Source organism: Mercenaria mercenaria, chromosome 2 (assembly GCF_021730395.1).
Source record: "Mercenaria mercenaria strain notata chromosome 2, MADL_Memer_1, whole genome shotgun sequence".
In the NCBI taxonomy this organism is placed as follows: Eukaryota; Metazoa; Mollusca; class Bivalvia; order Venerida; family Veneridae; genus Mercenaria; species Mercenaria mercenaria.
The window spans coordinates 12,982,501-13,040,866 of NC_069362.1; the positions used below are offsets into that span (position 1 = coordinate 12,982,501).

A 58,366-nucleotide genomic window follows, 5' to 3' on the forward strand; every position below is an offset into this window, starting at 1 on the left:
GCTGCCTTCATTGATTTTAAACAGGCCTATGATTTTATTGATCGAGGTAAACTTTGAGAGATATTGTTCGCAACTGGTCTTCGTGGTAAATTAATGCATGCAATTTTTTTATTATACAAAGATGTAAAATGTTGTGTGAGATTAAAATGCTTTGATACGTCTTGGTTTGATGTTAAATGTGGATTGAAACAAGGTTGCCCTTTGTCCCCCATACGTTTTAATTTGTATATAAACGATCTGGTAAATGCACTAAAAGTTTCAAAATTAATGTTGGCATTAAAATAAATGATGATATTGTATGTATACTGTTATATGTGGATGACGTGGTTCTTTTAGCCGAATCTGCAGGCGATATACAAGTATTGCTTGATACATTAAATATTTGGTGTAACACAAATAGAATGTCGGTTAACTCCGAAAAGTCAAATATAATACACTTCAGAACGAAGAGTACACACTAAATTTTGATTTTAAGTTTGGTAACATTAGCTTAACCCTTGTGCATAGTAATAAATATCTTGGAGTTGCATTGAATGAATTTTTAGACTATAGTGAAATGGCAAAATCCGTTGCATTATCTGCTGGACGAGCACTTGGTCTTCTTATAGCAAAGAGGAAACCAGTAGGTGGTTTTCAATACTCAACATTTACAAAATTATATGATGCCACGGTTTGGTCTGTTTTCAGTTATGGGATGGCCACTCTTTTTCATGTATAAATGCCATTCAAAATCGTGCCATGCGTTATTTCTTAGGTGTTGGAAAATATACACCTAATGTTGCAGTAAGTGGGGAGATGGATTGGAAACCAATGACAGTTAGACTGTGGGGTTCAGTTACAAGACAGTTTTGTAGAATGGTAAATATGGCTGACAGCAGGCTTAATAAAACGATATTTGCATGGGTTAGACAAAGTGCTTCAGCCAGATGCAAAAACAACTTTTTTAGAGTAAACAAAATGCTGAATGATATAGATTGTCCAAGAATTGAAACTTTTGATTTATTGTCAACCAAATATTTATTAGCTTTTGTTGACGCAAAATTGTTATCATTAGAACAAGACAAGTGGAAAATGCTACTAGATAGGGATATTCTTCCAGAGGTCATGGCCGAAACAAACTCCGTACATACAGATTGTTCAAAGATAACCATTCTGTTGAAAATTATGTTAAATGTAATTTACCTTTTTCGTCATATTTGAAAGTGAGTTTTATATGTAACTGAAACGTTTTATTTTAAAGTATATCATAAAATAACATATGCGTTATGTTTTATACATAATCTTATATATTTAAATTTGTCAATTTGTTATTGTTGTATAGTGGCTGTAGTAGGATGGCATGGGTTTTAGGAATTAAGACTGATTGATTCCATTTATAAATCTATTCTAATTTGATACTACAACTGTAACATTATACAAGATAAAGTGAGGCGGATCTTATCAGCTACTGGCTAATCCAAGCTGACCAATAGTGAGTGAATACATTACCTCCGCCTTTTTCTTGGAAGGAAAATATGCACTAAATTTCAACCTGAAAAGAAAACATTCAAATCATTGGCATAAAATGATAGTATGTCATTCAAACTATCAGTGGCAAACAATCTTAACAGGTAGCAACAACTAAGTTTGTAAAATTAAGATTTTCTTAAACATTCTCAGGAAATGTGCAAAGTTAATGAGTCTTAGTTTCTCTGCCGGAGTTTGAATGAATGAGTTTATATCCATTTAATTTAAACTAATCACTTTCTGAAACCTCATTAATCTTCTCAACAACGACTGTCGGATTAATAGTCAGTTTGTTTGTATTGTAAACCTCTCTGACAGTTTATGTTTGATAAAATGGTCGGATCTGGGTAACGTGTTTTATCAAAATGTCATTGTGTCTTCTCAAAATGTCATTGTATCTCGACCTCAACTTGGTTTCCCTTTTTTCCTATAACTAAATATATTTCATTATTCCATCTTGAGACTAATTTTCCACAATTTTTATTCAGAATAAGCATTTTCTGTCCGAGTCTATATGTTACAATACGAGTGTTTGCTCGTCTGTCTGCGTAATGTTTCATTTTCTGTTTTGGGGAAAAGTCTATTCACCTGATCTTAGAGTCAATTTTCTTTTTTTCGAAATGCGGGAGTTTGTTCCTTACTGTTCTGTTGAACAGCAACATCGTGGGTGTGGATCCTGTTGATACATGATGAGTAGTCCTGTATGTCATTAGGAATTTGTATATTTCCGTTCGCCAGTTTTTCTTTCCAGAAACGGCATTTTTACGCATTTAGCAATAATTATTGAGTTGTTGAAATTTTCGACTAATCCTGCTGCTTGTGGATGATATGGCATGATGCGATGATGTTTAATTCCGTTTGCTATGAAGAAAGTTCTTGAGATACCATATTTGGTGCATTGTCCGTTTTAATTGTTGATGGAAGTCCGTGTGTGGCAAATATTTTCATAAGCCTTTGAATGATAGCCCTGGAGTTAATCGATTTCATGATTTCAATTTCTGGGAAGCGAGAGTAGTAGTTTATCACAATAAGAATATACTCTCCGTCAGGAAATGGTCCTGTGAGATCTATTCCTACATTTTACCAGGGTGCGTCCGGTAGGTCAGTTGGCGTTATAGAAGTTTGCTAAGGCGGGTTTGAAACTAACTGGCACTGGTTACAAATTCTAATCAAAGTTCCAATTTCATTGTCAATACACTGAATGAGTTCTTGAATGAATTTTTCCTGAGACGACTCCTTATCAATTTGATCTAGGGTCATGGCTGCAGGCACTGCATTTCCACATACATAATCCATTTATTTCTCTGTGATGCTTGAAATTTCACATTTCTCTTGACGAGACATAAACTCTATTGTGAATTTGTAACTTTGTAATCTTAGTAGCATTCTTTCTAATATTTCTGGAGGTTTGTATGTTGGCTTTAAAATTTTTATAAGCGGCTTATGATCTGTAACCACTTTAAATGTTAATCCATATTCCCCATGTAACTGCTAAGCATTCACGTTTGACTGTAGCGTCTTTCAACTTGATTTAATGTTCTGCTTGCATAAGCAACTGATTTAAAGTGTCCATCACTTTGTTTCTGAGACAGTATTGCTCTCAGACCATATGGTGCATCTACTATTATGGTTGTTTCAGCTTTGAGTTGTAGAATGCCATGACACGTGCACTGGTTAATAATGAAATAAGGTGTTGAAATGCTGATTGTTGTCCTTTTCCCCATTTAAAAGTTATGTTGTTTTTTTTTTCTTGTCAGTTTCCTGATAGGTTCTGACTCTGTTGCAAAGCTGGGAAGAAATTTTGAGCAATAGTTCAGGTGCCCTAAGAAACATTTAACTTCTTTCACATTTAGTGTCGGTGCAGTGTTCAGTACTGCCTTGATTTTGTCGTCTTGTGGAATAAGTCCTTTAGCTGAGAGTGTGTGACCCATGAACGTAATACTTGTTTTGAAAAATTCACATTTGTCTTTGTCAAGTGTTAAGTGTTTTGTCACGAAGGCCTTGTAACACTTTTCGAAATGTTTTTACAGTTCTGGATGATATCCTGAAGTGTGTGCTGTATTACACGCTGGTAGACATCTGACGCACAAGAAATTCCAAACATCAGTCGACGATAGCGGTATATTCCATCATTTGTGACGAACGTTGTTATTTCTCGTGACTGTGGTTCGAGTTCTACTTGATGGTACCCCATTTTTAAGTCCAACTTAATGATGTATTGAGCTCCACTTAATTCTTCCAAAGTTTCATCAATGTTTTACATAGGAAAGCGTTCGTCGGCATCTGGACGTTGTCTGATTTTCTCCTTAACCAGCTGTCGCATTTAGAAGGGTTTTCGCCGGTTTGGCTGTGCAGTTGGCTTGATGTTTAGCTGTACCTGCAAGTTTTTGAGTTTCCCTAGCCCTTGAAATCTGTCGCTATATTCCGATAGAACATTTTCTTCACTACTCTGATTTGAGATCACATTATTTACACAGAACTTTACTAATCCAAGATCAACGGCACTCTGTTGACCTTATAACGGTGCGCACTCATTATCAATTATGTGAAATTTGATTTGGGTAACATTTTCTTTTTTACATTTTTTTGATTTTTACATTTCACATTCCGCAATTCAAAGAATTTTTAGTGGTGTGGATTAAGCATAAGGATAGATCCTAGAATGAGATTTTGTGCCTGCGTTAGATTTTGATTTCACTTTTTCGAACGTAGAGCGATCGAGGCAATTAACACTAGATCGAAAATCTATGAGTGATATACATTTGATTCCTTCAATTTCAACTTCCACGTATGGTGACTCATTTTTAGCATTTAAATTTAACACATATTCCTCATTTCCAGTATCTGAACTTTTTTAATCCTCATTATTATTGACAAAACGCACTTGATTTTGCTTTGACTTACACATATGTGCATAGTGACCTTGCTTTTTGCACTTATTGCACACAGTACCGCGCGTTTTCATGCATTCATGACCAGAAGGACCCTTTCCTCCACATCAATAGCATGTTTTTAACTTTACTGGCTTCGTTGGTGGTCTTGCTCTAGGCTGATATTGTTTCCATTGTTTTGTTTTCAATTGGCTAATATTGAGATTTTCGTAGTTTGCAGAACTGTCTAATCTGCGCTGATATGTGTTGTTTTCTGATTAACTCTGCATTTTGTTGGCATGCAAGTCTGCAAGTTCAGTTGTGCGTGATATTCGTTGTACTTTCTCTAGGGTAAGTTCTTGCTCACACAGATATTTAATTTTCTGCTCTTTAGAGATGCATTTCTCGACAACTTGGTGGCGAACCATGTCTTCTACAGTAGCTTCAGGAAAGTCACATGACAAAGAAACTTTTTTTAGTCTAACGATGTAATAATCCATGGTTTCATCTGAAATTTGTTTCTTTTGTCTGAAACGATGTCTTTCATATGCGATGTTTTTCTTTGAACTGAAGTATCGCGTTAGTGCTTGGAACAGTTTGTTGATAGTTATTATCAGGATTTGTCATTTTTTCGTAAATGTCCTGTAATTCTTGCCCAGCAAGATGTAACAAAAGAGCCTTTTTTCTTTCACCCTTTTTATTTAGATGCTTGTATGTAATAATCGAAGCGTTTTACGTAATTGCCCCATGCACTTGACAAGTTGGTGTTTTGTCCTACTGCCTTAAAAGGCTGTGGCGTTGGCAGTTCAAAAGAAGATGCCATCTTGAAACGCATAATGAACACTTTATATTTCTTTTAAAAATAGCCACTGAACTTTTCATTAATATGTTCTCTTGAAAAACATAATCCTTTCAATTAGATCCCACCATTCTTGCCGCCAATGTAAAATATTTGATGTAGTAGGGCGGTATGGGTTCTATGAATAGGCTCAATCAAACCAAGCCTGCAACATTTTCGTTTTTGTTGTGTTGAGCGATCTGTGGAGTTCTCATTTTTTCTATTTTAAGAATTAAGACTGCTTGGTTCCGTTTATAAATCTATTCTAATTTCATACTACAACTGTAACATAATACAAGGTGAAGTGAGGCGGAGCTTTTCAGCTACTGGCTAGTCCAAGCTGACCAATAGTGAGTGAATACATTACAGTTATGATATAAATGGGGGAAAAAACAAAAAACATCGGCATATTTACAATAAAAATAATCATGAAAAGTTGCGATTTTCGATGAATAATACACTATTAACGCGCGCTTGTCTAACCTTCATACACTAAACCTATATGTTGACTCGGGTTTTTTGGAGGTTTTTATACTCTGGTACATTGTAAGAACATAATGTGATCATTTCTTTATTATCTTGTGTTTTGCATCGAAGTACTTACTGAAAAAGAAATATGTTCTACTCTTCAATTTGCCGAGGTCAAAGTTGAATCCATTGTTCTTCTAAAAGCTGTACGTCAACTTTGTCAATACTATACACATATTACCGTACGGTACAGTGGAACTCAAACTTTGGTTAATGAAAAAATAGACTGCAGGGTTTTTGTCTATAAATATGCGCCCCATATCATACATTATAAACTTTCTTTTACGACATTTTGAAAATAATGGAGTGGTTTGCAGTGCAGTGAATATAGATGTAATATAAAATACGAAAAAAAAGTTAATATATTTTTGAGTTTGGTAACAGAAAACATGCCTATCGTGCAAGAATGCATCGACATATAACATTTGATAAAACATCATATCAAGACAGTTGACCGAACTTCCAACTTGAGATAAGTTCATGTTTATATTGAGTTCACCTATAGGTGGCATAGGCGATGAATTCAACTTGGGTCTAAGTACGGGGCTGTTGAGACGGCAGGCTTTACTTCCAGCCTTAGTATTCGAGCCAGCAATCCAGGGTTACATGCTTTACAAGTGCAAAATTATGTTTCATAAATTTATTTAAAGCAACACGGTGTTGTGCTTAATTTTCAGGATTTACAAAAACATCAGCTGTTATGGAGGTGGAATGTTTTGCAATATGCCGGAGTTTTATTCACTCGACGGACCATGCTGAGTTTAAAGTATAAATGTCTTGGAGTAAGGCAGGGAGAGGTACGTGCTAAAATATTTGACGTTAAAATAAGTGCCAAGACCTTTGCAGTTCTTATTCTGGCGCGCACGTTCAAAATGTACTTGTTTAACCTAAATTTGAAGTTTTCATATAGCGAGGACCTTACATATAATTTTACTTATACATTTGAATGGCAAAACAATGTCTGGGTTTTTATTTACTTTAAAAATTCTATAATCAACAACTAAAGCGCTGTTGACACGCGCAGGATTTGCACCAACGGATGCAAAAATGCGCTTCCGCGCAAATGTAAATTTTTTGTCATGTGAACAAATATACTCAGAATTATGTGGACGTACATTTTGTGCCCATTGGTGCCTGGTGCCTTTTGAAGCACGGAGTGTATTTTTGTGCCAAGTGGTGCCCGGTGCACTTTGCAGCATGACTTGTATTTTTGTGCCCAGTGGTGCCTGGTGCACTTGGCAGCACGGAGTGTATTTTTTTGCCCAGTGGTGCCTGGTGTACCTTGAAGCATGAATTGTATTTTTGTGCCCAGTGGTGCCAGGTGCACTTGGTAGCACTGAGTGTATTTTTGTGCCCAGTGGTGCCTGGTTCACATTGCAGCACGGAGTGTATTTTTCTGCCCAGCGGTGCCCGGTGTACTTCGAAGCATGAATTGTATTTTTGTGCCCAGTGGTGTCTGGTGCACTTGGCAGCACTGAGTGCATTTTTGTGCCAAATGATGCCTGGTGCACTTTGCAGCACGGAGTGTATTTTTGTGCCCAGTGGTGCACGGTTAACTTTGCAGCACGGAGTGTATTTTTGTGCCCAACGGTGCCCGGTGTACTTTGAAGCAAGAATTGTATTTTTGTGCCCAGCGGTGCCTGGTGCACTTTGCAGCACGGAGTGTATTTTTGTGCCCAGTGGTGCCTGGTTCACTTTGCAGCACGGAGTGTATTTGTGTGCCCAGTGGTGTCTGGTTCACTTTGCAGCACGGAGTGTATTTTTGTGCCCAGCGGTGCCCGGTGTACTTTGAAGCATGAATTGTATTTTTGTGCCCAGTGGTGCCTGGTGCACTTGGCAGCACGGAGTGTATTTTTGTGCCCAGTGGTGCCTGGTTCACTTTGCAGCACGGAGTGTATTTTTGTGCCCAGTGGTGCCTGGTGCACTTTGCAGCACGGAGTGTATTTTTGTGCCCAGTGGTGCCCGGTGTACTTTGAAGCATGAATTGTATTTTTGTGCCCAGTGGTGCCTGGTGCACTTGGCAGCACTGAGTGTATTTTCGTGCCCAGTGATGCCTGGTGCACTTTGCAGCACGGAGTGTATGTTTGTGGCCAGTGATGCCTGGTGCACATTGCAGCACGGAGTGTATTTTTGTGCCCAGCGGTGCCCGGTGTACTTTGAAGCATGCATTGTGTTTTTGTGCCAAGTGGTGCCTGGTTCGCTTTGCAGCACGGAGTGTATTTTTGTGCGCGGCGGAGCCTGGTTCACTTTGCAGCACGGAGTGTATTTTTGTGCCCAGCGGTGCCCGGTGTACTTTGAAGCATGAATTGTACTTTTGTGCCCTGTGGTGCCTGGTGCACTTGGCAGCACTGAGTGTACTTTTGTGCCCAGTGATGCCTGGTGCACTTTGCAGCACGAAGTGTTTTTTTTTGTGCCCAGTGGTGCCTGGTGCTCTTGGCAGCACTGAGTGTATTTTTGTGCCCAGTGGTGCCTGGTTTACCTTGCAGCACGGAGTGTATGTTTGTGCCCAGTGATGCCTGGTGCACTTTGCAGCACGGAGTGTATTTTTGTACCAAGCGGTGCCCGGTGTACTTTGTAGCATGAATTGTATTTTTTTGCCCAGTGGTGCCTGGTTCACATTGCAGCACGGAGTGTATATTTGTGCCCAGTGGTGCCTGGTTTACCTTGCAGCACGGAGTGTATGTTTGTGCCCAGCGGTGCCCGGTGTACTTTGAAGCATGAATTGTATTTTTGTGCCCAGTGGTGCCTGGTTCACTTTGCAGCACGGAGTGTATTTTTGTGCCCAGTGGTGCCTGGTTCACTTTGCAGCACGGAGTGTATTTTTTGTGCCCAGTGGTGCCTGGTGCACTTGGCAGCACTGAGTGTATTTTTCTGGCCAGTGATGTCTGGTGCACTTTGCAGCACGGAGTGTATTTTTGTGCCCAGCGGTGCCCGGTGTACTTTGAAGCATGAATTGTAATTTTGTGCCAAGTGGTGCCCGGTGCACTTTGCAGCACGGAGTGTATTTTTGTGCCCGGCGGTGCCTGGTTCACTTTGCAGCACGGAGTTTATTTTTGTGCCCAACGGTGCCCGGTGTACTTTGTAGCAGGAATTGTACTTTTGTGCCCAGTGGTGCCTGGTGCACTTGGCAGCACTGAGTGTACTTTTGTGCCCAGTGATGTCGGGTGCACTTTGCAGCACGAAGTGTTTTTTTTTGTGCCCAGTGGTGCCTGGTGCTCTTGGCAACACTGAGTGTATTTTTGTGCCCAGTGGTGCCTGGTTCACTTTGCAGCACGGAGTGTATTTTTGTACCCAGTGGTGCACGGTTCACTTTGCAGCACGGAGTGTATTTTTGTGCCAGTGGTGCCTGTACTTTGAGCATGAATTGTATTTTTGTGCCCGTGTGCCTGGTGCACTTTGGCAGCACGAGTGTACTTTTTTGCCAGGGATGCCTGGTGCACTTTGCAGCATGAATGTTTTTTTTGTGCCCAGTGGTGTCTGGTGCTCTTGCAGCACGAGTGTATTTTGTGCCCAGTGGTGCCTGGTTACCTTGCAGCACGGAGTGTATTTTGTGCCCATGTGATGCCTGGTGCACTTTGAGCACGGAGTGTATTTTGTACCAGCGGTGCCCGGTGTACTTTGAGACATGAATTGTATTTTTATGCCCAGGGTGCCTGGTTCACATTGCAGCACGGAGTGTATATTTGTGCCCAGTGGTGCCTGGTCCACTTTGTAGCACGGAGTGTATTTTGTGCCCAGTGATGCCTGGTGCACTTTGAAGCACGGAGTGTATTTTTGCCCAGTGGTGCCTGGTTTACTTGCAGCATGTAATGTTTTAGTGCCCAGTGATGCCTGGTGCACTTGCAGCACGAAGTGTATTTTTGTACCAAGCGGATGCCCGGTGACTTTGAAGCATGAATTGTATTTTTGTGCCCAGTGGTGCCTGGTTCACTTTGCAGCACGAGTTGTATTTTTGTGCCCAGTGGTGCCTGGTTCACCCCGTTTTTTGCCAGTGCCACGGAGCACTGAGTGTATTTTTGTGCCAGTGAGTGCCTGGTTGCACTTTGCAGCACGGAGTGTATTTTTGTGCCCAGCTGCCCGTGTTGAGCATGTGATTTGTGCCATGGTGCCCGGGCACTGCAGCACGGAGTGTATTTTTGTGCCGCGGTGCTGGTTCACTTTGCAGCACGGAGTTTATTTTGTGCCCACGGTGCCCGGTGTACTTTGTAGCAGGAATTGTATTTTGTGCCCAGTGGTGCCTGGTGCACTTGCAGCACGAATGTATTTTGTGCCCAGATGTGGTGCACTTTCGCACATTTTGGCCCAGCGTCTGGACATGAGTGTATTTTTGTGCCAGTGGTGCCTGGTTGCACTTTGCAGCACGGAGTGTATTTTTGTACCCAGTGGTGCCCGGTTCACTTTGCAGCAGGGATGTATTTTGTGCCAGTGGTGCCTGGTCCACTTTGCAGCACGGAGTGTATTTTTGTGCCAAGTGATGCCTGGTGCACTTTGCAGCACGGAGTGTAAATTTATGCCTAGGGATGCCCGGTGTACTTTGAAGCATGAATCGTATTTTTGTGCCCGGTGGTGTCTGGTGCACTTTGCAGCACGGAGTGTATATTTGTGCCCAGTGGTGCCTGGTTCACTTTGCAGCACGGAGTGTATTTTTGTGCCATGTGATGCCTGGTGCACTTTGTAGCACGGAGTGTAGTTTTGTGCCCAGTGGTGCCTGACTTGAGCATGAATTGTTTTGCCAGCGTGCCGCATTTTGCAGTCGGTGTATATTGTGCCCATGTGCCTGTCCATTGTAGCAGGGAGTGTTTTGTCCTGGCCTGTGCACTTTGCAGCACGGAGTATATTTTTGTGCCAAGTGGTGCCCGATGACTTTGAGCTATGAATTGTATTTTTGCCAACTGGTGCCTGGTGCACTTTGCAGCATGGAGTGTATTTTTGTGCCCAACGATGCCTGGTGCACTTTGCAGCACGGAGTGTATTTTTTGTGCCAGTGCTGCCTGGTGCATTTGGCAGCACGTGTGTATTTTTGTGCCCAGGTGCCTGGTGCACTTTGCAGCACGAGTGTATTTTTGGCCAACAGGTGCCCTGGTGTACTTTGACAGCATGATTGAAATTTTGTGCCAAGATGCCTGGTGCACTTTGCAGCACGGAGTGTATTTTTTTGTCCAGTGGTGCCTGGTGCATTTTGCAGCACGGTGTGTATTTTTGTGCCTAGCGTTGCCTGGTGCACTTTGCAGCACGGAGTGTATTTTTGTGCCCAGCGGTGCCCGGTGCACTTTGAAGCACGAATGTTTTTTGTGCCACAGTGGCCGGTGCACTTCGCAGCACGAGTGTATTTTTGTGCCCAGTGATGCCTGGTGCACTCCGGTAGCACGGATTTGGTGAGTTATTTTGTGCCCAGTGGTGCCGTGTGCACTTGGCGCACGAGTGTATTTTTGTGCCCAGTGGTGCCTGGTTCACTTTGAGCACGTAGTGTATTTTTGTGCCCAGTGATGCTGGTGCACTTTGCAGCACGAGTGTATTTTTGTGCCCGGGTGGTGCCTGGTGCATTTTGCAGCACGGAGTGTATTTTTGTGCCTGCGGTGTCTGGTGCACTTTGAGCACGGGGTTATTTTTGTGCCCAAGTGTGCCGATGCACTTTGCAGAGAGTAGTTTTGTATTTTTGTGCCCGGCGGTGCCTGGTGCACTTTGCAGCACGGAGTGTATTTTTGTGCCCGGCGGTGCCTGGTGCACTTTGAGGCACAGAGTGTATTTTTGTGCCCGGCGGTGCCTGGTGCACTTTGAGGCACAGAGTGTATTTTTGTGCCCGGCGGTGCCTGGTGCACTTTGAGGCACGGAGTGTATTTTTGTGCCCGGTGGTGCCTGGTGCTTTTTGAAGCACGTAGTGTATTTTTGTACCCAGCAGTTTCTGTTGCACTTTGAGGCACGGAGTGTATTTTTGTGCCCGGCGGTGCCTGGTGCACTTTGAGGCACGGAGTGTATTTTTGTGCCCGGTGGGGCCCAGTAGTTTCTGTTGCACTTTGAAGCACGGAGTGTATTTTTGTGCCCAGTGGTGGTGCCTGGTGCACTTTGAGGCACGGAGTGTATGTTTTATCATATCAACCTTCAATGAAAATATTCCCTGTTTCGTCCGCTGGAAAGAGATTCATAATTATTTCCATTTCTGTTCTTATTTTTGTCTGGATTATATATACATTAGATTGCTGAAATGAATTGAAATTTAATGCATTGATATGTGCAAAGCACATAAACGATAATCTGTCCAAAATGATTTTGAATATATGCCTTATTCATTCGGGGTTAACTTTCTTTATTACTTTTAACTCCTGTTGCAGGCTGGGGAAGAACAAATGATGTTGTCTCTAAGACAGCTCTTGTTGAGTTAATGTCAGCTGTTAAATTAAGATTTTAACTCATTTCATAAATTTACTATCATAATTCAAATGTTTGATATATTCCAGATCGTATTTTCTCGACGACATTGAGTTTCTGCAAGACATACTTTTTGAATTTGGAATACCAGAGAAAAATGTTCTCAAACTTAAAGAGAAGTATAAATGTTATAATTGTTATAATTTATATTTATCGCATAGTGCGGCAATTTTCCTTTGATCTTTGCAGCATGTTATACATAGTAACACACATTATTACTACAAAACTGTGCTGATATCTTACAAAACTGTTGCGATATATATCAACACGGAAATCTCTATGGAGTTTCATAAGAAAAAAGTGTTCCGATATATATCAGCACAGTAAAACTGTTCCGATATATATCGGAACACTTTTTCTCTATTGAGGTCCTATCAAGGGAGTATAATTTTTTCCTTTCAAAGAAAAGATGATTTTAGCTCCAACTTACAGTTCACAGAGAAAGAATTGTCACAAACACCTACATTTATAAAGTAAAAGAATAAATAAACCAGAATATTGCAAAAATTGAAATTTATGCAAGATTGAAACACATAAAGATATGAAAATTGAATTTTCAATATAGCTTTTTTCGTTTAACTTTTTTTACATTTAAACCTGTTGACATAGTTGGGAAGAACAAAGATTTTAAGAACCATTGCAGAACATGTTGAGTATTTTAATCTACATAATTTACTCATAAACAAAGTTTTAGTATTTCCAATCGATTGTGCCGACGAAGGATCTGCAAACATAATTTATAAATTTAAAAGAAAAAATAGTATAAATTAAGATAAATACTAATGCGAATTAAACAGTTTTTAATATAGTAGTGCTCGTGTGTTACCATGGATATATCAGAGCTAGGGGTACATCTCGTTATTTTCTCTTCACATATCTGTTCGCGCATACGGCCTCGGCGATATGTGTAGAAAAAATACCCTCGATGTACCCTAGCTGAATATCCTGGTAACACTTCACACATACTATAACTATTACATAGTTTCCTTTCATTATATTTGATGAACAAGCTTCATATACTAATGCATAGTTCATTTTGTAATTGGAATTTATCACAGAGAAGCATAAATCTGAGAAATGACTAAATGAAACAATTAGACACACTACAGAAAGATGCGTAAATTTGAATGACATTGTATAATGGGATATTTTATTCCGTTCCTTGTAAGCATCTCATGATAGACCAGGTCAAAATAAGCGCTAACTGTAGGGAAAAATCTACTCGTGAAACTATTAACATTTATCTAAGAAAAAGCATAAGAAAAACTGGATAAATTTTCCATTATGACCTCTGATTGTTCTCTTTTAGAGCCGAGACTGATAAAAACCAACCAACATACCAGGAAATAATGTACATTTTTGTCCTTGTTGAAGTATGTTTTTAATGATTTACGATTATTCATCATCCACATTGTATAATTTGCAGCAATACACGTAAGCCATATCGCATAACTTTATTAGATTTTATCTTTTTTTTTGGGGGGGGGGGGGGGGGGGGGGAGGGGGAAGGGGGGAGATATTGGATTGCTCTTTCAACTTTTGAAGTCAAAAGTTCAAAGCAGACGAATATGACCAGCATTGAGATATCTTAATTTACTGCTAAGTACAGATTACTGCTTTATGTTTCTTTTGGGTTTTTTGGGGGGAGGGGGGGGGGGAGATATTTTTTTTTGTATGGTTACGTTTGTTTGTGTTAACGTGTGATACTTTGTTACAATAGAGTCGAGTGTTGAAGAATGGGACAACCACATCTTGTTACTTTGCAACCATCTACATTGACGCTACCCTCTTGCTTTGCGATGTTATAAGTAAGTAGTCAGTATACCGGTAATGTTACAATGTGCATGCCTTTCAAATATTTCTAAAATCGTTAGCTCGTGATGGTTACTTACAAACCGATGAAACCTACTGATTATGAGTATCTGTCTAACAACCTACTATACTTTTGGGCCATTTTACCACAGCAGGAGATGTTTTTCCTGAAAAAAAATCCTGGTGCAGCCTTACACTAAATAGATTGTCACTCCCAACACTTGAGCAATTCAAAACAACTGTGAGACCGTCTCTCGCAAACTTTCATCTCCCTTTTATTTGCAAATAAATTACACATTTATTTTAATATCAAAGGTGACCTTTCGTGCCGACTGTCCACGTCCCGTAATACGATATGAACGTTGTAACGCCTTTTGGAAATTAACACTTCCGGTTACGATTTGCTTAAATGTCCTCCAACCTTAGTAATGAATTGAATGTAGTTCTAACTATGTTTAGTAACTTAGATATTATCTATATTATTTGTATAATGCAAGTTTTATTCAAATGAGGAAACAATATTTCAAGATCAACGCAGTCTTTGTCTTTATTCATTCAGCTTTGTACTTATCCAGAAAATAGTTTCACGGATAAGAAAATGTGAATATTACAATGTACAGTTTTTCACCAGTATATACAATTTTCTATTCTAGATGACTTGGACAGATGGCGCTGGTAGGAAAGGTTAACATGAACCAAAATTCACCTGAGTATTACATGGAAAATTCAGCAGAAGAATCTATTTTAGAGACAAGAAGGTTCGATTCTCTTTTTTTTTTTTTTTTTTTTTTTATCAAATTATTGATAAAAATGTAGTTTTATTAATTAGTACGGGTAGTCGACAAAAGTCCGAAACTAAAATCGCTGCATTTTATTTACAGTCAAGCTTACAGCACAGGTAATATTTTCCTCCCTTACTTCCGTTTAAGGCTGATACTGCTGGAAACAGTGTAATTTAGGTTCATTACCCAACACACTGAACACTAAGTTGGATATCAGCAGCAAGTCAAACCCTTGGCGTTAGCAATGTAGTACTTCTTAACCATTACGCCACTGGCTTTGTTTTGATGATAACTTAACAGTGGCAAATACAGTGAATAAAGAACTATACGTATTCATCATATCACCTTTGAACTTAGTTCGAGCAGAATGATTTAGGGACAGGGACTCGTAAGTATGCCAGATGCGTAAGTCATGTAGTGGTAGCGAGGTCTGGCCACGCCCTCCCAGTGTCTAAATACGGTGATTATTCCATCTGACCACGGCCTTCAAATGCCTATATATGGTGACTACTGTAATCAGATGTACAGGCCGTGCATTTCATGACAAAAAGGTTAGAAATTTTAGACACTTTATGTAAACTATCGTAACAATCATTTTAACACAACATGTATTCGCTAATCGTATTGCAGGTACATCGAGACTATTAACAAGAGAGATGTAAGTATTAAGTCACTACACTACTAAAAAAGTAATGTTGAACTTTCAATGTTCGTTGGTTAACGTTATACCGAGAAAAACCCTTGTCTAGACGTTAGTAAAATCTCTTTTGCATTAACCATCAATGTTGTCAATAAGCTATGTTTGTAATTAAGAAATAATTTATAGCAAAAGAGTGCTTTAACACTATTTATGCACGATGGGTGGTTATGCGTCGGGCGAAATAATTTCACGAAGGCGAGCCGTGAAATTTTGTCGACTATAACCGCCAATGCTAGTAGTGTTAATTACGTTACATTGACTCATCGCACGTTACGTGCGTCTTTTCTACGTAAGAGTATTTTCACAAAAAACATATTAGAATATTTATTTCGCTTCGTCTTTGAACAACCTGGTCATTATTTATCATTGTGCAGAGTTAACTTAAAGCCAGATACATGCATTTGAATTGCTGTGCAATTTTTTATGCATACTGACTGCCAAAATTTTACTGTTTATAGTTTCCTGGACAACGTTTATAAACATTAGCTTAGTTTAGAGCGAGAATGCATGTTAATTCAATAACGGTGAACAAAGGATAATGATATTTTAAAGTCCTAATTAAGGACAGTGTTAACTAAAACCTGCATTATCCGTTCAGTCTTCTTGTCGATTCATTTCTGACGTAAAACTTCATTAACAACATGAGGCGTAGATTAAAATTTTTAATTTCAGTGTAATTCGACTTTGCTGGAAACTTCTAACAGTTTTTCAATTAGAGATCATATTGCACAATTATGAAATATGTCGAGGAAAACAAGTATCATGTGTCAAGTTATTGTCTCGGACATTTCTTGTGGTGTCATTAACTATATCAAATAAATTTCGGTTACACGTAGATGTTCATCAGCGTTTAGAAACGAAACTTACAGAGGTAAATATTCACTTTGATTCTACGAAATTTGTAATACTGAACTTTTACTGAGGTGTCTATAGCTGCAAATTGAAAATTTTGCAATGTTCTATTGCAGTCGGTCCTAAAACAATGATGGAGCAAAAACGAAAATGAATATATTGAATTGGATTGAATACGTATGCATCTGGAATATCTAATACAAAAGCTGCATTTCTAAACTAGAAACTAGAGTTTATTGATTAAAGGGATGCAAGTGTTAATTTTTAGAAGTCTATAAAATGGTGAATATTTTAATATCAAACTTCCTGATATATTATTTATCCTTTTTTCCATTGAAATTGATTGCCCGCACACAATGTGAAAAATGCAATACAGCAATGAAAAGCATGTCGTCTGCTACACAGTTCAATCGACAGGCAACATTTTGTAATTGTACAATATTAACGAATCGCTATACCCGCGTTTCGCATTGCATGTAGGATTTATGAAAAGGTTGGTCAACTGCGCAGAGTTTAATATTCCATACAGGTAACTAATGTTTCATTAAATTGTTTATAGAATAACTGTAATTACACCTGACTGCACGTTCACGTAGATTTTCATAGCTTTTTCAATTTAAGCTGGTCTACAATACATGAACTTGCCTGCATTCAGTACACATCATATAATTACGCATGTCGCGACAATTGTAAAAATGTTATCTGCAATGTATTATGCAAGTGCACGGTAATAATGTAGCCCGCGATAACAAATATATGACTTGCATATATTATGTCAAGGTAAAAAAAATAGTCATACATTATAGTAACGAAGTTGGATATTCCAAGTTTCAACACCATACCCTATTTAACGTTCATAATAGAAAGAGTTAGGGTTAGGCAGACGTCGTATAAATATGATTAACATCCTTGGGTGGCTTAAAATCCCCAAAACCATGAAAAAATTACATTATCATCAGGTAATCTGGCAGATTTCATATTACTACGAACTGTCCATTCCTATCTGAAGTGTTTTAAAGATCGGCATTATTGCGAATATCCCATGCACATATCAGATAGAAATGCTCGTAGTGTTATACCTACCTAGTATCTATAGACATGGTGTGAACGGGAAATTTCATATAACTCGTTCAATCGTACATTTCAACTTAAACGCGCAGTTCGGTGAATGGTATGTAGCATATTGGACAGCGATAATTTTCTTCCATACGTGCAACATCAACTTTAGTCTCTATTATCCTTGTCTGCAGATATAACATATTTATGCTTTCGTCAAGTTTAAGAAAAACTTGCTTGACTCCTAATGAACTCGTAGAGGTACGACAGTGGACATGTTTGGCGAACTAAACAACAAAAACAGAATTTATAAAAAAACAATTTTACTCTAAAACTCCAAATTATATGAAATCATTTGTTAGATATTATTTGAATCGTACATTGTCTGCATCTGTCGTTATTTTATTCATTTGCACATTAATGCTGCATTTTCACATTAGCGAACACGTGTAGTAAAGTGACGATTGCACATTTTCACAACAGCAATCGAATGTTTTTTAATCTAGAACGAATTCACAGGGAAGTTCAAGCAAGTTTTTGTGTTACGTTGAAATTACTATAAACTACGCGTTGTTTTTTAAGAAAAGATATTAAAGACATGCGACCGGTACTCAATGGAGAAATTACCACTTGTTGATATCCAAGTACATTTACGCACTGGTTTTTAGTATAAATGCGCGATTGAAACGGTAGTATTTTCCCGTTCATGACATGGTCTTAGAATACTAGGTAGGTAAACACGTAGGGAGGCATTTCTTTGATCTGTGCGGAATATCCTAGTATATTTACGACTGGATATAAAGTTAACATTTTAAGTTAAATATAATTCAACAAATTTTGTAATTTAACTCGATGTAATTCTTTTTTTATTTACACAGCCGTAAGGAAATGCCTCGGTATCGAGTCAAACTAGGTTTACATTTCAACGTATATTACCATCAAGAACAATTTGTTTGGTCTATTACCATATATAAAGTGATCTGTATTTACATTTCAGACATATATATGCGAGTCTCGTGCAGAAGTTGAGTTCGTGTCCAGCCTTTTCCCTGACTGCACGAGTTATGCGGATGTTTATGACAAAGCTGGTTTGCTGACAGACAAGGTACACAGAAACTTGTAGAGAGAAGTTAATAGATAAAAAGGAGACTGCGCATTCTTTACCTTTTTCCACTTTTATGTCTTCGTCAGAAGTGAGAAATTAGAAATTTCTAAAAGCAAAACAAATATATCACAAATATATGGAATAGAATTCGGGCAAAAACTGCATTGTGCTTTCGTTTATCCAATCTTGCGATTTACATATATGCATTCGTTATTCTCATGTTCACATGCTTCCTTCGGACATCCCATTTTGCATTGTTACATGACCATTTGTGCATCTTATGTTTACCTGTTCCTTTCTGACATTCATACATGCTTAATTATTTAATTTTGATATCATGGTTACTTCTTCTTTAGTCTATGACATTATCTTGCTTTCGGTCATGTTGCAATGTGACATGCATCATTCGGAGTATAATTAGCTTGTGATTAACCTAGACACACCTTCCCCATGTTTTTATATTGTCTATGTTCTGAAAATATAGACAGAAGTGGCTCCTTGACATGTTGAATGTGCTTACTCGTACGCATGAATAGCTAACAAAGTTTTAAACAAACACAATCTCACTAGTCACATAGCACTAAAAACATAATGAGGTTACCATGATGTACATTTCTCATTATGATACCAGAAGGCGATGTTATATTCGTGCTCGGAAGCTTCCGCTAAGTCACGGAAAAAAATACGACACTGCACATTTTGGCTATGTGTCCGGTGACCGGACCTAACCTGTTTGATCTGTCTAGGCGTCCGGTAATCAAGTTTGAAAAGGCCTGTTTATCATTAAACATGTACGCATCTTATTTATTACATTAAGTCTATTGAAACCATTCGTTTTAGCTCGACTATTCAAAGAATAGTTTAGCTATTCTATTCACCCTGGCGTCGGCGTAGGCGTCGGCGTCACACATTGGTTAAAGTACATAAGGCTATCATTTTAAGGCATATATCTTTGAAACTTACTTTTCCTTTTTCTAGGTCAATTACAAAACTCACTGGGTTAAGTCCTGTAACTCTGACTTGTATTTTGGCTAAATTATGCCCCCTTGTAGACTTAGAAAATCCTGGTTAAATGCAAGTAACTATTTCCAAAACTAATGCAGATATTGGGATGAAACTTCGCATACATGTGTCTTTTCGGTTAAGAAATTAGGTGTCGACATCAAGTGCCATAACTCTGACATACATTTTAGCCAAATTGTGCCCCTTTTGTACTTAGAAAATCCTGGTTAAAGTCTGGCGGGCAAGTTACTATCTCCAATTACTTATTTTTCCTTTTTGTAGGTCAATTACCAACCTCACCTGTAAGTTCCATAACTCTGACATGTGTTTAGCTAAATTAAGCCCCCTTTTAGACTTAGAAAAGCAAGTTACTATCTCCAAAACTTATGCAGATATTAAATTGTAACTTCACATGTGTCTTCGGGGTTATAAAACTAGGTGGTAGCATCAAGTCCCATATCTCTGACATGTATTTTGGCCAAATTATGCCCCTTTTTAGACTTAGAAAACCTTGGATAAAGTTTTGCATACAATTTATTACCTTTAAATCTTAAATGCAGATACTGGATTGACACTCTTATAGATATTTTAACATTTAGTTAATATTCCTGCTTCTGTGACAACAACTTTTTTACGAACAGCTCTTATTGAAAGCAACTTTTTGGTAGGCAGCTTCTTTAATTGTTAATTATGTAATATAAGAATGTTGAATTTAAAAAGTTTCGGTGCTGCGGGTGATACCACGTTGGCCGAGTAAAATTTTAGTCGTATAAAGTAAAAAAAATACATTACATCTCAGTTTAAGGCTACCAAATATACGCTCGTCTACGTATGTGGAGAAAATTAATTCAGTTGACATAATTTTGTTGTGTAGGCTATTTAAAGCGCGCTAAAAATATCTGCTAACTACACAACAGTAAAGGTAGCGTTTCGAAAACAATGCTTATTTCACTTGGATTCAGATAACAATATAATTTTGTTGTTTGTCCGCTTACCGGATGTGTAGTCTTAACACTCTCGGTACAGTTTGTGTGTTTCCGTATTTTAGTACAAGGGGGTTATCTCCACTTGAACAAGAATTTGAGAATGTAAAAATGTATGTTGTCACAACACATCATAGCACACAGCTAAATTTATATGTAAGCATCAAAACTCCTTGCATTTAAACATTTAAGGAACCACTAACGTTCTTTTAATCAATTAGAATACGCCATTGACGCTCCAAAGAAGACACAATGCAAGTAACCACTAGTAAATAAGACGAATGATGGATGTAGTTTTTCAGATTATAGCATGTCCGAAAGCAACACGAAAATTTTAGAAAAATGAAGCAAGCACAGATCATTACTCAGAATTAAGCATGCATGAATATCAGAGAGAAACAGCCAAACAAAGGATGCACAAATGGTCATGTAACAAAGCAAAATGGGATGTCAGAAGGAAGCATGTGAACATAAGAATCACAAATGCATACATGTAAATCGCAAGATTGGATATACGAAAGCACAATGCAGTTTTTGCCCTAATTCTGTTCCATACAAATATGTTATTACAAATCAAGAAATTTAAACACGTGAAACACGTGCGATGTTTCTAGACTCTATAGCGTATGAGTGTCCGTTTTTATCTGAAAATGTTTAACAATGACCACGTCAAGAATTGGACCCAACATGTAAAGGTGATGTTTGTAATGCTATGGAATATGAATATCGTGGTACTTTACAAGTAAGAGAGGAGCAGTATTGTTGTTAAAAAGCTCACTGAATTCAAAGTATATTTGCTCACCAATAATTTGGCTTTCTGCAAGAGGACAATGAGCAGTAACGTAAACTTATTAAAAATTTCCATACTATAATGACCTTTCAAAATTTGATCAACGCCAAACGCCATTTTGCTGAGAAACGTCGGTTAACGGTTATGCATGTACGTAGTACTTCTTTTTTTATTTTTGTTAAGTTTTTTCAACAATTGTTTCCCTTCTTTCGTTTTATAAAGCTAAATTCTAAAATTCTTCTATCCATAATATGTACTTAAAGTGTGTTTTTTACATCTATTTTACAGACTGAACTTGCTCATTGTATTTACCTATCGAAAGACGAGATAAAACTGATCAAGGAGAGAGGTAGTGCGGTGTCGCATTGTCCAAACTCTAACTTGTCGTAAGTACTGAAAAATACCACAGTTTTATACATGTAGGGCCTATGTCTGTGTGAAATTAAGTTCTACAGACATCTGCTTTGCGTGAAAGTCAAACAAAAAAGGAAAATAGCGGTAATTCTGAAAAGCCTGACAAATATGTGAAAGACACGTCTATTGCCTACATTAATAATATATTGTTTCAAAATTGTTAGTCTGTGTTCATGTTAAAAGTCAGATATTTGAAGTTGTGCTGGTGTTTCGTTTTCAATGAAGTAGAATAATTTACATTGCTAAGGCAGACCTTTTTAGCGTAGAAACCTGATACAATGTGTTTCTTTATGACAGTTGTTATGGTTTTACTATTAATTAACAATGCAGTCCAATTATTATTTTCCAGAATAAGGAGTGGGCTTTTAGATGTACAGAAATTGCTAGAGCAAGGTGTACGAGTCGGGCTTTGAACAGGTCGGAAAAACATTTGTACCAATTAAAACTTATTCTTTAAACAATTGGCAGTATTACAAAATAATGACTTTAAACTAGAATTCCTAATTTTTCTATGTACTGAGGAAACTGTTGACATTCTTTTCAAAACGAGCTGATAATGGCATTATATTTCTGAAGTAGAGTTTATATAATACTCATTTAGAATTTATGAATGACTACTGTGAATTCAAACTAGAGTTTTATTGAAATGTTAGTAAATACTAATTTTGTTGAAATAATAGTTGAGAACAGTCTGCACGAATCTAAAGATTGTGATAAATGGTTTTAATTAAAAAAAACCTGTCATACAATACATATGCTGCCTTTCAATATAGCCATTACCAAACCCTCTAATATTTCTTACAGATGTTTCCGGAGGGTACCATCCGTCAATATTGGACGCCATTCGGGTGGCGGTGCATGTGTCAAATTCACACGCCGTTACAGCAGCTAACGGGTACAGATCACTGCCAGTGAAAGACCCTTTCTGGTTGACAAGTGTTTTTTCTTGATGGTCAATTACTTACGTAAACAATATGCATAAAATGGAATTCAGTAAGTACCGTTTGAAACATGGGTAAAATTATGTAGAAAAAGGATCAACTTTCTTTGAAAATGGTATCTATTCGATTTAAAATAAACATTTTTATTGTTAATTGGGTAACAAGATCTGAATCGTGATTTTTCCCTGGAATTCGATAATTGTGCCTTTTGCTTGTTTATTGATATGGGTGGGTCTAAATTCCAGAGGAAGATATATATATATAATTCCTCCAGTGTAAGACCATTAATGTGTTTATTATTAATTAATATGAAATTAGACGGGAAAAACAGGCATGTACGGTAATGTTGGCTTCTTCCGCATGAATTCTTCTTTTTTTAATTACCTTTTCAGAACTCTCTCTAGATACAGTCGTGGGTAACTTTGAAGTTGGAAAAAGAGTTTGGTGCATTTTTGATTGATCTTGAATCTCCGAACTCACATGTAGACGTGTTTGAGGAAGACACATTGGAAGATTGTCTCGATGTTTCTGTATGTGTGATACCGTTCCTGCGTTGGTTTTAACGTCAGTTATGTCAGTATCTGATTACATAGACATGTTTCGGTGCTTAGGTAAGTTTGATTTTTTCCCATTAAACATTACTTTGCAATCACTCGGAACAAAATACCTTCTACACTGAGCTATGGATAATAAGAACAAGACATCAGTTACATGTGGTCGTTGCATTAATGAACATTTTGTTATATAAATGGAATATCTTAATTAAGCTGACACCTATGTTTGGGAGACTACACTAAATTTTTATCATGAATGTTTGATATGAATTGCGTGATTATAGCTTAAACTTTTTTTTTCAATATATATCAGGTGATGACCGCAGTATACAAGCAGTTTATTTAGATAGAAGAAAAGTACTCGACGCTGAAAACACAGACACACAGCAAAATTCTTTAAACAACGGACTTAATGGACTTTAAATGACATTGGTAGTGTTTGTATATACATTTTACAAAGATTGCATTTGAGGAAACAACAGAAAACTGTGATGGTGGAATCTCCGTGCACAAACTACTATATACATGCATAATACCACAAGGCAAAATGAAATGTCATTATATCATTTCATTTTCATGTTATGTTATGGTATCATTCGGACTTGATATACAATTATGTTGGCAAGTAACGTAACCCTCTTAAGACAGACTACGAGAAACATACCAACTGTACACCTCTTCGTCGTCCAGAGGAATTCGATAGCATTCTAGAATTTAACATTTAAAGCATATTGTTCTAGGTCGTTATATCATAGGCTGTGGTAAGGAATAATTAAAGTAAGCCAGACAAAATTTTCTCTTCTTTCTAATGATGCTGGAAAAACTGGTATAATGTCCCTCAATGTATATTATTGCTTCTTTATAAACATATATAAACGGTTATGGCACACCAATTACCCAATAATAACGTGAACCCAGGTTCATGATCGAAAAACTAGAATTAACAACCGATATAGGAGGTTTCTCGAACGTAAAACCAAGTTTTTCGAATACTTACCCATAAATCATTTTCGAGCGAAACATAAGATAACGGGCGTTGACCATAGTTTACGTCGGTGAACCCAGCTTTGAATTAGCTTTTTTATGAATCATGAGTTTCGGTCGTTAATCTAAGTTCACAAGGGTGAACCTATGTTTACTGGCGTAATCCAGGGTTCACGAGTGTAAACCATAGTTTACGAAAGTGAACATATGTTAACGACCGAGAACTTAAGTTTACGACCGTGAAAATGCGTTTACGGCCGTAAACATAGGTTCACGCTCGTGAACATAGGATTACGACTAAAAATCATAGTTTTGTTCGAGAAACCAATTTTACTGAACGTAAACCTGGGTTCATCTCGTAAACCCAAGTTCATGGTCGTAAACATAGGTTCACGCCCGTAAACAATGGTTCGCGGCAATCCAATAATCCAATAATTACATTCTTGGTCGAAAAAACTAGAATTATCGAATACTAACATAAATGTTCGAGCGAAAACATAGAACAACAGGCGTAAACCATAGTTTACACTCTTGAACTCATGTTTACGTTCGATAAACTAGGTTTCTCGATTGAACTTTAACTTGGGTTTACAAACGTGGACCTATGTTTACGAGTGTTAACTATGGTTTGCGACGTTATTCTTTGTTTTCGCTCGAAAGAATAGGTTTACATGCTTGTTTGAAAAACCTAGTTTATCCATCGTTAATCCTAGATTTTCGACTGTGAACTTGGTTCATGTAATTATTGGACGATTTCCATACATGTCACGTCTGTAAACTATGGTTCAAGATCATAGACCTAGGCTCACGTTCGTATACAGGGGTTCAAGATTCGTTAACGCAGGTTCACACCCAAACTTCGTGGTTGATTCTTTAACCCTAATATATCGACAGTAAACCATGGTTTACATTTGATAAACTACGTTTCTCGAATAAATTAAGAATTTCGTTCATTATCCTATGTGGTTTGATTGGATTACGTTCTCGGAACCTAACTTTTTTGTTAGATATTAATTTTTGTGGTTTCAGATTCCATAGTGAGCATTATGTGCCGTTTGTCTCACTAATTATGTTATCCCCAATGAAGCAGAAACAATGTATTTATTCACCATCTGTAGTCTGTAATATCCTTACACTACCTTCACAAATTAATCAAGATGGTTCATCACATCAATACCCTATGCTCGCCTTAGTTTGATATGGAAAACCCATAATATCTAAGATTTTGCAAACATCATTCCCGCACAGATTATATCCAGTGTTTTGTGGTAGCCAGCCTTTCTGTACTTTCAGTACTTTGATTTCGAGTAGTTTTCGATTTAAACGTTATGATACAAATAATAATAAAACGAAAATGGAACTTCATGTCATTTGTAATGTCAAAAATTTTCGTTCTCACCCGTCTGCTTCCCACGCTGAGACTTAATATTGCTGCAAAATAGGTACATGTATTTTAACGTGAATAAGCACACAAAACAGATTGTTTTACGAATCCAAATGTACATGTATATGGAATATGTCCCGAAATAAAATGAGACAAATTTCACGTTTGCATCCGCGCTACTCGTTCCGCGGCGAAATTAATATAAAAACTGCATCACTGCTTGGTGAGATATATACCATATTCACTCAAAACAAACTGATATGGTCTGTTATTGTTTATGCCGCATAACCAGTATAACCGTTTTGCTCTGTACTTTATTATGATCAATGCCTCATATTGTTTTCACTTGGTTTGTTGTTCAGTTTGTGAAAGTTAACATTGATAAAAGGCGTAAAAGGCCAATTACTGGCTACCTTGACTAGTTTAGAAATAAGGTAGGGGTCACTGAAACAGGTCCCACAAAAAATCTGTAAGGCACATCAGGGTAGGTTGTGATAAATGGTACCAAATATTTGCTGAAAGATTTTCCACTCTATTTTATATCATCTGAATCGGGGAAAGACTACACTATAGTAATCCATAAATGAGACTAATTCTTCTCCAAGAATTCTTCTAATTCTCCCAGTAGTATTCCTAGGGTTACTGAAACTGGTACCTCGAGGAAATCTCCTAAAGTAAGATGCATCCTTGGCCTGTTCAGTTTTAATCTGTAGTGTCATAACTACAATCTCCTGTATTATTTTCATAACTGCTGTATCGCTTAAAAAGTCAGTGGAAAAAAAGGCTAGTAGTTGATTATTTTCAGAAGTTCCAAGATGTTTTTACGTACACATGAACAATGCTAATAACACTTGAGACTGTACACATGTTGAAACTGACCCTCAAACAATGAGATAGTTTAGAAAACAATTATAACAAGAAATTTCTTTAAAAATGATGGTCGGCGGATTGTAGTAAGGAAAGAAGTTTATGAATTTTTCATCTAACATTCTTCTTTCATCTAACATTTTTCAAATTGCAAACTAAACACCGCACTTTAACAATTTAAATGGTTCTCTTTTAATTTTTCGCAAAGGTTTCGTAGGGTTGCAATTTTTATTTCGTTTATCCTTTGACGAATAATTACAGCAGTAGTTTGATGAAGATTCATGAATCGGTTCATGAGAAGAGGTCATTAAACGTGTTTATATTTTAGCTAAATTGGTCCCTATCCCCATTTGTAACAAAATAGCAGGAGACCTTACGATATTGTTACACATCGATTTTGATAAAAATCCATTACATTTTAGTGGTTAATGCGAAGAAAGGCATATCTACTTTTAGCTATAGTGGTCCCTAATAGGGCCCAAGTTCCTATATAAATAAATTTGGAAGAGGACGTTATAATGATGCTCCAGACCAAGTATGACAAAGATCCACCAAGCTGTTCATGAGACGCAGTATAAAGGCATTTCTAGTTTTAGCTCTAGCAGCCCCTAAAAGGGGTTAAATGTCCCAGCTGAACAAAGTTGGCCGCGGGCCTAATAAAGATGCTACAAATCAAGTTTGATTATAATACATGAGAAAAAATCAATTAAAGAATTTATTTATTTATTATCTTTATTTATTTCTAAATAGGCCAACTGATCCCGCTTTAACAAATGCATATTCGCTATTCATGAATCTTTGGACAATGACGTCACACCTATAAAAAAGTGAAGGTCAAGCAAAGCATACAATTGTAATTATTTCAATATTTCTGTTTCATAAGCAAAGTTTGACCATAGTCATATCACATAGATAAACTGTATGCAGCGTACCTTCATTTCAGTGTAATGAGATTCAGTCATTATATAGCATATATACAGATTTCCTAAAATGCATTTTAGTTTAGCCAGTTTTGTCTCAAACGCCAGTTTTCGTACAGACGTGTTAAAAAATGTCGAAAAAGCACTGATTTTTAGATAAAAATGATTTCTCTAATAACCTTAGGACGGCCAGCACATATTTATGCAATCTCACCAGGCATATGTATGTTTTTGACAACACAGAAAATGACGTCACTCGACCTTCAGCTATTTCCGGAAGTAAATAAAATGAAAGTAGAAATGCTAAACTTGAAAACGAAAGCCGCATTTTGATTCGTAGATAGTCAGGGGTCACGCGCAGGGGTCACCCCGTCTAAATGTATGCGCGTGGACTTCTTTTTTTTTCTTCTTTTTTTTTTTGCTATTGGGGAGCCAATTTTCAGCACTTTATTACGAATTGAAATTACCTGGGCTTTAGTACAGCATGTCAGCTTTTAATCTATGAAAACATATTTGAACTCTAGATAAACAGAAATCCCACAGGGATCCGTAACGGACCTAGGGTACATTGATAATTATGGAACTTCATCAGATCGCTCAAAATGTCATTTTTGATGTTGTCTGAGAGTGTCAGTATATGCCTCAGATGTAAGATATAACCGTATTTGAGAGCTGCAGACCTAGACATTTCAGAAATATTTTCAAAATAAGTTTCGTGTAATAAATGTTGTTTCTACGGATGCGTGAAAGGGCCATCAGACGCTAATACGTTTTAGTACGTTAAGGCTGCGGAAAGGATAATAAAACAGATTTCAACTGAGTTCAATATTTGCATACCATATTAAAGAAAAATATTCATATATGATAAATCAGTTAAATAATTTATTACAAATATATCAAAGCAAACAAGTACTCATTTTAATATGCAATCTGAATAAGTCACAAAAGCAAGAAACCTTTTCATATACAGACGACAATTGTAACAAGGAAAATCTTTTAAAAAGCACTTCTCTACATAAAAGACTCTTATCACACCCTGATTCATGTGATACGCAGACCGTATTCAGCTCTTTCTTTAATTTGATATATGTTGGTATTTGAACAGGTTTTTATCATATTTATTAAACTTACTTATCATTTTGAGATATATCAATATTCTTGCTAAATATACTGAGCCAAAGTTAGCTTTAAAACTGTGAACAGCGTCGTTTAGGATAAACGCTTTGTCTACATTTCACTCAGCGTAGCACAATCAACAGAGTGAAAGAAATTGACACTCTCGTCCAATCAGGCAGAGTGTTGCATAAATCTTCCATTTTGATAAATTATCTATAATGTGTAATGAAGTAGTTTGATTTGCAAACTGAAGTCACGTGGCATAGGTAACGAAAACGAATTTAGACGGCGTCGCCGAAAAATAGTAATGTAGCGCAAAGTGTTGTTTCTTGCAAGACGTGACTCTGGCATAAGAGAGGACATAAGTAGTTATGAACATTTTAATTTGGACAGCCGTAGTATGGATCTTGTTTTTTTTTCCCCACAAGTTCCACAATGTAACGGAAGTATTTTGTTTTTGTTATTGTCTTTATCATTTGTTTACAGGAGTCTACTTCTGCCAGATAGCATTTTATGTGCGTCATATAAAATGAATTTTCAGGTTCGTTTTACTAGATCTAAGGGAAACAACTTCAATTAAATAAAGATAGTTTGCGAAAGATGATTGCGAGCCTTTTATATCATTTTTTCTTTACAAAAAAACATAATGTATATACACACCTGTTGGTACTATTCAAACATACTGTGTTGTATTATTCGCCAAAATGCTATTTATCTCATTTGATAAAATATGGAAACTGACCACATCTTGTCAACAGTATCAGAAGCGAAAGCTGGATGTCATTTTTCAGATTGGCTATAATTTCTGGTTAAAAAATATATACGTCAATCATGGATTTCAAAGCTGTGTATTTCCTACAAGCAATTGTTAGACTGTTTTATCTGCATAAAAATCAGACAGAAAACAAGATGACATTTCCATCAAAACAGAAAACAAATCAAAATATTCCTTATAAACCAAAGAGCTAGATCAGAATTTTGAGAGCATAAAAAGGTAATAAGAAAATTGTCTCATAATTCGGGATGCCATGGAAACAACAATGCTACCAAACTGTCATTGTCAGCACAACATTTTCTTTGAGCGTATCGAAAGCTGAAATGTTACTGTTAACAACCCTTCTATAATTAGTTGCCTAAAATATTGCACTTGGAAATGGCAGCAGATTTTCAGAAGGTCACTGAAACAGGTCAGTCACTGAAACAGGTCCTCCTACATTCCAATGTCTATCCGAATGTCTATCAGATATGAATTCGACTTAATTTTTTCGAATGCCTAAGTAAATGTCTAATGTCTATCAGATATGCATTCGTTTCGAATGTCTATCTGAATGTCTAATGTCTAACCCACTGCCACCTTCATGGACCTATAAAAAGGTGACTGTAATTTCAAACAAAAAGATTACACAAAGTTAGCAGTTTACTTGGCACCAGTTGGTCTTCTTTTATTTTCCGAAAGCACATTCAGATCACATAATTTTAGGTTTACACTGGTAAGAGAACTATAGCTATTCTTGAATAAAATGATGGCAAACATTAAAGGGAAAGGCAAGCTTGTTCTTAACGTTAATTTCGTCTGCTGGGATTTCTTAAATAATTTAAAGAAGTGAAGGAATTTTCAAAATCGAGGTAAAAATGAGAAAGTTATGACAATTTTAATATTTGGTCAAGTTTAGCTGCCATTTTGTTTCCATGGCATCAAAAAATAGCGGGACTATTAAATTTGAACTGTGACATCATGCTTTACTTATTTCTGTAAAATAATTTATCTACCTTTTCCAGCATTAATGGAAGAAATGTTCATGTTTCACACTATACACACAAGAAATATATGAAACTTAATCTATTTAAAAGGTTTTCTGCTAAATAAAAATTCAACTGTGTGTAAATGACGTCATATACACATTAAAATGGCTGCCTCCATGATCAGCCATTTTCTTAAATTTCAAACTGCCATACCTTTTTCAATAGTGGTCCGATTTTAAAAATTCTTTCAGAGTTATGAGTAGCTCGAGGAAAACTTAATTTATTAATTTATTGCCAGGCTTTCCTTAGCCTTTAAGCTACAGCTAAATTGGAATATAGTTATTTTTCTGAGTGCATTTCAGCAAATTTGTACGTGACAGAAATCCAGAATTATGCAAAAAATAAACCACTTAGAGCTATGCAACCTTCTTCACGTTTACACCTCGCTCCCCTCTAGCACTGGTTAGTGTGGAATTATAATATATTAACAATGAAGGCGTAACGGCTGCCATACGACTCTTAAAGAATCAATAAAATTCTATGAGCCTTGGAATGAACGCAACCGTGAAAAATAATGGCAAAATGTGTTAAACTTAGTCTGTTCATTAGAGGTAATCAACTACCCCGCCCATCTACAATAAAATTTGGAATACATTTATATTTACAAATCCCCTATAAATGAGCCGCGCCATGAGAAAACACAGTTGGTTTGCGACCAGCATGGATCCAGACCAGCCTGCGCATCCGCGGTACTGTGGCAATTTCACGGTTGAATTTCGAGCCAGCTCGAAGATCGAAATTCAAGTTTTCAAAAAGTTGAATATCAAGCTGGGATTGAATTTCAGACCAGATCGAAGATCGAAATTTAGTTTTTTTCACATAGTTGAATTTCGAGCTGGGGTTGAATTTCGAGCCAGCTCGAAGATCGAAATTCAGATTTTTTTTTCACAAAGATGAATTTCAAGCTGGGGTTGAATTTCGAGCTAGTTCGAAGATCGAAATTCAGATTTTTGTTCTACTTAATTGAATTTCGAGCTGTGATTGAATTTCGAGTCAACTCGAAGACCGAAATTCAGATTGGTTTCACAAGTTGGCTCGAAATTCAACCCCAGCTCGAAATTCGATTTTGTGAAAATTTGAATTGGACCTTCGAGTCGGCTCGAAATTTAGCCCAAGCTCAAAAATTCAACTTTTTGACAATTTAAATTTCGATCTTCGAGCTGGCCCGAAATGCAACCCCAGCTCGAAATTCAATTTTTTTGAAAAAATCTGAATTTTGATCTTCGAGCTGGCCTTAAATTCAACCCCAGCTCGAAATTCAACTTTGTTACAAAAATCTGAATCTCGATCTTTGAGCTGGCTCGAAATGCAACCCCAGCTCGAAATTCAATTTTTTAAAAAAATCTGATTTTTGATCTTCGAGCTGGCTCGAAATGCAACCCCAGCTCCAAATTACACTTTTTGAAAAATAAATTGCTCGAGATTCAACCCCAGCTCGAAATTTGACTTTGTAAAAAAATCTGAGTTTCGATCTTCGAGCTGGCCCGAAATTCAACCCCAGCTCGAAATTCAACTTTGTGGAAAAAAATCTGAATTTCGATCTTTGAGCTGACTTTAATTCAACCCCAGCTCGAAATTCAACTTTTTGAAAAAATCTGAATTTCGATCTTTGAGCTGGTTCGAAAATCAATTCCAGCTCGAAATTCAATGTTGAAATTTGATCTTAGAGCTGGCTAGAAGTTCAAAGCTAGCACGAAATTAATAGTTGATGTTGAGTTTCAATCTTCGAGCTGGGTCGAAGTTTAAAGCTTAAAGTTTAAAGAAATTTAATTTCGATTTTCGATCTTCGATGTCAGTGCCAAATTCTCGATGCTGTCTTGCGTTGTTTACGTATAATATCAGGAATCTCTAGTTCGGCTACATTTCAAGATTTATGAGCCGTGCTGTCTGAAGTTCACTTACATTTGTTGACACATGGCCACTGCTGAATATTGTGGCGACTCTGTACCTTTTTCTGTACTTAGTCCCTCTATCCGAACACTAATTCCAGTTGTGATATCTCACTGAATTAAGAAATAATAAATCTGTTCCTATATTTTATCAGTTAATAAAATATGGGCAGGAGTTTGGATGCGTAATAATTAAATCACGAGTGCGTAGCACGAGTGATTTAATTATTCGCATCCAAACGACTTCCCATGTTTTATTAATTTATAAAATTATTGGAACATATTTATTATTTCGATTCTAACAACGCAAATAATTCGCATTTTACAGTAGATCTACTACATTTTCAGCGTAATATACGTCATTCGGGTCATATGCTGTTACAATTTACCCCCTATGGTTAGAAAGTGTTGCATAGCCGATGGAACGTATAGATATTTGTTTCTTTTTATCAGAATTTTGAGAAGTATCCTTAAATTAGTAATCTAACAGCTCGCAAACTAGTTATGAACAGAATTATCAAATTAGGCGAGTTGACCCTGTGTTACGAGTGACAAGCTTAACTTTTATATGACGTCACATCATAATGACGTCATACTTTATGTCATACATTTATGACGTCACCGCTGAATCATAATTAAGCTAATTGAATTCGCTGGTAGAGATCAGAACGTGTTTTACGGACCTACACATAAGTCAGTATGACTTTTTATTATATTTATGTTTTTGAAATGCTGTTTTCAACCGTTTGGCCCTGAAATAATTCGTATGTAATGGAACTGAAGTAGAATCTCTTATGTTACAATCATAGGGGGATGAAATGTAACAGCCAACCATATTTTATCGTAGATTCATGTATAGGCGATTTCGCTATATGTTTATATAGCAATTGCTGCGAATCGTGTCAGAATTTTTCTTTATGAATGGAAGTGACTTATAGTAAGACATATTAAATTTTCCAAGGTTTCCTTCTGCAGTTCTGTTGAAGTGCCATTCTTCCATACAGTCTAAAGCATACCTTTGGTAATCTATATGGAATTTGTTTGCGAAGAGATTATGTCTACTGGTAAGGGTCTTTAAATCGCCGACGCCAAACACACAAACTTCACGCACAACTTTACCTTGGCATGGACTTCGGCGACCCCAAATGGAAAAAGCTGCCAGCCAAGGTTTTTCATCGGGTTTGCCTGAAATTACAAATATGAGGACGCATTAAAAGTCTGAAAATAGAACCCCTTAAAGTCGCAGCACACTAGTACGTTTCCTAGTGTTTTTTTTTTTTTGTTTTTGTTTGTTTTATGTATAAAGGAATGGTCTATATATTATGTTCGTATGTAGGCCTATGTGTTTATTGCCGATGGTTATTCGCATATGTAACGTTAATTTATATTTGTAAATAATTGTTTGTTATCACTGTGTATACAAAATAATCTATGTAGGGCTATTGTCAGCTTAGGAAATTATGTATCTCAAACAATGATTTTGTCGTTGAACAAAATCATTGTTTCGAGTTCGAATGCGAAGAAACTATACCACCAGGGCGCAGCCCGAGTGACGTAATAGTACCCCTAACGACAATGATTTTTCCAAGTTGATATATAATTTCGATTCAAACACTACATCCTTGTCGAAATCCACCAAACATTTGCTTGTGACGCTATGACGTAATCATTGTGACGTAAAAATTGTACTTTTGTTGCATAATAACTTCACACGGTCAGTCTTCATTGTTTGATATAGGAAAAAAGTCTGGTCATGTTCAATCTAATTTTCAAACTGATACATTACAATACATTTTGCCACATAGCCTTTAGTAATCGTTGTTTCTAATACTGTATATAACTGAAAACATATTATTTGATACACCACACCTAGTTTGTGGAAAATGTTGGCATTTTCTGAACTTGGTCAAACAAACGAGGTACATTATTGCGGAATAGTGTATTGAATGAAAAGTAAATATTGTTGATGAATATTATGCGATAAAGGTATTCAATTTTTAGGTAAACTGGAACAATTATTATATAACTGGACCCCTCTAGGGATTGGATAGCGTAAACTTACCATACATGGCACATTGAAACGTTATTACCGTTATCACACAAAGTATCAAGGTGGTTTAACAGAATGTGAATTTTACCACAGCTTACCTTTGTAATACGAGCCAGGTGTTCCAATGTGATGATTGAAGTTCAAGGTCGCCCAGTAATACTCATCGGGACTGTAAACATCTCTAAACCAGTCCAGTAATGCTCGTGCAATTTTATTATTTACTGCAAAATATACAAAGTCCCGACTAAAAATACCATAAGCACTTCCTTTGATCACGGTGATGTTATATGGCGGAGGATCGTCTTTGGTCTGCAATGTTTTATATAACTTTGGTTTGGCAGTATCACTGATATAGTTATAAGCAAAACGATGTTTATATCTTTGTTCTAACACATGTTTGCCAGTCGTGCCTTGAATATCGTTTGCTCCATTATAAATTTTCAATATTTTCACTATTTCTTTGTTTGTTTTTAAAGGATATTCTTGACTTGGCAAATTTATAAAGTATTTCCAATCTTTTCCACGTTGTAGCAAATTCTCCATACAATTCAAGTCTGCTTGTAACCGCGTGAAACCCGCGTAGACTATGTATTCTTTTCTAGAAACAACAAAAACGTTATCAAAACAATTTGCAATTCCCTGAACGGCATCATGTACTTCTTGTTTAGAATCTGCATCAACGTGCAAACAAAAGTAGTTCTGTGGTGTATAAATTGCGCGTAGTAATCTCTCAGCCTGTTCTACGTTTTTATAAAGCAAAATGCTATAAGCAATAGGAAAGGCTTCTTCTTCCACTGAGGCAAAGTTGTTATCATATCCTCTAATGCTTTTAAAACTATCACATTTTGTTGTAAGCTGAATATACTCTTTATCTGCAATCAGTTTTCGCGAGTGATTCCCATTCCTCATTAATTCTTTTGCTTTTTTGATTTCTGACATGTCACCGTTCAAGATTGCCGCACAGTTGACATCTCGGACAAGTCGTTTGGGATTTCTTTTAGTCCATGACGATTTTACTGTTGTATGAATGTCGTTTGAATGACCTCGGTATTTAGAATACAGGCTCAGTTTCTCTGAGATAAAAACTTTCTTCCCTAAAAAATGTATAAGAGTGCAGGCGATTACCTGCAGAAGTAAAGAACCCCAGAAGAAAACATATCGCTTCATCTTTTGACAAGAACGTTTGCTGAAAAAGAGGATACCACAGATTATTATCACCAACAATTTTATCGCTTATCTAACTGTTACATTTATTATATTTTCTTTTTATTAGTAAATATCATAATAATTGCAACTTTTTTTTTCATTTTCTTCGGTGCTTACCCTAAATCTGGCATGTAAATTTGTAGGTTATTAATAAAACCCGGACCGGCCGAAACCACGGAAATAGCCGATACCGATTGTACGGAAACCACCGGAAATTTACGGAAGGAAGGCTAATATAATTACGAATGATATCGTGTCGTAATCAACTTAGATATTTAGAATTTAGAAAAAAAAACACACTGGACTTTATGGTGCCCGTGAGGTATTTCTTTGATGAATGAGTTAAGACTGCGTATTCTTTCTGTGTATGCAGTGAGCCTTAATAAAGTATAATTGTGTTCATACGTGTTACAACAGAATATATGCAAAGTACCTTGCAGTAAATACTCTAGAATGCCTATGAACTGATCAGACTGCTGAGGGCAAACTTCGACTTACGCACAATTTAAAAACAGACAAAATGATGAAGCTATTTCAACAGATTCTTATTTCATTCTTCACCTAAGTTTACGGTAAATTCTCTTTTAAATATTGCAGTTAGGAAAATGTTGTAAGCATTATATTGATTTATAGACCAAGTTATTGTTTGCCATCTGTTGCATGTTTTTGGTATCACAATCGTTTTCTTTTCAAAACTTCAAAACAGTTTCAGTGCAATGAATCACTACGTTATTCGAAACCATCAAGTAAATAATTATACAGAGACAAAAGTCTTGTGACAGGTGTTAAGGCTGAAATATAAAATCTATACCACGAAACAATGATAAAGGAATTGTGCAGACGATATTAGTGATTAAATATTCACTGGTTCTGAGTATTTATTGCACAGATAGATAGATATAAAGAGAGAGAGACAGAGACAGAGAGAGAGAGAGAGAGAGAGAGAGAGGGAGAGAGACAGACTGACAGACAGTTTATTCAAACAAAAGGCAATATGCACACATGTATATCCTAGGTTTCTAAATTACTTTCTGGTGCTTATAACATGTGTAACAATGTTTAGTTTTGCTCATCTCGGAGCTAGAGGGCTTGCACTTCCACTACCGTCAATCAAACCGAACCTGCAACATTTTCGTTTATGTTGTGTTGGGTGACCTGTGGTTTCCACTTTTTTATTTTAAAGAAATCGAGGTATTACCGTATTTCAAACGTATTAAGGTGTAGGACGTATTTATAATCATTTCGCGCGTTACATGCCATGAATATACTATCATTTTAGATTCCCTACAGTTTGTTAACTCAGCGCCAGGTTATAATGATTAGTACAGCCAGTCTACCTAACCCTCTGACCTGTGACATTCCGTGCAAAGCATAGTTGTAAAGTCGTATAAATACTATAGCCTACTTATTAACGGTTAATAATGTTACACACTGATAGCCGCACGAGAACTACATGCAGATATAGACTTGTCATAGTGCACTACTGCGGGAAATATAAAGTGGAAGTAATTGAAATTTGGTTTCTTTATACTAACCCCTCCCTCGACGGAGTGATGTAGCGTTGAGTAAGTGCTTTGCAGTATAATGACACGGAAATATATAGTCATAACGGTATGATTTCCATGTAGAAATTAATGAAGTGATAGTTTATATGACTGAAATTGAGTGTTATACTATGGCAATGAGGATAAAAATATAGGGTACCGTGTGTAATACTTCTCAATATTCAACGCTGCATTCTTCGTGCGTAATCGGTATCCCGACCTATCCTAAATTTTTGACCAGACCCTAAATGTTTTTTGGTCTTTGAGATTTTTTTTTTAATTTTTAATAAAAAGTTTAAAAAACTGCTCATTCTATGCTTTAAAAATGGTCAGTGATATTAGAAATTATTCGTATTCATTTTTTCTTTTTGACACAAAAATAATTTCCGGAAAGACTCACTGAATAAAAAAAGAATTAAAAAAACTGCCTACTTACTACCTATTTTTTTAGGCATGTTACCGGACACAAAGAATTATATAGGCCTCGGGAATGTACATGTGAAACAAAAATTCTTTTTTGTCTGTGTGTGTGTGTGTGTGTGTGTGTGTGTGTTTATAAAGTAAGCAAATTGTGGATTAATAGACCAAGCCTTTTTTCGATGTCCGTCATTTCTTTACCGACATTGTGGAAGTTAAACTACAGAAGAAAAAAAAACTAAGAAAACACTGAACTTTATGAGGCCCGCGAGGAATTCCTTTCTTCAAAATATAACAACTTCTTGCACAAAACGTGATTATGATATATAGTATATTATGATAACGATACAAAATTTCAGAAACTAATTAGAAGGCTCGTCCTTGCAATAGAAAACAACGCTATCTATAACGACTTCCTGTGTATAAGTTTACAAATAATATAAAGCCGGTTTTGCAACCAGAAAGAATACGCAGTCTTAACTCATTCATCAAAGAAATACCTCGCGGACATCATAAAGTCCAGTGTTTTTTTTTCTAAATTCTAAATATCTAAGTTGATATCGACACGATATCATTCGTAATTATATTAGCCTTCCTTCCGTAAGTTTCCGTACAATCGGTATCGGCTATTTCCGTGGTTTCTGTCGGTCCGGGCAGGGCCGGGTTTTATTAATAACCAAATTGGTACGCACTATGTAGCCTTAATTTTAAAACTATAGTGAACGTTCCAATTCTTCCATCACGAACCTTATAACGCAAATTTTCCATGGTACTGACTAGCCTAATATTTCTAGCCTTACTAAATTACAAGCCGAAAGAATTCCTGCGGCCAGAAGTTATACAGACCAGAAATGTTTATGGATGTTTGAGTGACCACTCGGCCTAAAAAAAGTAACTTATTGGTGAATAAGGTGCCTTTTTTATTATACCATTGCGCTTTAATGTGGCAAGTAGATCTATGAAATATGTATTTCTTAATTCTGAAAGTTTTTGTTTTGAGCAAAATAAATATATTCCCCTTTCATATATAACATAACTTTTAGCTCAACTGGTCCTTGACTATTGAAACACTTTACTACAGCAATCACAAATGTGATTCATGCTTTCACCTGGACTTCGTTGACATATAGAGCATTGAAGACAACACAGGACCATAATCCAGGAAATTAAAGAGCAATGCAAAAAAAAATTCCCTTATGTACAACTAGGTATCAATATTAATCATTGCTGAAAGTTTGAATAAATTATATGAAACAATGAATGAGGAATTCAGGTCACACACATCTCTCTATATATCATATAGATCTCGAGTGCCAGCTATATTGCAAAAACGGCGTTCCATAAATGCGATAAGCCAATCGCATATCGGTAAAAAGTCACGTGAAATAACCCAGTCCCAATGTGCTACACTACTTGTTGCATTCCAATATAGGTAATAATGCAATTCTTTTCAGTAAGTACAGTTATTTGGAGCTTGTCTCCAAATAAATGTCTTTATCTGGAGATGTTATGGGAGCTAATTCCTCCGGTCTTGTTGGTTGCATGCACGCGGTTTATAACTACGTCACCAAGCTTGCGTCATCAAGACGAAACGCGCAGAGCTCCTCCTTTTTGTCTGGGAAGCCGAACAAGCAGGTCACGTTTTGTAAACTCTCATTAAAATTATGTTGAAAAAATTGTTATTTACATGCTTACAGTATATCAAAATGATTTTAAATGTTTGCAAAATACGATGGTTCATTTACATGGAATATCCTTGGATGACCAAACTGCGCCACTCTAAGCTTAAACTGTAAAACGCAATTTAGTTGAAAGACAAAAGACAATAATAGGGGATGAAAATCCCCGAGACGGTAACGTCCGTATATAATTATTCGTCTTTGTTGTCTGCATATACTGAGGCAATTTTTTCGATGTTTTCCGGTTCCGGTTTATATACACACCGCAGACTGGTTGTCTGCATGAACATCCGAGCACCCCGAATCAGTCATAGAAGTTCGTAAAGCGCGCTTACATGATTATTTTACTTCTTTTTCGTAATGAAACTGTACATGCAAATGAAAAACACTTTTAAAACAGTAAGGAAGTGTAAAGGCCGTCAAGTTTCTGCGTGAAGTGCAAACAAACAAAAAAAATCCTAAAGCCAGTGCGAGAACGCTGAATGACGTCACCGTCACGGCTTCCCGTAATTTTGCATAGTGATATTCGCTGTAAGAGGTATGATGCCACTTAATGTAAACTACAGTTTAGAACGAAGTTTCACTTTCTTGATCGTTGAATATTTCTTTCTAAGCGGATATATAAAAGATAAATCCCCATGCTAGGCGGTGCCTTAATTCATATTACTTCACTTACCAGTTATATAAATCAAATTTCCATCGATTCATTCAAAATTCAACAAAATACTGAAGTAAATAAATGCTCTGTCTTCTCAAAAGTTCAGTCAGTCAGTAAACTTCCGCCATATTGTTTTGTGCCTAACTCCGCCCCCAGTGTGACGTCATGCGTAATATCAGCAGTCTCGTGAAATTTACAATATTTAAGGCTAAAGTTAGTAATGTTGTTAGTTTCTGAACAATTGTACAAAAGTAACTTCAAAACACTAAACTGTTTAAACTGTTATAACTTGTTTTTATACAATTTATTCCTCCTTATCACAGTGGGGACATAAAAATTTGTCACCCTTCCTAATCACTCTGACAGGAGTACAACAGATTAGATGAACCCAATGCATGCATTGAAGGTCATTTCTCATCCCATCACACTGTGCCCACTTTGCAAACACCAGAGAGACACTTTTAGATAGCTCAGTAGGCGTGAACTTTTCACATACACAGCACAGTGACTGTTCATCATCAGAGTCACTGTCACAGCTGGGGGTGTCGGGCAGTAAGTTAATGTGTGATGGTCCAGGTTGATGTTCCATAGCAGGTGACACTTTTTTTGTTTTTAATTTCTTCTTTTTGTCATTACATTGAGTCTTTCCTGACTGTTTTCTCTTTGATCCATTTCCTTTACTTTCATGGTCCTTCATCCTGCTTATAACTTCATCAGTTACTTGCTTTCCTGCCACAATCTTACTCATAGGTTTTCTTGTTTTTTTCTCCTTTTCACATTTTATGTTTATTAGCTGAGATTCCTTCCTAGCAAATACTTCAAAGGGATCAACAGACTTGTCCTGCACCTCAGCACTAACATCAACTTCAATGCCCCCTTCTACAGTGGCCTGGCTGTCATTTTCATCTGCTTCTTGGACGTTATTGGGCTTGTATACTTCTGCTGGTATAAGCGATTCAGCTGCAATGGCATCTTTGTCCAATGGAAAAATACCAGTACGTTTGAATGCGGACTGAGTATTTTCTGAAGATAAGGCCTTTGTATATACACGGCATGCTACCTCACATACATTGTAGAGGGTCAGAGTGGCTTCCGTCTGCCGCATCAGCTTGTGACATTCTGAATTGAAGATAAGAAAGGACCTTAGCAAGAAACATCAAGGGGTTGAAGAATGTGGCTTGTATGTGGGGGAAGATAGAAGAATATGATGCCATTCTCCTTAGCCCACTCACAGATACCCACAGAAACATGTGACTTACGGCCGTCTAAAATCAACAGCACTTTTTGGTTTTCGCGCCCAGGAATGAACTTCACAAAATGATTCATTATATAATGTCTAAAAATAGCTTGGTTGGACCAGCCAGATTCACTGACCATTGCATCTGCTCCCGGGGATTTTCCTTCAAGAAGCTTTGTGTTCATTCGTTTCCCTGGAAAAAACAAAAAATGGTGGTATGGAAGCACCACTTGCACTAACACATCCTAGAACAGTCACAGTCTTTCCGCGGCCAGATGTCACAGCTGGGGGGGGGGGGGCAGTGTGAAGAACTTCCAACTATGTGGGGTGGTTTATGCTCTGTAGTTATTCCCTTCTCATCCAAATTATAGATAAGATGAGGCTTGTCTGTTAAGGAATGTTCTTCAAGACATTGTTTTAGGTTTTCAAAGTATGCTGATACAGTACTGTCTGATGCCATTCTTGCTGTAGAATATTCTAAATTTCTAGGTTTTAGAACTCGCAGTTCTGGCCATCGGTTGAGAAACCCCCGTATCCATTTTAGTGACAATGATTCATCTTTATGTCGCTTACCAAGTTGTACTGCAAGATCGAATGCCAAATTCACACATTCCTGGCGTGTGTAACCATACCCATTATAATTTGCCATTGTTTTAATGTGATTAACAAGCTTGGCTTCCTCCATTAATGAGAACAAAGGGGGTTTCCCAGTGGTCACAGTATCAGGATGCACTTTTCCATTTAACCTGTCTCTGAGAGTAGTGCGTGGCACATTAAATAACCGAGCTGCTGTTTTAACTGGCATGTTATTCTCTATGCATTCCTGGTATGCTTGGACAAGTGCATCTGGTGAATAATTCCTATTAGTACGCCTGATCTTTTGAGGTTTGGGCTGAAAATAGAGGGAAAATGAAAAAAAAAATCACTAACAGTACCAGGGACGAAAAACTATTAATTAAAATAAGCTTGGCCTTAAAGTTAATAAAAAGTCACGTGACTTTCATTCATAAAAATGTAAACATTGCAGACGTAGCCTCCTGGATATTTTTACCTCTATGTTTTGTGTGAAAAAAAGGGAATTAAAGCGGGGTCGGGCATTTCCGAACACTTAAGCATGATTCTTCGAAGTGATGAAAGAAAGAGGGTATTGCCGAACTAGGAAGTTATTTATAGCTCACCTTTGTCTACCGTACGGAGATTGCTCCCTGTATATATTATAGCTATTATAAAACTATGAAAACATGTACTTAAAGGTGACTGCTTGCGTCTATTTCCGAACATGGAGTGTCAGTCGAACAGACTGAAGGTCTATTTCCGAACATTTGTGTATTTTTAAAAAAAGACTTGAAAATCATACATGAAACAATTCATTACAAAACATTTTATTTTCAAAACATTGTCACGAAAATATCTATTTCATTTTTACGCTTTATTTGATCAATTCTTTAGACATAATCAAGTCTATATGCTAACAATTTCAGTTAACAGTACAGGCACTCAAACGGAAACAGTGCAGCGTCTTCCTCGTCCATTTCATTGAACGGTACGTCAGTGCAATCACGATGGAAAAGCCTTGGGCAACTGTTACAGGCAATCCAGCGAAGCGGTTCGTTATCGTCGTAAGCTATGCCGCACTTGTAACATTTCTTGACGTCGATATCAAAATCAAAGTCTGTGTCGTCATTTGGCTGGTAATTGATGGATGAGTCAGAACTGCTAGACTCAGTGTGCTTGCGTTTTTCCATTGTCAGAATCTTCTTCTTTAGTTCTCTCCCTTTTAACTTGCGTTCCTTTTCCTTCTCTCGTTTCCGTTTCTTTTCTTCTCGTTCCTTTTGCTTTCGCTGTTTTTGTTCTTCCTTTTCTTTCTTTTTCAGTTCTCTGTCTTCTTTCCTCTTTTGTTTTTCTCTTAAAAGCTGCCTTTTGTTCTTTCCTTTCAGCTAGTATCTTCCTGAAAGCTTCACCGGTTATGGCTTTTGGAAAAAGTTTGCGTTTGCTTTTCGTTTTACTTGATGCCGGAGCAGTTGGTAATGTAAGGTGTTTACTGAACGGCGATGGAGCACTTGCTGTTGTGTCTGGACATGGTACGGATGATTTCTCAGTTGTTGTACTATCCTCACTGACTGACGTGGTTAAGTTCTCTTCATGCCCTTCTTCAGGTGTTGGAAGAATTATGTCAGAGACAATGGCTTGTGTTTCTGGTTCATTATCAGATGGAGTGCGATTGGTTGTCTCGGGATCAGGGGTGTCATTTGTTTCTGAATCAGGTTCGGTCGCTGGCATGTCCGCTGTTGGAGTTTCTGCACTAGTAGAATCTGCTGAACTGCTAAATGATGAAAAGCAATGGACAGGAGTGATTTTACTAAATATTTTTGACGGCTCCATTTTTGCAGTTTTCAGGACCACACTCTCGTCTAGTGGAAATAGACCTGCATATTTAAATGCTTTTACTGCATTCTCCACCGTTGCTGATTTTTCCCAGGCACCCTTGAACACTTGGGCAAATGTCCTCTTTGTAACAGTGTTAGGGATATTCTCAATTTTATAGTTACGCACGGCTTGACCCCAGTTTTCTTTCAGTACACCAAATATTCGCAAATCAAGCGGTTGGATGATGTGAGAGGCATGCTCTAGAAGGCAAAACATGTGGATACCATTTTCACGACACAAATCAGAGGCCTCAATTGTCAGATGTGTAGAATGACCATCCACAAACAAAAGTATAGGGCGTCTAACATTTCTGCCATTTATCCCTGGAATGAACACGTCCTTCAGCCATGTAAGAAAAAGTTCACTGTCCATCCATCCGTTTACAGACGGGCCAAACGCAGCCTCTTCAAACCCCTCTAATACATTTGATCTAAACCTCTCTCCAGGATACACAATAAGCGGCCGTATATAGTGTCCCACTGCGCTAACACATGCCAGGACCGTCATCTGTGATTTGTTGTTGCTTATAGACGTGCTTTGCACCCTTCATGGAGAGTACTTTGCCACTTTTAGGGCAAAGTGGGAATCCAGACTCATCGGCGTTATGTAGCCTTGTTGGGTCGGTTATAAGATCTGGGTCTTGAACTTCATTTGTGAGAAAATCCCTCAGCTCTTTAAACCAGTTCTCGATTTTTGCGGGTGTAATTACAATGCGTTCCTTGCCTAGCTGCATTGGAGCTTTTTCTGAAATTTCAGGGTGCCTTTTGATGAAGCCCCGGTACCAGTCTTTACCAGGTTTGTTCTCTTTAAAGGGCGTTTTACGTCCATCATCATCAAGGATCGTTTTAACAGTAAGCATCAATTCCTGTCTTGTTCTCCCATATCCTATCCTTGACATTTGCACTGCCCACTGTGCCAGCCGAGACTCTTCCTTTTCTGTTAGAACGGTCCTAGGCCCTGTTCTGTTAGTTGCATACTTGCCCTGGAAAACGGTAAAATACTGTAAAAGTCGAATAAAATTACACTATATCAATTTTAATATTGTGCATAAGCATTTATTTATTTATATATTTATTTGGCATTTAGTGTCCGAGTCCGGTTGCGTGTGTGCGTGCGAGTTAGCGAGCGAATGTAATAAAACAAACAAGTGTGCAGTACTTGCATTAACTGGTCACAAGTTGCGATTTTCCAATAATAATTGTACATAGAGCTACATGATTATCATCTTAACAGATCTTAACATACCTTAACCTTGTCATGTAATGTAGTTTTGGGAATTCCATACGACCTAGCAGCTGCATTCAACGTTATACTGCCACTTTGAACAAGTTGAGCGGCTTCGGCAAGAATTTCAGGTGTATATTTCTTTGATCCGGCAGCTCGACTCGTGCCTAATACATCAGAAAATATAGACATATAGTTTACAATACAGTACAAAGAAATCCAGTAACAAAAGAAATGGTAGACAATGTATGTCAATGAAGGTCTAGTACTAGATCTTGTTATACACTGTGTGTTCGGAAAAAGACGCTCTATGAAATTTCGATAGCGTATTTCCGAACACACCGATTACGTCATTAAAAGTGGCATACTGATCTCCAACAGCCACAAAAACATAGAAAAATTTAAACATATGTGTATATCTGCTTACAAAAGTCACAAACAGAAATATTTTAGACACAAAACCTTAACTCGTGATGTTAGCAACTTTATCATTTTAAGTAATTCTATGAAATGTGACTGGTATACTTACTGGGCTGCAATTTATGTCGTCGCTGTAACGTGTGTAAAAAATCAATATGGCGACACCGGAGGAGGCTTCCAAGTTTAAATGTTTTCGCGCGTATGGAACTTTGTGCAACGTCACTGACAAAAGTTATGACGTCATGTAAGAATGTTCGGCTCAGACACGCCAGTCGGAAATGCCCGACCCCGCTCTAGAAGTTAAGTTATTTTGCATTAAGAAAAAACACATAAAAACAGTTGGTGGAGGTAAAATTTGCAATATTTACCTGTTTGTGCCGCATTTTGTCTTGATTATTTCTTCGTCGAATTTACTACGATATAGTAAAAAATTCCCACGGTCACTCTCGCGCGTGGTAAAGTCTCGCGTTAAAATAATTACAAGAAAAATCAAACAAGATGGCGCAGTTTGGTCAGTGACGCAGTTAGGGCATTCGACGATCTATAATTTTGAAAATTTGAGTCAAAACAGGTTTTTAGACTAGCTAGTGTCGTTAAACTAGAATTTTAGAGCTATTTCATTTTATATTTTAACAAGCTAAATTGTAAAATTATTTGTGATAGACATAATCTCTAGCAAATTAAATATTTTATTCAAGCATGCCACGACAGCGAAGGCAACGTATTACAACTGTGACTGGCAGACCCAGGCGTAATGCACGGCGACAAGAAGTAGCCACAGAGTTACAGAGGTTAGCGTCAGCTACTCCACAGTCCGCTGAGCAGTGCCTTAATTCAGACCCAGCTTCAACGGTGGGAACACCTTAAACTGCGCATACTGTTACAGCTGCCAATTTACAATCGGGGACTTGCAATTCTCGTGAATGCAGCGATCAGCTACAAGGCAGCTCTGATTCTATAGTCAATCCCACGTAACATGGTTACTCAAACATTGGAAACTCTTACACTCCCGAGACTGTCATATCAGTGCCTAGTGACACCTTCCAGTATGCAACGTCGACACAATTGCCTAGTAACCAAATGGCATTATTCTCAGAATTTCAATTGTCATGGAAACGCACCATCTGCCGGATATGTTAATACTATCTCACAACAAACTAATCCGGGCAATTACACTTCCGGTCAATATATATCGTCGGAACATTTGATGAGTACCCAACCAGGAACAGTATCCTATGCGACATCGGCACAGTTGCCTAGTAATCCAATGACAGGTTCTCAAAGTTTCAGTTGCCATGGAAACGCATCGTTTGTCGGATATGCTAATACGAACACGCAACAAACTAACTCGGACATTAACACTTTTGGTCAATATGTATCATCGGACCATTTGACAAGTAGATCTATCCAACCAGGGACAGCATCTGGCATGGATCACAATGTAAATACTATTTCAGATGCAAGTGTTACATCAGCTGTGAATGTCCAACAACCAGTGTACACCTACTTTAGCAACTCTGGGCCCGTTATGCAACCCACTAGCAATGTTCCCGCACATAGTACCCAGCAATATATGGCTCAACCACTGTCGGAGGCTAATTCACATATGTCAGGTAATGAATCTTTTATGACATCTATATGTACAGATCTTGCCTTGCATGTTAGTCAAAATATAAAGGAAAAATGTTGGCGAGGAGAGTTTATCGAACTCTCGTCATTATTAGAAAAAGATGTAGCTAGTAAACAAGTTATTGAATTAGTCAATGGTGAGTTGCAAGTTAGCTCGCCACCTTCAAAAACAAACGAAATTTTGTCAATTGAAAAGTGGACTGATGCATTTTTGGTTTATATGAGCAAAATGCCTTATCTTGCAAGAGATTTATTGCAGTATGTTAATACAATACGTTCAGCTTCTAAACAAAACTCTTTTGGGTGGTGTAAATATGATCGGATGTTCCGGCAGAAACTTTCTAAGTATACAAATATGAAACGGTCATTTATAGATGCCGAAATCTGGCTTATTACTATGACCAGCCACACACCGGTCAGTGACAAATTCGGGCCTTGTTTTGATTTTAATGATAAAGGTTACTGTTCAAAATACGCATGCCGATACGCTCACAAATGTAAAAAATGCTCAGGGTCACATTCTTCAGTAATTTGCAAAATGTTTTTCAACTAGAACAAACTAGAGGCATGAATTTTTTCAGACCAAGATTCCCAAGGCCCGTTTACAGACAAGTTTCTAATGGCTCATCTATGGGACCTAGGCCATACACCGATAGATCCGGTGCGCTTAGACACGTGGCTCCACGAATACGACCATAATGAAAGAAATTATTTATTATCCGGTTTCAGAGAGGGGTTTCGAATCGAATATCATGGTCCGCGTTACGCACTTCATTCAAAAAATTTAAAGTCTGCAGTATTAAACCAAGATTTAGTTCTTTCAAAATTATATAAAGAGGTGGAGCTTGGTAGAATACTTGGGCCATTTAAGACGGAACCATTCTCGAACCTTCGCACCAACCCTGTCGGACTGGTGCTAAAAGCACTGGCGGTATGCGACTAATATCACACCTATCATACCCATACGGGAATAGCGTTAATGATTTTATAGACCCGGAATTGTCTTCTGTTCAATATTCAAAGTTTGACAATGTTATTGATATTATACAAAGGCTAGGACAGGGTACGTTAATGGGAAAACGGGACGTTAAATCTGCATTTAATTTAATACCTGTTCATCCAGAGGATTTTAATATTCTTGGAATTAAATGCGATAACAAATTTTGGATTCAAAAAGTGCTTCCGCAAGGTTGTTCTATTAGTCCGGTTATTTTTGAACGTTTTGCAACTTCGTTACAATATGTTGTAGCAACGTTCGCTAATTCAAAAAATCTAGATCATTATTTGGATGATTTTTTCTTTGCCGGTAAAGCTGGTACAAATGATTGCTCTGATATTTTATCATCTTTTGAAAATATTTGCAATGATATTCAAGTTCCAATAAATGCCGAAAAATCGGAAGGTCCCGTCACTACATTAGTTTACCATGGTTTAGAAATAGATACCGTCTGTATGGAAATCCGGGTACCCAGTGATAAAATTGAAAAGGCAAAAACACAGATTTTAGAAGCTATTTCGAAAAAGAAAATAACTTTAAAAGCACTGCAGTCCATACTTGGAAGCCTTAATTTTTTCTCGAAAGCCATTCCTACTGGCAGAACAGGAATGGCTTTCAGATAACCACATTAATCTGTACACCGACGCCGCCGGAAACAAATCGTTAGCATGTGGTGCTTACTTGAACGGAGAATGGTTAGTTTATAAATGGCCTGGTCACTGGAATGAGGCTGTGTTTAGGGACATCACACTTTTAGAATTAGTCCCGATCCTTTTGGCCTTTTTAATGTGGGGTAAACAATTAAAAGGAAAGAAGCTAATACTATATTGTAATAACATGAGTCTCGTTCATATTATTAACAAAAAGACATCCCGTAACCAACGGGTGTTAGACTTGTTAAGAAAACTAGTTTTAGTTCTTTTAGAAAACAATATACAAGTTAAGGCTGTTCACATCACGTCAAGAGCAAACGAACTTTGCGATGCTATAAGCCGTCTACAATTAAAACTTTATTACCAGCCTTCGCTAGCAAAACCACTCTCATGATTCCCTCTTAATTTCAGGAGTTCATCAGCACGAAATTAGCAGATTGATTAAAGGATCTATCTCATAAAATACACATAAATGTTACAGAGCTGGAACTGACGCGTTCGATAACTTTAGGCAACGAATGCATTACAGCAAGCACTGGCTGGCCTCCGAGCGTCCAACAATTGGCAGAATATATAGCTTATATGTCGCGGAATGGCTATTCATACAGGTCTGTTGGTTGTCAAGTGGCTGCAGTTGCATTCACATGTAAAATCAATAATTTAGTAGATACTACACAGAATTTCTTTATTCGGAAAATGATTAAAGGCATGAAGCGTTTACAATGTAGACGCTACATAAGACAACCAATCACCATAGATATGTTAACTAACATCACAAAAAATTTGTGTCTTATTTGTAGCTCCGAGTACGAAGCACTTCTCTTCAAGACGGCATTTTTACTGGCATTCTTTGGTTTATTGAGGGTCAGTGAAATAAATTTTCCGAAACAAAATATTATCATATTTCAAAATTATATTCAGGTGCATCTTGCCACGTCAAAAACTGATCAGTTAGGCAAAGGCGCTACGATAAAGATTAATTTGCAATCGAGCGATTGTATTTTGCTAAGGGAAAGCGTTACACAATTTTATTTAGCCAGACCAAACGTAGATGGCCAATTTCTATGTCATTTAAACGGTGCGCCATTGACTCAGTATCAGTTTAGACAAATGCTTCGTAAGTCTCTAACATTTTTGGGATATCCGCTTAAGTCCTTTCAAACGCACTCATTTCGTATAGGGGGAGCTTCATATTTGTATGTTAAGGGTGTCCCTGAGCAAACAATCAGGACTTACGGACGTTGGAGGTCAGTCGCTTACAAGAGATACATTAGATTATAAGTTTATAACATTTTCAGATATCACTACAGTATGGATAGTTGGGTCTTCGATTATCCGAGATGCCTTCTACCATACGCAAGACAAGAATCTTCAATTACCCAATGTCAGTATATACTGGGATTATCAGCCGGGCATGTGAATTCATCATTTAGTAGAAAAAATTCAGAATTTGCTCACAAGGTATGTGCCTCCTGATTATATAGTGATACACTGTGGCGGAAACGATATTGGCCAGAGCCCTTCAAACAGCACCGAGCTACTAGCTATAGATGCCGTACAAAATATACAGTCATTAACAAATGCAAGAATTATTTGGTCACAAATTCTTCCGCGATTGGTGGAATGAGGTAAATGAGGTAAATCACACAAAATTAAACAAAGTCCGAAGACGTTTCAGTACTGTAATGGCAGGATTGTGTCGCCAAATTGGAGGGGCTTACATAAGACATCCTCAAATATCAGAAAGAAATTATTTATTTAGGGATTATGTTCATCTCTCTGCTATAGCGAATGATATATTTTTAAGTAATTTGAAGCACGGTTTAAATGCAATCATATATTATAATTATGCTTGCTTCCCGGACGAAAGATGTTAAGATTATTGTTTGTAATTATATTGTGCTCGGTATTGGAATGTTATAACTTGATGCATACTAAAGTAATTGAATTTGAATATATACTTAATACACAGTGTTAAACTAGAACAATTGATCTGTCCGATATCCGGAGGAACCAGTATTTGTTTTTTAGCGTCTGCAAATCCAGCGTAATGACTTTTCTGACATCCAGAGTTTATCTCTAGTTCGTTATACGCTTGCCTCAAGCGAAATAATCTTTCCGAATTCCGGAGGCAATTTATATATGTTGAAGATGAGCCATTTTGCCCGTATGGGTCGGCCATCTTAGCGAAAGTCGGTGACCGACATCCGGCAACACCTACCGATATCCGGAGGCTCAGTTTTTCGACATCCGGAAACTCTTAACCTACCGACATCCGGAAGTTAACTTTATTACAAGAAAATCATGTTCAAGTTTTTCAGGGGGGGCCCATTGGTTTATCGGGAGACCACTTATAATATAACTAAGCAAGCTTCAGGCAAGCGTTATCAAAATTATGACAGCATTGTTTTGCAAAGAACATTCACTGTACAGATATCAAAAAATCACTGAAAAAGCCTTAGTCACATCCTATATGTGAAACATCGTGCAAATTATGGAAGCCTTCACATGAGTCTTGCTTCATTCTTTTATTATACAGTTCCATTTCTCGATCGATCTTAAATACATAAATTTTTCCAACATGGAAATATTCTTCATTATTTGAGTAGAATAATTTAGCAATGTGTTTGTATTCATCCAAAGATGTCTTCTTGACACCGTCCGTAGTCGCTTTGTAACTTGACAAATTTTATCCACAGTTAAATACTTCGTTCCGAAACTCGATCTCGAGTCAGCCTTGGCTCTTCGAGCTCGCTAATAAAAATTCTTCATTTGAAGCATTGTTTGCGGTTTAACACCCTAGTCTTGAGCTAGGCATTCTAGTGCTTTATCAATACCATCTTACATGCAAACATATTGTAGATAATGATTATATAATCTAATTATATATTGTCTATGGTAATTAACATTATATTAATGCATTTATAGATCAGTCATACACCAAATGCCAAACTTACATGATCATTTCAAAAAAAAAAAAAAAAAAATAAAAATATATATATATATATAGCTCGTAAATTAATAGATATTTAAATAAATGATATGATATGTAGTCGGTTTCTTTATAGCTAATTCTCCAGATAAGTACAGTTATTTGGAGCTTGTCTCCAAATAGATGTCTTTATCTGGAGATGTTATAGGAGCTAACTCCTCCGGTCTTGTTGGTTGGCATGCACGCGGTTTATAACTACGTCATCAAGCCTGCGTCATCAAGAAGAAACGCGCAGAGCTCCTCCTTTTTGTCTGGGAAGCCGAACAAACAGGTCACGTTTTGTAAACTCTCATTAAAATTATGTTGAAAACCCTCCCTCCCCCACCAGCTTATTATATCTTTTGTTATTTAGGAACAATACTGCGCCGTTGTTCTGAAATTATATTCCAGGTTACGTGTGTAAATGTAGATATGACTAGAAAGAACTAACAACATCTAGGTTTCAGCATGGCTGACAACACAATGGAATGCCTGACAACGCAGTTTACCATATTTTAAACCTTCAGACATTTGTGATAAATGGTAATATTTGTGTATTCTGCATAATGTTTATATTAAACCGATAAAGAAACACATGGTGTTGACATAAAGACATGTGCTGGCGCTGTTATTTATCATAGTGTTGATATTCAAACTGGTAATAAGGAATACATAGTGTCGACATAAAGACATGTGCTCGCGCTGTTATCTGTCAGTGTTGACATTCAAATTTGTGATTAGGAATATATAGTGTAGACATAAAGACATGTGCTGGCGCTTTTATCTATCATAGTGTTGATATTCAAACTCATTTAACTGGTAATAAGGAATACACAGTGCCGACATAAAGACATGTGTCCGCGTTGTTATATACCACATCACGACATCCAATATCCGTGGACATGAACTGTGACTTGGTGTTGATATATTAGACTGTTTCAGGCATTCTAGTGCTTATTTTATCAAATATTCTCACATCTTACATGGAAATATCATTATTTTTAGATACTGTAAACCTAGAAATGTTCGCGGTGCTATATTTCGCGTTTTCCAAAACATGAACATTTTCGCGGATACAAATCTTCGCGGAATCATATCCATCGCGAATCCCGCGAATATGAAGTCGCAAGTGAACATATTTAGTATTATAAGGTAAGTATCACTGCATAGTTGCATTTATAGTATTCTCGAAAACATTCAGTTTTATTGTATCCTTCAATTATAAATGCACCCTAATCCTTTTCATCCATATCAACGGTTATTCACACCTCCAATTATTGACAGTCAGTAAATCGCTGTTATTACACTGTCATTTGTTTGCCATTTAAATAGGCGATTAATCCACACTTTGCAGAAATAGACACAATATTTTACTTACAAATAATATATCGTATTGGCTGCCGACTGCAAATTGCATGTTTATGTCGTTCGATAGATGCATATTGTTTTTGTTTTATCCCCTGTTTGTCTTACGGATCGATAATGAAAATGCTGTTGCTTCATAAATAAGTAAATTGTAAATCAATTGAAATAATGTGGATTTGTGCACTCATGCTATACAATTACGGTGCTAGAATATGAATTATTAATATCCAGGTATGTGTAAGCACAAAACCATTTTATAGCGATCTATATAAACTGAAGCTAGAATATTTCGCGTTTTTGTTAGAACAGAGTTTTTCGCAGCTATTTAATTTCACGGAAATATACTACCCGCGAAAGGCGCTAATTTAAAAAGCGCAAAAACAATTCTAGGTTTACAGTACATGATTTAGTAATAATGCTTAATTTTATATACTTGTGCTATTTGGTTAATTTGCAAATATCTAGTATTGACATGCTAGTTTTAATGAGAGTCAGTCATAGCCAACCAACTGCCAAACTTTACATGATCATTTCAATATATATATATATAGCTCGTAAATTAATAGATATTTAAATAAATGATATGGATATGTAGTCGGTTTCTTTATAGCTAATTCTGCAGATAACATACATTTCAGACACTTAAACGTGCGGTGTCATCAAACAATACAATATAATTAAAACAAAGGGTTGAAAACTAAAGTCGATGAAAAGTACAACGTAAACAACGTTTTAAAACCAATGTACGAAATAAACCTTTAAAAAACACTGCCATAAAGGTACTAAAATTTTACTTATTTTTTACTGATAAAATAGCACTTGGATGCAATTATTGAGGTAAGTGTCTGCAAATGTTGCATGAGAAATAACGACGGAGAGCACTCATCCATACTTTTAAAACAGTGTCTGGAGGTCAGATGCGAAGCAATCATATGACGAGGGCGCAGCCCGAGTGAAATAATAATACGCATCTAAACGACAAATATTTCGGAACATAACTTCCTTTTTTATTTCGATGACGCAACTAACATCTAAAATTTTCTATCATTTGCTCTTTGAAATATGATTTTTATCCTTTCTGTTTTCTTTGAAGTATGTTTAGCCTAAAGTTGGGAGCGGGAAGAATATATTGCAACCCTTGCTCTCAAAGTTCCGCGGCCCACCTCTATTGACCCCGCTCCTATTTTCCTGACATCGATATGAATACGCGTCAAGATGAGTATGAAACGTAAAGTTAATTATTAATTCCGCCGAAAAAAAACACCAAAAAAAAACGATATAGTCAATTTCATACCCTCAAAAATAGTCGTCTGCAATTTCTGACCTTCGGCATAAATGAGTTACATTTTGTACCTTTAACAACGCATCCTGTATTCCTTAATGTCTCAATGTGTATTAAGATACCCTCTGCATTCATAATTACAGAAGCAAGAACAAAACACAACATACCTAAAAATATTTTCGCACGATATCCATTCATACCATCCGCACGTACACGACATTCATTTTTAACAAAAATTTGAAATCTAAAACAATTTATTAAGTTCAATAATTTGTTCAGTGTTGTACCATTTACTCTGTACAATTACCCCCACAACGTAATAAGATAACACGGAAGAAAAAATATTAAAGAGGCCCGTCCCTTCAGGTTTATAAGTCATAAATTGGACTAAACTGTCAAAATTTCATGAATAGACTGAAAACATTACTGAAAATATGAAGAAGAAGAATAATAGTATTATTCAAAAAATAATACATAGCAGAATCAGCTGTTTATACATGTATATAGAGACAATACGAAGAGGTCATACACTTGAGCGATAATTCAAAAAGGGCCTAGCCCGCGTTAATTATGCACATAGCGTATAAGGGATCCGTATTGTTGAGATATATTAAAACTCGGTTTTGCTATATAACAGTATATGGATTTTATGTAAATAAGTAGATGGAACTGGGAAGCTCTTTTACATGGTGCACGAATGGCGCCAAATATGGAAGATCGGCGTGACGTTAACGCGTAAAGTTAAAATACGGGAAGTAACACTCCGGCGGAATAAATCAGGAATGCGTAAACGTTTAGCATGTGGTAGCACTTTTTCCCGACGCCCGCATGGCGCCAAATGATATGTCAACGTGACGTCAATATTGCCGTGAATGAACGTAAATGTACATGGATATCAAAGGTTTGTGTGTGTGTGTGTGCTAACGTCTGCAGAAGCCCGCGGGATTTTTTGTGACCGAGACCGAAGGTCACAAACATATCCCAAGAGCTTCTGCAGACGTTAAAGTTTAATACACAAAACAAACGTGTATTGTCGCTATTCTTGCATAAAAACATTACACGGCAACTAAATGCATTGTTTTCATATGTGATGACTTTATGATTCCGGTACATTTTTAGTTACCATTCGGTTGTTCTTGGAAACGGTAAACATGTTTTAAATATCCATAACCGGGACCCACATATCAACAACACTACCAATAGCATGATTTAATTTAAGGTTTTTGAGCATCTTATTTTTATTCTTAGTTATTACAAACGTTACATTACCCATAATTTTGTATATTACTTAAAAAATTGATTAACAGGAACACAATTTTAAGAATAATAACTTTACATTCGAATTATTTTGAATACGAACACATTTAGATTACGGACGAGTACGAAGGTAGTGACTTGTTTTCGAGGTTTATTATATGAATTCTGCGGAAAAATCAGATAAAAACACACCGATTGATACTAACAAAAATCATAAATATTATTCCTAAAAACAAGCAATAGCACAAGTTACACGCGATACTTATTTATTCACAGTTATTTACAATAACTGAACAGACGCTCTGTAAAGGGGGTAAACTAAGAGACGTATAGGGTTGGGAACTGAAGAAGCCAAACACACTACGGATTACATTGCATCTTTAATGCTACAAGAAACGGTGTTCCGTTTAAACAATCGTGACTTTTTATTAGTCCCCTACTGGTTGAAAACCAGTTTCGGGGACTATAGGAATGCGCTTTTCCGTCATTCTGTCATTCCGTCCGTCCGCAATTTTGTGTCCGGTCCATAACTCTTTCATCCGTGAAGGGATTTTAATATTACTTGGCACAAATGTTCCCCATGATGAGACGACGTGTCATGCGCAATTCCGGACCCCTAGCTCAAAGGTCAAGGTCACAATTGGAGGTCAAAGGTCAACAGGGCTTTTTTCCTGTCCGGTCCACAACTTTCCCATCCTTGAAGGGATTTTAGTATTACTTGGCACAAATGTTTCCCATGATGAGATGATGTGTCCTGTGCAAATCCCGGACCCCTATCTCAAAGGTCAAGGTCACAATTGGAGGTCAAAGGTCAACAGGGCTTTTTTCCTGTCCGGTCCATAACTCTCCCATCTATGAAGAGATTTTAATATTACTTGGCACAAATGTTCTCCATGAGGAGACGACGTGTCCTGCGCAAAACCTGGACCCCTAGCTTAAAGGTCAAGGTCACAATTGGAGGTCAAAGGTCAACAAGGCTTTTTTCCTGTCCGGTCCATAACTCTTCCATCTATGAAGGGATTTTAATATTACTTGGCACAAATGTACCTCATAATAAGACGATATGTCATGCACAACTTTCAGACCCCTAGCTCAAAGGTCAAGGTCACACTTAGCAGTCAAATGTTAACATAGCATGAACAGGGTCTGTTTCGTGTCCGGTCCATAACTCTGACATTCATTAAGGGATTTTAATATCACTTAGCACAAGTGTTTCCCATGATGAGACAACGTGTCATGCGCAAATCCGGGACCCCTAGCTCAAAGGTCAAGGTCACAATTGGGGGTCAAAGGTCAACAGAGTTTTTTTCCTGTCCCATCCATAACTCTGCCATCCATGAAGGGATTTTAATATTACTTGGCACAAATGTTTCCCATGATGAGACGACGTGTCATGCGCAACACCCAGTACCCTAGCTTAAAGGTCAAGGTCACACTTTGAGATCAAAGGTCAAGAGGATTTTTTTCCTGTCCGGTCTATAACTTTGTCATGCAAAGCAGGATTTAGATATCAGTTGGCACAAAATATTCCCCTGGATGAGACAACATGTCATGCGCAAGAACCAGGTCCCTAGGTCTAAGGTCAAGGTCATATTTAGAGGTCAAAGGTCAAATTCAAGAATGACTTTGTGCGGAACATATCTTCTTCATGCATGGAGGGATTTTGATGTAACTTGGACCAAATGTTCACCACCATTGAGCACCCTTGTTTTTAGAATTACGTCCCTTTGTTGTTACTATAAATAGATTTTATTGTAACTTTTTTATTACTGGCGGTAGAGAAAAATCGAGACCACTTTTCTGTGGTACAGCATGCATGTTACATCCAATTTTTAGGTGTATTTTGACCTATCTCTACCCTGGTAAAGAGTTTCTTGTGGACTTATATTATTTTTTTTTTTTAAGATTGATTTCCTTTTGTTGTTACTATAAATAACTTACATGATAACATTTTTATAATCAGCCAAAAAAAATCAATATGAAAACAACTGGGGTTTTTTATATATGCACATTTTAATCCAAGTGTGTTGTTATAACATATTGTATATGTAGTACAATATTGTTTATATATCATTGACAGATATCAGTTCATTATGTTATACTGCAGTAGAGAAAATTAGGTGCCTTCCAGTAGGGGACTTTGTATTGCATGGCAATACTTCATTCACTTGTTTAATACTAAACCGTGATGCACGATGGTACGGTGACGAAAACGCGATGGCACGATGATGACACAACGATGGTACGATGGTGAAAACGCGATGACACGATGACGAAATCGCGATGGTACGATGGTGAAATGTCGATGTAATATCGCGTTTTCATCATCGTACCATCGCGTTTTCACGTCGTGCCATCGGGTTTTCATCATCGTGCCATCGCGTTTTCACAATCGTACCATCGAATTTTCACCATCGTGCCATCGCGTTATCATCAGCGTGCCATCGTGGTTTCACCATCGTACCATCGCGTTTTCACCATCGTACCGTCGCGTTATCACCATCGTGCCATCGCCTTATCATCATCGTACCATCGTGGTTTCACCATCGTACCATCGCGTTTTCACCATCGTACCGTCGCGTTATCACCACCGTGCCATCGCCTTATCATCATCGTACCATCGTGGTTTCACCATCGTACCATCGCGTTTTCACCATCGTACCATCGCGTTTTCACCTCGCACCACCGCCTTCCGGTTAGAAATGCGTAGCCCCGTACACTTGTTTTCTTGTCAACAATAGATTAATGTATCTCAATGTATTTTGTGAGAAGAAATTTACCATTTAGAGTCTGTTGTTTTGCAAAATGTGTTACAAAATATTCAGTGCTCAGTTCATTAAAACTGTAAAATCTTCAAGGCCAGGTCCTTTGTATTCTATGTATGCATGAAAGTAAATCCAAAGATGGGTGTAATTGTCGCATGGTATTATTCAACCTCAGTTTATTCTTCTTAGGAGGTAGAAGGTACATACTGCAATGTGAAAATGAGATTGTATCAAGCCTGTATTTTACTGACACATATACTGTACCACTGCGCATGACCACTGGAAGGCGATGGTACGGTGGTGAAAATGCGATGGTACGATGGTGATAACGCGATAGTACGATGGTGAAAATGCGATGGTACGATTATGAAAACGCGAGGACACGATGATGAAAACGCGCTGGTACGATGAAAACGCGATGGGACGATGATTCAATGGTAAAAACGCGATAGTACGATGATGA

At 37.3% G+C, this 58,366-nt stretch overlaps 2 protein-coding genes and 1 pseudogene across 3 annotated transcripts; 2 read left to right on the plus strand and 1 right to left on the minus strand.

The window, feature by feature from the left end:
• Window positions 1-23,212, plus strand: part of LOC123561974 (guanine deaminase-like) — a 32,003-nt pseudogene extending 8,791 nt beyond the window's left edge.
• A 4,998-nt stretch (window positions 23,213-28,210) lies between these two features.
• On the minus strand, window positions 28,211-54,181 carry LOC123563223 (beta-1,3-galactosyl-O-glycosyl-glycoprotein beta-1,6-N-acetylglucosaminyltransferase-like). Of its 2 annotated transcripts, none has more exons than XM_053530247.1 (3): window positions 54,049-54,181; window positions 34,271-35,358; window positions 28,211-33,307 (listed from the first exon to the last, which is right to left on the minus strand). In XM_053530247.1, exons 1-3 carry the CDS (start codon window positions 54,099-54,101, stop codon window positions 32,991-32,993), a joined length of 1,458 nt encoding a protein of 485 aa, XP_053386222.1. In that variant the 5' UTR covers window positions 54,102-54,181; the 3' UTR covers window positions 28,211-32,990. The 2 variants fall into 2 exon arrangements, with proteins under 2 accessions (XP_053386222.1, XP_045211843.1); XM_045355908.2 differs by lacking the exon at window positions 54,049-54,181 and adding an exon at window positions 39,695-39,829.
• LOC123529850 (uncharacterized) lies at window positions 44,577-50,582 on the plus strand. Its single transcript, XM_053530260.1, has 2 exons — window positions 44,577-46,597; window positions 49,562-50,582. Exons 1-2 carry the CDS (start codon window positions 45,961-45,963, stop codon window positions 49,681-49,683), a joined length of 759 nt encoding a protein of 252 aa, XP_053386235.1. The 5' UTR covers window positions 44,577-45,960; the 3' UTR covers window positions 49,684-50,582.
• Window positions 54,182-58,366: the final 4,185 nt, after the last annotated feature.

What these genes read in the sequence shown, in the direction of transcription:
- LOC123529850 (XM_053530260.1), top strand. Translation starts at nt 45,961, where the DNA reads ATGGTTACTCAAACATTGGAAACTCTTACACTCCCGAGACTGTCATAT. An exon ending in GGCTAATTCACATATGTCAG is followed by an intron (nt 46,598 to 49,561) that starts GTAATGAATCTT and finishes TAACATTTTCAG; the next exon opens with ATATCACTACAGTATGGATA.
- LOC123563223 (XM_053530247.1), bottom strand. Translation starts at nt 54,101, where the DNA reads ATGTCGTGTACGTGCGGATGGTATGAATGGATATCGTGCGAAAATATT. An exon ending in TCGTGCGAAAATATTTTTAG is followed by an intron (nt 35,359 to 54,048) that starts GTATGTTGTGTT and finishes CCTCTTTTTCAG; the next exon opens with CAAACGTTCTTGTCAAAAGA. An exon ending in ACCTGGCTCGTATTACAAAG is followed by an intron (nt 33,308 to 34,270) that starts GTAAGCTGTGGT and finishes TTGTAATTTCAG; the next exon opens with GCAAACCCGATGAAAAACCT.